Source organism: Triticum aestivum, chromosome 2A (assembly GCF_018294505.1).
Source record: "Triticum aestivum cultivar Chinese Spring chromosome 2A, IWGSC CS RefSeq v2.1, whole genome shotgun sequence".
NCBI lineage: Eukaryota > Viridiplantae > Streptophyta > Magnoliopsida > Poales > Poaceae > Triticum > Triticum aestivum.
The window spans coordinates 664,160,782-664,232,870 of record NC_057797.1 but is presented as its reverse complement, the minus strand read 5'-3'; the positions used below and the strand labels follow the sequence as shown (position 1 = coordinate 664,232,870).

Genomic DNA, 72,089 nt, shown 5'->3' with positions numbered 1-72,089 from the left:
ACACTAACAGGGATTGTTGGGTGTTCAAGCAGACAGGCAAGTTAAGGGCCGAAAACAGAGACAAGGGGCTGCACAGTGACGACGAGGAGCCCAAGCCGCCGAACAACAATGGACAGAAGGGCTTTCCCCCACAAGTACGGACGGTGAACATGGTATACGCAACCCACATTCCCAAGAGAGAGCGGAAGCGTGCGCTACGGGACGTATACGCGATGGAGCCAGTCGCCCCAAAGTTCAACCCATGGTCCTCCTGCCCGATCACTTTTGATCAAAGGGACCACCCCACTAGCATCCATCATGGCAGCTTCACCGCATTGGTTCTCGACCCAATAATAGACGGATTTCATCTCACAAGAGTCCTCATGGACGGCGGCAGTAGCCTGAACCTGCTTTATCAGGATACAGTGCGGAAAATGGGCATAGATCCCTCAAGGATTAAGCCCACAAGAACGACCTTTAAAGGCGTTATACCAAGTGTAGAAGCCAACTGTACAGGCTCAGTAACATTTGACGTGGTCTTCGGATCCCCGGACAATTTCTGAAGCGAAGAGTTAATCTTTGATATAGTCCCGTTTCGCAGTGGCTATCACGCCCTGCTCAGACGAACCGCATTCGCAAAGTTCAATGCGGTGCCGCACTACGCATATCTCAAGCTCAAGATGCCAGGCCCTCGAGGAGTAATTACGGTCAACGGAAACACCGAACGCTCCCTCCGTACGGAGGAGCATACGGCGGCTCTCGCAGCGGAGGTACAAAGTAGCCTTCTCAGGCAATCCTCCAGTCCAGCCATTAAAAAGCCAGACACTGCCAAGCGCGCCCGGAGTAACCCACAGCAGGACCGCCTGGCACACTCTGAGCAAGCGTAGCAATGCGGCCCCAACCCCAGCTCTCGCGACATAGCGAAACCAGTACCTCGCGTACATAACTACGCCCTTGAAATACCATGGGCACAGGGGAAGGGGCACAATAACGGCACGCCCAAAATACGGCTTAAAACATACTAGGGGCTGCCAGATTATTTTTTTAATTTTTTCTTACTTTCAGGACTCCATACCTCGGACGACTTGCTCGGCAATTCGACTACCGCACAAACGATGCAAGATCCAGGGAGGCAGACAAGCCATGCCGCATTATGGAACTCCCAGGTGGTCTCTGTTACGAGCGGTATACCTGTTTTAAATATAATTCCGCGGCCTGCCCCTGGTCAGGACATACTGAATAGTCCAATATCTTTTGCTTACCGCACTATTTGCATCGTTCGGCTTTGATAAATAACCTCTCCATAAACAATGCTTAGCTTCTTGTCTATTTTTTGCATTATCTTATTTTCACATTTATGTTTATCAAATGACATGATTGCACCCATACACCATGGTACGGCAAACACGCCAGGGGCTTCAGTACCCCTCATAATGGTGTGAGAAGTCCGTACACTTCAACAAGTGTGGCACCCCGAACTTATAGCACTATATGCATCGGCTCCGAATCATGATTTGGGTCAATAGTTGGGTTTGCCCGGCTCCTATGTTTTGGTGCCTTATGTTCCGCTCTATCGGCTAAGGTAGCACTAGGAGAACCACTGCGATTGTGCCCCGGTTCAGCTGGGTTAAGCACCTCAGTGGAGAAAGCTAAAACTGATTGTCATGATGAGGCGAGAGACCGGTCGTTGTTCGAGAGGTTTTTCGAGTCCCTAAAGACTTATGTCGCTTCGAGCGAGGAGCTGGCTTTATCCGGCAAAGGCGTGGATAGCGCCCCGAACTCGGTCTTCCGAACTAGGGGCTTCGCCGAAATTTAAAATTATAGAGTTCTATGGCTAAGTGAGAGTGTTCAAGCATTATAGTCCGATTGTCTGGTTCGTTGTGATGAGCGCCTCCCTCGAAGGACCCAACTATGGGAAAAAGAGCGCTCAGGTTTATCCCGAACACCCCAGCACTAGTGGCATGGGGGCAGAAGCCGACGACTGGCCATCTCTCAATTTTTTGATAAATGGCTGCACAGAAAGTAATATTTTAAATTCAATAAGCATTTCTTAGCGCATATGAACAAGTTTTCAGCGCACAGGATAAACATGAGCGAGTTCATTCAAAAATCACATCCTTGGTACATTCATCCGCCACAAGGCGGGCACCTGCAAGAACATCCTTGTAGTAGTTCTCGGGCTTGCGATGCTCCTTCCCCGGCGGCGGCCCGTCCTTCACAAGCTTCTCACCGTCCAGCTTACCCCAGTGCACCTTTGCACGGGCAAGGGCCCGACGGGCACCTTCGATGCAGACGGAGCGCTTGATGACCTCGAGCCTCGGACAGGCCTCCACCAGCTGCCGCACCAGCCCAAAATAGCTCCCACGCAAGGCCTCTCCGGGCCACAGTCGAACTATGAAGCCCTTCATGGCCTGTTCGGCCGCCTTGTGGAGCTCGACCAGCTGTTTCAGCTGGTCGCTCAAAGGCACAGGGTGTCCGGCCTTAGAATACTGAGACCAGAACACCTTCTCCGTCGAGCTGCCCTCTTCAGCTCGGTAGAATGCGGCGGCGGCGGATATGCTGCGGGGAAGATCTACGAATGCCCCTGGAGAGCTCCGGATTCGGGTAAGTAACAAGTAGTTTACTTTTATATTTCTGCTTTGCATGAAGAATGCCTTACCCGCTGCTATCTTCCTCATCTCCTCCAACTCTTGGAGGGCCTTTTGGGCTTCGGCCTTGGCAGACTTGGCAGTCTCAAGGGCCGTCGTGAGCTCGGATGCTTGCGCCTTTGACTCAAGCTCCAAACTCTCATGTTTTTTCATGAGAGCCTGAAGCTCTTGCTGCACCTCGCCGACCTGAGCCCCAAGTCTGTCTCGCTCGGTGCGCTCCGCAGCTGTTTTCTTTTCGGCCTCAGACAGCGCCTGCTTAAGGGTCGCCACCTCAGTCGTGGACCCTTCTATAAGCAGTACAATCCTGTTATTTTTTTGCAATCATGCCTTTTTATAGGCACCTTTTCTGTAAGGTATTTCTTACCTTCTCTCTCCCTGAGCCGCCGCTTGGCAAGGCCGAGCTCTCTCTCGATCCGCTCGAGGTCCTGCTTCAGGACACCCACCTCCGCAGTCAGTGCGGCAGTGGATAGCAGCGAAGCCTGCATACGCATATTGACTCTTTTTTGTTAGACTCCTGCGATATTTAATAGATCCTCTATTCGGCTTTTCTTTCCGAACGCCAAACAGAGCATCAGGGGCTACTATCTATGCGGTAATATTTTTACATATTTTTACTTACCTCGAAGCCTGTTAGAAGGCTAGCACAAGCTTCAGTCAGTCCGCTCTTGGTGGACTGAACCTTCTGGATCACCGTACTCATAATAGTACGGTGCCCCTTGTCGATGGAGGCATCGTCAAGCACCTCCAGCAGATTGTCCGGCACCTCCGGTTGGACGGAGGCCGCCGGCTCAGAAGGCTTGCTCCTCTTGGAAGGAGTTCGCCTACCGCGGTCCGGAACTATGGAAGATTCCGGTGCGGTGTCCGGCACAAAGCCGGACTGAGAGCCCTGGGGAGCCTTATCCCCTTCACCCCTGGAGTCCGGGAGGTTGCCTTGCGGCTCCTCCGGGACCACCACCTCCTGCCCCAGAGCTTGTCGTGACGCCACTTTGGCATCATCTGCAGTGCGGGGGGAGACAGCAAGCGGAACTGAGCTCACGTCTGATGAGTCCAGGGAGCCGCCCGACGATTCGTCGAATTCGGCTCGGGGCGGACTGCATAATTACATTCGACATTAGGGAAAGTTGTGCAACAAAGGAACATCATGAGTTATTCTGACATCCGAACTTACGATTTCGCCGGACGCTTGGCCCTGTTTGGCCACTCCTCTTTGCCCTCTTTGGCGTTGGGGGCGTAGTCCAGCGGAGGGGTCTTCCTTTTCCTAGATCCCTCGGCCTCCCCCGTTGGGGCGGCCTTCCTCTTCTCTCCTCCCTCCGCTAGGGGGGGAGAGTTTTCTTCTTCCTCCTCCTCGTTTTCGCGGAGGAGGGCGTCTCGGACTCGTCAGATGACGAGTCCGACACCACCACATTACGGGCACTCTTTCGAGTCCCCGTGGCCTTCTTCTTCTTGGCCTTCTTATCCAGCACCACATAAGGCGCCGGAACCAGCAGCTTCGCTAGTAGAGCTGGGGCTGGGTCTTCGGGCAGCGGAGCCGGACAGTTAATCGGTCCGGATATCGCCCGCCAAGCCTGTCAAAGGTAAGGGAGTTTAGATCCCGCATAGAGTCAAACTATGAAAAAAGCTTAACATCCTATAAAAGGTGAAGATAGCTTACCTCGCTAGCGTGACGCTGCGAGCTATATCCGCGGTCCTCGGAAGCGGATGCGGGAGCCTTGGCGCCCTTGAATAGCACCTTCCAAGCATCTTCATACGTCGTGTCAAAGAGCCTGCTAAGGGTTTGGTGCTGTGCCGGGTCGAACTCCCACAGATTAAAATCCCGTTGTTGGCACGGGAGGATCCGGCGGATGAGCATAACCTGGATTACATTAACAAGCCGGATTGGCTTGTTCACCAGGGACTGGATGCATGTTTGCAATCCGGTCACCTCTTTTTCGTCACCCCACGACAGGCCCGTCTCTTTCCAGGACATAAGCCGCGTGGGGGGTCCGGATCGGAACTCGGGGGCTGCGATCCAGTTCGGATCGCGTGGCTCGGTGATGTAAAACCACCCGGATTGCCACCACTTTAGGGTCTCCACAAAAGAGCCCTCGAACCATAGGACGTTGGTCATCTTGCTTGCCATGGCGCCTCCGCACTCCACCTGGCTGCCGCGCACCACCTTGGGCTTGACGTTGAAGGTCTTGAGCCAGAGGCCGAAATGAGGGCGGACGCAGAGGAAAGCCTCGCACACGACGATAAACGCCGAGATGTTGAGGATGAAGTTCGGGGCCAGATCGTGGAAATCCAGGCCGTAGTAGAACATGAGCCCCCGGACAAATGGGTGGAGTGGAAAACCCAGTCCGCGGAGGAAGTGGGAAAGAAATACTACCCTCTCATGGGGCCTTGGGGTGGGAAGAAGCTGCCCCTTTTCGGGAAGCCGGTGCGCGATGTCCTTAGATAGGTATCCAGCCTTCCTTAGCTTCTTGACTTGGCCCTCCGTAGCGGAGGAGACCATCCACTTGCCTCCCGCTCCGGACATTGCTGGAGAAGGTTGAGGTGGGAAGTGCGGGCTTGGGCGCTGGAGCTCGAGTGCGTAGGAGATGGATAGGCAAAGGAGGAAGAAGGCGTAGGTAAAAAGGTGGATCCTTATCCCCTTATATGGGCGGATGCGGTTGTGCGTCCCCACCTGCCTAGTAAAACTCGCTTGCCTCCCAAGCACTGTGATAAGTGGCGTGGTTGGGTTACCCACGTTCGTATTGATGAGAATCCCGTAAAAGGGGGGTACACGATCTCTGCTTTGACAAGACGTGCCAAGGAAACCGCCTCGCAAAACACGCTGAGGTGGAAAGGTGAAAATGATTCGAACAAAGGCTTGGCCGTAGTGTGATGTCACACTGCGGAATACGTCAGCAGATTTGATTTTTGTTAATGTTATTCTCTCTATGGCAATATGTGGAAGCTTATTTTGCAGAGCCGGACACTACTCTTGGTGTTTACAATCTTCTATGAAGGACTTGGAGGAGGAACCCGCCTTGCAATGCCGAAGACAATTTGCGTGCCGGACTCGTCGTCATTGAAGCCTGGTTTAGGGGCTACTGAGGGAGTCCTGGATTAGGGGGTGTTCGGGTAGCCGGACTATACCTTCAGTCGGACTCCTGGACTATGAAGATACAAGATTGAAGACTTCGTCCCGTGTCCGGATGGGACTTTCCTTGGCGTGGAAGGCAAGCTTGGCGATGCGGATATTCAAGATCTCCTACCATTGTAACCGACTCTATGTAACCCTAACCCTATCCAGTGTCTATATAAACCGGAGGGTTGTAGTCCATAGGCAATCAACTCCATATACAACAATCATACCATAGGCTAGCTTCTAGGGTTTAGCCTCCTTGATCTCGTGATAGATCTACTCTTGTACTACCCATATCATCAATATTAATCAAGCAGGACGTAGGGTTTTACCTCCATCAAGAGGGCCCGAACCTGGGTAAAACATCGTGTTCCCTGCCTCCTGTTACCATCCAGCCTAGACGCACAGTTCGGGACCCCCTACCCGAGATCCGCTGGTTTTGACACCGACACAAAGCCTTGGGAGGAGTCTTCTTGGTGAAGTTGTTCTTGTTGGGGAACGACTTGGCCTTGTCCTTTCGGATGAGCTTGCCACCATTGTCTTCCCTCTTCTCATACGGGCATTCCGCAACGAAATGACTCACGTTGCCGCAATTGTAGCAAGTCCTTACACGTTGCTTTCCCCTCGTGCCACTCGAGTTGTTTTTGCTAAAGTTTGGCCTCGAGTTTTTCTTGCTCCAAAATTGCCTTGAAGCAAGTGCCATGTGTTCATGATATGCATACTTCGTATCTTCGGGGTTGCTCTCCTCTTCTTCCTCTTCTTCTTCTTCCACGGTGAGCTTGGCCTTCAATGCAAGGTTAGGCTTCTTTGCCCATTGAGAACGGAGCACCGCATTATCGGTGGTCTTGTCCAAAATGTTCATGGCCACAAACTCATCCAACACTTCGCTTGAGGTCAAAGTGTGGAAGTCCGGTCTTTGACGAATAACGGAGGACATGGCCTTGTGATAGGGCATCATTGCCTTGAGGAATTTGTGCTTGATCCAATTGTCATCCGTGTACTTGCTCCCGTGATCTCGTAGTGAGACCACGAGTTTGGTTACTCTCCGATAAAGCTCACGAGGTTCTTCATCTTCTTTCATTGCAAACTCATCGGCCTCATCTTGTACCACTTCATAGTTGGAGCGTTGAATGCTTGCGCTTCCCCGGTAGAGAGAGACAACACAATGCCATGCATCTTTGGCCAAGGCGAAGGGACGAAGATGAGGTAGGTCTTCGGGTGGAATTGCATCTTGAATGATGAAGAGAGCATTCTCATTGAATTGATTGTCCGCGGCTTCTCGAGGAGTGAAGTTGCTTGGAGCATGTGGATACAAACCTTCTCCAATGATTCTCCAAAGGTTAGTGTTCACATGATTTAAATGACGTTTAAAGCGGTAAACCCAAGAATCAAAATCCTCATTTTTCACAATCTTAGGGGGAGGACCGGCATGATTCAAATGAGTGGAAGGAACCGGTCCACCATAAACAAGTGGTGGTTCCACATGGGCAAAGATGTCGGTGCCATTCTTACCACTAGAAGAAGGAGCCTTTTCACTACTAGCTTCCCCCTTGTCGGGGATAGCATCCGTCACTTTGTTGGCGGCGTCACCCACTTTCAACGGTGCGGTGGATAGTTTAAGCCCCTCAAGAAATTTAGTAAACATGCTTTCAACTTCGGTCGTCATGGAGGTTTTCAATGTCTCCAAGGCCACATTGAACTCCTCACGAGAGACCGAGGTTCCCCCATCGCCCGTAGATGAGATCGGATTCACACCGGAGTGTTCCTCCACACCATCTACGGTATCAACCATACTCTTTGGACGGTAAAGTCCTTAATAAAGAGACGAGGCTCTGATACCAATTGAAAGGATCGATATGGTTGACTAGAGGGGGGGTGAATAGGCAACTACCAATTTTTAGCTTTTCTTTACCAAATTAAACTTTGCATCAAAGTAGGTTGTCTAGATGTGCAACTAGGTGACCAACCTATACGATGCAATAACAACAAGCATACAAGCAAGCAAGAGAAGTAACACTACAAGGCTTGCACAAGTAAAGGTAAGAGATAACAAAGAGTGGATCCGATGAAGACGAGGATGTGTTACCGAAGTTCCTTCCTTTTGAGGGGAAGTACGTCTCCGTTAGAGCGGTGTGGAGGCACAATGCTCCCCAAGAAGCCACTAGGGCCACCGTATTCTCCTCACGCCCTCACACAATGCGAGATGTCGTGATTCCACTATTGGTGCCCTTGAAGGCAGCGACCGAACCTTTACAAACAAGGTTGGGGCAATCTCCACAACTTAATCGGAGGCTCCCAACAAAACCACGAAGCTTCACCACAATGGACTATGGCTCCGCAGTAACCTCAACCGTCTAGGGTGCTCAAACACCCAAGAGTAACAAGATCCGCTAGGGATGAGTGGGGGAATCGAAAATCCCTTGGTGGAAGTGTAGATCGGGGCCTTCTCAACCACTCCCGAGCAAATCAACAAGTTTGATTGGCTAGAGAGATAGATCGGGCGGAAATGGAGCTTGGAGCATTTAATGGAGCTTGAGCAATAAATGGAGCTTGGGGAGGAAGAGGTAGGTCAAAGAGAAGAAGGGGACTCCCTTTTATAGTGGGGGCAACAATCCAACCGTTGCCCCCCACCAACCAGCCCTGCACAGGGTGGTACTACCGCTGAGAGGGGGCAGTACTACCGCCAGGACAGCGGTACTGCCGCGCCAGCCAGCGGCACTGCCGCGTAGAGGAGACTAGTAAGAAAGGACCCAACCGCGGTACTACCGTGGTGGTAGGGACGGCACTACCGCTCCTAGAATGGTACTACCGCCTCTACAACCGCGACTAGTGCCACAAAACCCGACACAAGAAAAAGACCTCTCGAATCGAGGCGGTAGGAGCCAGACTGCCCCGCGGTACTATGGCAGTGGGGTCATGGGCAGTACTACTGTTGTGGAGCAGTACTGCCGCTTGTGACCCTTCAGCCGTACTACCACTGGCAGTGCGGTACTACCGCTGGGGCGCATAAGAGAGAGAGAGAATCTCTCAAAGATGCTGAGGATGAGGCGGAGGTGCCAGGCACCCCAGCGGTACTACTATTCTCGAGCCACGGGCGGTACTACCGCTGTGGAGCGGTACTGCCGCTTGTGGCTCCTCAGCGGTACTACCGCTGGGTGCGCGGTACTATCGCTTGGACCCAGACAGGACAAGGAAGAGAGGAGAGAACTCTACAATGGAATGGAAAAGCTCGGAGGGTGAGAAGCTGATGTGTACGTGGTGATTCCACCCATGCAATACCCCAGCGGACCCCCTCTTGATAGTACGGTGCCCTCTACGCAACTAGTCCACCGAGAAAGAAATGAAAGAGCTACACCGTCTTGAAATGCACTCCGAGGGGAAGAAAGCGTCTCGTGCCAGGGGAGAATCTGTGAATTATTCAAAGCACAAGATTAGTCCGCAAACATGTTGTCATCAATCACCAAAACTACCTTGAGAGAGATATGTCGTAACAGTAGTGTCGCGTTAGCAGCATCCTGCAGTAGTGCTATGGATTGAGTAAGATCCTTCAAGTAAGTTGTCATCGGTGCAAGCAATAAAAATTTCTCTCTAAATATGTATGATCTTTTAATGTGGAGAAAATAAGCTTATAGGAACTTGTGATATGGAAGAAATAAAAGCGATGGACTGCATAATAAAGTTCTTTATCACAAGCGGCAATATAAAGTGATGTTATTTTGCATTAAGATTTTGTGCAACCGACCATAAAAGCGCATGAAAACCTCTAATTCCCTTTGCGAAGGGCCTATCTTTTACTTTCATCTTCTACCCTTATACAACGGTCATGGTGATCTTCACCTTTCCATTTTACACTTTTTTTCTTTTTGGCAAGCACTATGTGTTGGAGGAAGATCCAGATATATATATCCAGTCGGATGTAGGTTATCATAAAGTATTATTATTAACATTACCCTTGAGGTAAAAGGTTGGGAGGCGAAACTATAAGCCCCTATCTTTCTTTGTGTCCGACTGAGGCTTTGAATTCATAAGTATCGTGTGAGTGTTAGCAATTGTGAAAGACTAAATGATAGTTGAGTATGTGGACTTGTTGAAAAGCTCTTGTATTGACTCTTTCCGATGTTATGATAAATTGCAATTGTTTCAATGACTGAGATCATAATTTGTTAGTTTTCAATGAAGTTTTTGATTCATACTTTACATTGTGAATGAATTGTCACTTTAGCATAAGAAACCATATGATAATATATTTTGCTGTCCTAAAGATGATCATGATGCCCTCATGTCCGTATTGTATTTTATTGACACCTCTATCTCTAGACATGTGTACATATTAACCGATTTCAGCTTTCGCTTGAGGACAAGCGAGGTCTAAGCTTGGAGGAGTTGATACGTCCATTTTGCATCATGCTTTTATATTGATATTTATTGCATTATGGGCTATTATTACACATTATGCCACAATACTTATGCCTTTTCTCTATTATTTACAAGATTTACACAAAGAAGGAGAATGCCAACAGCTGGAATTCTGGACCAGAAAGGAGCAAATCTGAGAGACCTATTCTGCACAACTCCAAAAGTCCTAAAAATTTATGGAGAATTATTTTGGAATATATAAAAAATACTGGGCTAAGAAAGCAGTAGAGGGGACCCACCAGGCAGCCACAAGGGTGGGGGAGCGCCCACCTGGCAGGCCCCCGGTGCCCATATTCTGCTATATGAAGGGTTTTGGCAAGAAAAAAATAAGGAGGAAGATTTCGGGACGAAGCGCCGCCGTCTCGAGGCGGAACCTGTGCAGAACTAATCTAGGGCTCCGGCAGAGCTGTTCTGCTGGGGAAACTTCCCTCCTAGAGGGGGAAATAGAAGCCATCGTCATCACCAACGATCCTCTCATCGAGAGGGGGTCAATCTCCATCAACATCTTCACCAGCACCATCTCCTCTCAAACCCTAGTTCATCTCTTGTATCCGATCTTTGTCTCAAAACCTCAGATTGGTGCATGTGGGTTGCTAGTAGTGTTGATTACTCCTTGTAGTTGATGCCAGTTGGTTTATTCGGTGGAAGATCATATGTTCAGATCCTTAATGATAATTATTACTCCTCTGATTATGAACATGAATATGCTTTGTGAGTAGTAACGCTTGTTCCTGAGGACATGGGAGAAGTCCTTTTAAGAAACTGACTTAGCAATGATCAATATGCGAAAAGCATAGCGATTGGATCAGTGATGAATATTTGTGTAGGATGACATTCATCATATAATAGTCACAACCTAGAGCGATACACAATAGCTCCAATTCATCAATGTAATGTAGGCATGTATTTCGTGTATAGTCATACGTGCTTATAATAAGAACTAGCATGACATCTTTTGCCGTACCCTCCTATGGCAGCGGGGTCCATAAGGAAACTAAGGGATATTAAGGCCTCCTTATAATATAGAACCGGAACAAAGTATTAACACACAGTGAATACATGAACTCCTCATACTACAGTCATCACCGGAAAGAATCCCAACTACTGTCAGTTTGGGGTATGCGGATCATAACACATAATAGGTGCATACAACTTTCAAGATAGGATCAAGAACGCAAATATATTCATGAAAACATAAAGAGTTCAGATTTGAAATCATGGCACTCGGGCCCTAGTGACAAGCATTAAGCATAGCAAAGTCATAGCAACATCAATTTCAGAAGATAATGGATACTAGGGATCAATCCCTAACAAATTGATTCGATTACATGACAAATCTCATCCAACTCAATCACCGTTCAGCAAGCCTACGAAGGAATTACTCACTCCCAGCAGTGAGCATCATGAAATTGGTGATCAAAAAGTGTTGATGATGACGATGGCGATGAACCCCCTCTCCGGAGCCCCGAAAGGACTCCATATCAACCCTCTCGGTGAAGAACGGGAGGTGGCAACGACTCTGTATCATAAAACATGATGAAACTTTCATTGAGAGTTCCTCTGTGTCGTCATCATTAGGCTTGATGGCTCCTTCAATCATCGATAGCGATGCAATTCAGGGTGAGACTTTTCTCCCTGGACAGATCTTTGTGTTCGGCGGCTTCGCAGTGCGGGCCAACTCGCTTGGCCATCTGGAGCAGATCGAGGGTTACGCCCCTGGCCACCAGGTCAGGTTTGGAAGCTTAAACTACACAGCGATATCCGTGGAGAACTGATCTTCGACGGATTCGAGCCCCTGCCTAGTGCGCCACATGGTCACGATGAGCATGATTTAGCTCTGCCATCGGACAGTGTTCAGGAGATCGCGCCGGCAACCGCTCCGACCCTCAATTCGGAGCCAGTTGCGCCATCCATGGACGGGTGGATAGACCCCACCACGGAGACCGCACTCTCATCGGTGATCGAGCCGAGTATCGACCTTACCCTTCACGGGAGCCCTGACGCCGAACTACCGGATTCTTCCCCGGCCAGACTCCGAACCGCCTGCGCCCGTGCCTATCAAATCCGACTGGGCGCTGATCATGGAGTTTACCTCCGCAGATATTTTTCAGCACTCGCCCTTCGGTGACATACTGAACTCATTAAGGTCTCTCTCCTTGTCAGGAGAGTCCTGGCTGAACTATGTCCGGCAGGATTGGGATGCAGATGACGAAGAAATTTGCCGCCCACCCACCACCCACTTAGTAGCCACTGTCGACGATTTGACCGACATGCTCGACTTCGACTCCGAAGACATCGACGGCATGGACGACGATGCAGGAGGCGAACAAGAACCGCTGCCCACAGGGCACTGGACAGCCACCTCGTCATATGACATATATATGGTGGACACACCCAAAGAAGGCAATGGCCACGGGACAGCGGAGGATGACCCCTCCAAGAAGCGACCCAAGCGCCAACGTCAGTGGCGCCGCTCTAAGTCTCGCCAAAGCAAAAGCGATGACACTGGCACAGGAGATAATAGCACTCCGGACAGTGCCGAAGATGACAACAATCCCCTCCAGTAGGGCTGGAATTCGAGCCGAGTCGAGCCAGCTTGGCTCGACTCGCTAAAGCTTGTTTCGTTAACGAGCTAACTTGACTCGACTCGTTACTATAACGAGCTCAAATCCAAGATTGGCTCGACTCGTATAACTCGTGAGCTGGCTTGTTTAGCTTGTTAAGCTCGTTAAGGATATGAACATAAAACCTTACGAATAAGATAAAAATGAACATTGTTTGTGAACATTGTACATGTTTACATTCACATGTAATCATTTTTTTCATATTAGTAAGGTGCCTTGGGCGTCCCGGCCTTGTGTTGTGCGCCTAGGACATAGGGTGCTTGACTGATCTCTTATACCGAGCCTAACGAGTTACACGAGTACTCGTGAGATTGGCTCATTTAACTTGGTCTATAAACGATCTTAAACTAAAGCTCAACTCAACTCGTTATTCTTTGAGTTCGAGTCGATTCGAGGCGAGTCACGAGTTACTCATTTAGCTCACGAGCTTCGAGTTTTTTTTCCAGCCCTACCCTCCAGCAAGATTTACGGCGGGAGGATGGAGAAGCCAGCCCTCCCGAGAGAGCGGCAGATGGAGAGGTGGAGGATGATAATTACATGCCTCCCTCCCAAGACGAGGCAAGCCTCGACGATGACGAATTCGGTGTGCCTGAGGATCCCATCGAACAAGAGCGCTTCAAGCGTTGGCTTATAGCCACGGCAAATAGCCTTAAGAAAAAGCAACAGCAGCTTCAAGCTGATCAAGATTTGCTAGCTGACAGATGGACTGAAGTCCTTGCGGCCAAGGAATATAAACTCGAACGCCCCTCCAAGAGTTACCCAAAGCGCAGGTTGCTACCCCAACTGGAGGAGGAAGCACCAAAACCTACATCTCCAGCGTATGACGCGGCTGATCGGCCACCTCGTGGCCGTGACAAAGAGGCATTCCAGCCAAAAGTTTAGCCCGCACCCCAACGCCACTCAAATAAAAATGTCAAGACATGGGGAAATACGCTAGACCTGCAAGATGTATTGGAGGACAAAGCAAACCACACAAGATCGATCTACGGATCGCGAGGGCACGCCACTATGCGAGATGATAACCGTCACGTCGGATATAGTAAAAGTAAGTCCGGCCGGGCCGAACACAGCGGACAAGACTCATTTGAGCTGCGTCTTGATATAGCCCAGTACAGAGGCGCCGCACACCCCCTATGCTTCACACACAAAGTAATGGATCATCAAATCCCAAAGGGTTTCAAACCCGTAAATATAGAATCATACGACGGCACAACAGAGCCTGCGGTATGGATCGAGGACTTCCTCCTGCACATCCACATGGCCCGCGGTGACGATATACACGCCATCAAATACCTCCCACTTAAACTCAAAGGACCAACTCGGCATTGGCTCAACAGCCTTCCAGAAGAATCCATTGGCTGTTAGGAAGATCTGGAAGCCGCATTCCTTGACAACTTCTAGGGCACTTATGTGCGACCACCAGATGCCAATGACTTGAGCCAAATAATTCAGCAGCCAGAGGAATCGGCCAGGAAATTCTGGACACGGTTCCTAACAAAGAAAAATCAAATCGTCGACTACCCGGATGTAGAGGCCCTGACATCTTTTAAGCACAACATCTGTGACGAGTGGCTCACCCGGCACCTTGGTCAGGAAAAGCCGAAATCTATGGCAGCCCTCGCGACACTTATGACCTGCTTTTGCGCGGGAGAAGACAGCTGGCTGGCTCGCAGCAATAACATATCAAAGAACCATGGTACTTCGGATACCAAGGATGGCAATGGCAGGTCACGTCGCAACAAACACAAGCGCCGCATTAACAGCGACAATACCGAGGATACGGCAGTCAATGCCGGATTCAAAGGCTCTAAACCCGGTCAGCGGAAAAAGCCATTCAAAAGAAGCACTCCGGGCCTGTCCAGTTTGGACCGTATACTCGACCGCTCGTGTCAAATACACGGCACCCCCGACAAGACAGCCAACCACACCAACAGGGATTGTTGGGTGTTCAAGCAGGCCGGCAAGTTAAATGCCAAAAACAAAGATAAGGGGTCACATAGCGATGACGAGGAGGAGCCCCGGCAGCCGAACACCGGAGGACAAAAGAGGTTCCCCCCACAAGTGCGGACAGTGAACGTGATATACACAACCCACATCCCCAAGAGGGAGCGGAAGCGTGCCCTAAGGGACGTATATGCGTTGGAGCCAGTCGCCCCAAAGTTCAACCCATGGTCCTCTTGTCCGATCACCTTCGATCGCAGGGACCACCCCACTAGTATCCGTCATGGCGGATTCGCCGCACTGGTCCTAGACCCAATCATTAACGGATTTCACCTCACTCGAATCCTTATGGACGGTTGCAGCAGCCTGAACCTGCTTTATCAGGACACAGTGCGCAAAATGGGTATAGACCCCTCAAGGATCAAACCCACAAAAACGACCTTCAAAGGCGCCATACCAGGTGTAGAGGCCCATTGCATAGGCTCAGTCACACTGGAAGTGGTCTTCGGATCCCTGGATAACTTCCAAAGCGAGGAGTTAATCTTCGATATAGTCCCGTTTCGCAATGGCTATCATGCACTGCTCGGGTGAACCGCATTCGCGAGATTCAACGCAGTACCGCACTACGCATATCTCAAGCTCAAGATGCCAGGACCTCGGGGGGTCATCATAGTCAATGGAAACACAGAGCGCTCTCTCCATACGGAGGAGCACACTGTGGCCCTCGCAGCAGAAGCGCAAAGCAGCCTCTTAAGGCAATCCACCAGTTCGGCGATTCAAGACCCGGACACCTTCAAGCGCGCCCGGAGTAATCGGCAACAAGACCGCCTGGCACGTTCCGAGCTTGCATAGCAATGCGGCCCCCACCCCAGTACCAGCCAAACAGCGAAATCTGTGCCACGCGTACATAATTACGCATTAAAAATACCATGGGCACAGGTGGGGAGGGGGGCACGACTACGGCACGCCCCAAGACGCGGCTCAACCGCACTAGGGGCTTCCCGCTTTGTTATTTTTCTCTCTTTCAGGACTTTAATCTCTGGAAACCCCGTCCGGCAGTACGGTTGCCGGACACACGATACAACAACCAAGGAGGCGGCAAGCTACGTCGCACCATGGAACTCCCAGGTGGTCTCTGACAACGAGTGAAATACCTACTTTAAATACCATTCCTCAGCTTGCCCTTGGAGGAGACATGTCAAATAGTCCTACTTTTTGCTTATCACACTACTTGTATCATTCTGCTTTAACGCACCTTTTTGAATAAACAATGCATAGCACTAGACTATTATCGCATTCTCTATTCTTATATATATATGTGTGTGTGTGTGTGTTCATTCATGACATCCAGCACCTGTACACTCTGGTACGGCCAATACGCTAGGGGCTTAAGCATACCCCATAATACGGCGTGAGAAGTCCGAACACTTTCGACAGTGCGGCACCCCAAACTTATAGCATTATATGCATCACCTCCGAATCATGTCTTGGGTCAATAGTTGGGTTTGCCCGGCTCCCATGTTTTGGTACCTTACGTTCCGTTATATCGGCTAAGGTAGCACTGGGAGAACTACTGTGATTGTGCCCAGGTTCAGCTGGGCTAAGCACCTCAGTAGAGAAAGCTAAAACTGACTGTCATGATAAGGCGAGAGCTGGTCGCTGTTCGAGAGGTCTCGAGTCCCTAAAGACTTATGCCGCTTAGAGCGAGGAGTTGGCTTTGTCCGGCTTAAGGCATGTATAGCGCCCCGAATTCGGCCTTCCGAATACTAGGGGCTTCACCAAAATTTAAAATTGTAGGATTCTATGGCTAAGTGAGAGTGATAAAGCATTATAGTCCGGTTGCCTTGTTCATTGTGATGAGCACCTCCCTCGAAGGACCCAACAATGGCAAAAAGAGTGCTCAGGTTTATCCCGAACACCCCAGCACTCGTGGCACGAGGGCAGAAGCCGACAGCTGGCCATCTCTTAGATTTGATAAACAGCCGCACAGAAGGTAATATTTTAAATTCAAACAAGCGTTGCATAGCGCATATGAACAAGTTTTCATAATACATGATCACACGAGCAAGTTCATTCAAAAATTACATCTTTTGCACACTCGTCCGCCACAAGACGGGCACCCTTCAGGACACCCTCATAATACATTTCGCGGTGGCGATGCTCCTTGCCCTGCGGCATCCCCTCCTTCACTAGCTTCTCAGCGTCCATCTTGGCCTAGTGCACCTTCGCATGGGCAAAGGCCCGGCGTGCACCTTCGATGCAGACAGACCGCTTGATGACTTCCAGCTGCGGGCAGGCATCCACAAGCCGCCTCACCAGGCTGAAGTAGCTGTTGGGAAGGGAGTCGTCAGGCCACATCCGGATTATAAAGCCCTTCATGGCCTGTTCGGCCGCCTTGTGCAGCTCGACCAGTTGCTTCAGCTGGTCGCTCATAGGCATCGGGTGTTCGGTCCTAGTATACTGAGACCAGAACAGCTTCTCTGTCGAGCTTCCCTCCTCGGCCTGGTAAAATTTCGCGGCATCCGACACACTGCGGGGCAAATCTGCGAATGCTCCTGGAGAGCTCCGGACTCGGGTAAGTAACAAGTAATTTACTTTCACATGCTTGCTTTGCATATTGAATGCCTTACCTGCAGCTATCTTCCTCATCACCTTGATCTCCTAGAGGGCCTTTTGGGCTTCAGCCTTGGCATTCTTTGCGCTCTCGAGGGCCACGGCAAGCTCAGACTCTTGCGTCTTCGAGTCAAGCTCCAAAGCCTCGTGCTTCGTCACAAGAGCCTGGAGCTCTTGCTGCACCTCGCCCACCCGTGCCTCTTGCCTTTCCCGCTCGGTGCGCTCCTTGGCCGCTTTGTTTTCGGCCTCGGACAGCGCTTGCTTCAGGGTCGCCACTTCGGTCGTGGCCCCTGGCACATTCACGATGATCCTGTCATTTCGCAACCACATTTTTGTTTTATATATAGACAAGGTATTACTTACCTTTGTTCTCCTCGAGCTGCCTCTTGGCAAGGCCGAGCTCTTTCTCGGACCCCTCAAGGTCCTGCTTCAGTGCGGCGACCTCCGCAGTCAGTGCGGCAGAGGTCAGCAGCGAAGCCTGCATGCACATACATACATACTTATATTAGACTCCTGCATATATTATTTGATCCTCTATTTGGCTTTTCTTTGTGAACACCAAACAGAGCATCAGGGGCTACTGTCTATGCGGTAATATTTTTCCTATATTTTAAATACTTACCTCAAAGCCTGTTAGATCACCGCACTCATAATAGTGCGGTGCTCTTCGTCAATGAAAGCGCCGCGAAGCGCTCCCAACAGGTTGTCCGGTGCCTCTGGATGGACAGAGGTCACCGGCACGGGCATCTTGCCCCTTTTGGAAGGGGGCCGCCTGCCCGAGTCCGGAACCACTGTAGGTTCCGGCGCGATGTTTGGCTGAGAGCCGAACTTGGAGCCCCCGGGAGCCTTGCTCCCTTTGCTCCTGGAGTCCGGGAGGTCGCCTTGAGGCGCCTCCGGGACTGTCTCCCCCCGGCTCGGTGCCCCCTGAGACAGTACCTCGGCATTGTCCATAGGGCAAGGAGAGGTGGCGGTTGGAAGTGTATCACTATTCATGTCCGACGAGTCCAAGGAACCGTCCGACAATGATACATCGATACGGGCTTGGGGCGGACTGCATAATCATATTCGACGTTAGGAGAAGCAGTGCGACAAAGGTATGCTATGAGTTACTCTGGTATCCGAATACTTACGACTTCGTCAGGGGCTTGGCCCTGAGCAGCCACTCGTCTTTGCCGTCGGCGGCGATGGTGGAACAGTCCGGAAGGAGAGTCCTTCCCTTCTTGGACCCTTCGGCCTCCCCGGTTGGGGCGGCCTTCCTTTTCTTGTCTCCCCCGGCTGGAGGGGGAGAGTCTCCATCTTTCCTCCTCGTTTTTGTGGGAGGAGTGCGTCTCGGAGTTATCGAACGATGAGCCCGATACCACCTGGCACCGGGAACTCTTTCGGGTTCCCTTGGCCTTCTTCTTGGTCTTATCCGGCACCTCATAAGGAGCCGGAGTCCGCATCTCCGTCAGGAGAGCGTCCGCAGGGTCTTCGGGCAGAGGGGCCGGATAGTTGATCTGCTCCGATGTCTTCACCCAGTCCTGTCAATGGCATGGGAGCTCAGACCCCGCACATGGTTAAGCTATGGGAAATAAACACCCTATCAGATGTACAGAACTTACCGGATTGCAGAACGCTTCGCGCTTAGCCCGCGGTCCTCGATAAGAGAAGGAGGGACCTCGGCTCCCTTGAACAGCACCCTCCAGACGTCTTTATGCATCGTGTTGAAGAGCTCGCTTAGAGTCTGGTGTATGGTCGGGTCGAACTCCCATAAGTTGAAATCCCGTTGTTGACACGGGAGGATCCGGTGGAAGAGCATGACCTGGACTATGTTGACAAGCTTAAGTTTCTTGCTTGTCATGTTCCGGATACACTTCTGGAGTCCGTCCAGCTCCATCGATGAACCCCAGGACAGGCCCTTCTCCTTCCAGGAAGTGAACCGCATGGGATTCCGGATCGAAACTCGGGGGCCGCCACCCAGTTGGTGTCGCGCGGCTCGGTGATGTAGAACCACCCCGATTGCCACCCCTTTACGGTCTCCATGAAGGATCCCTTGAGCCATGCAACATTGGGCATTTTGCCCACCATGGCTCCGCCGCATTTCGCTTGTTGGCCGCCTACAACCTTCGGCTTGATATTGAAGGTCTTCAGCCATAGGCCAAAGTGGGGCCGGATGCGGAGGAAAGCCTCGCACACGACGATGAACGCCGAGATGTTGAGGATGAAATTCGGGGCCAGATCATGAAAGTCCAGCCCGTAGTAGAACATGAGGCTGCGGACGAATGGATGGAGGGGAAACCCCAATCCGCGGACGAAATGGGGGAGGAAAACCACCCTTTCGTGAGGTTCCGGGGTAGGGACGATCTGCCCTGCGGCTGGCAGCCGGTGCGCGGTATCTGCGGCTAAGTACCGGCTCCACGTAGCTTTTTAATGTGCCCCTCCGTGACGGAGGAGGCCATTCACTTGCCTCCCGCTCCGGACATGTTTGGAGAGAGTTTAGGAGGAGGATGCGGACTTGGGCGCTGGAGCTCGAGTGCGCGAGAATGGATGAGCAAGGAGGAAGAAGGCGTGGGTAGAAAAAGGTGAGATCTTATCCCTTTATAAGGGCGGACTAAACTATGCGCCCCCACTATCCTGGTAAAACTCGCTTATCCCCCAAGCGCCATAATTGATGGCGCGGTTGGGTTACCCATGTTCGTATTGATGAGAATCCCATAATAAGGGGAACACGATCTCTGCTTTGACAAGACGTGTCAAGAAACCGCCCCGCGTTATGTGCGGGGGCTGGTTAAAGGAAAACGGTTCAAATAATTACCGGGCCGTGGCGTGATGTCATGTTGCCCAAACGTGTCAGCAGATTAGATTTGTGGTAATATTATTCTCTCTACGGTGGCATGTGGAACTTATTTTGCAGGGTCGGACACTATCCTTGTATTCAAATTCTTCCGTGGTGTATTCGGAGGAGGAACCCGCCTTGCAATGTCGAAGACAACACTGCGCGCCGGACTCATCGTCATTGAAGCCTGGTTCAGGGGCTACTGAGGGAGTCCTGGATTAGGGGGTCTCCGGACAGCCGGACTGTTGGACTATGAAGATACGAGATTGAAGACTTCGTCCCGTGTCCGGATGGGACTCTACTTGGCGTGGAAGGCAAGTTAGGCAATACGGATATGTATATCTCCTCCTTTGTAACCGACCTTGTGTAACCCTAGCCCCTTCCGGTGTCTATATAAACCGGAGGGTTTTAGTCCGTAGGACAACATACAATCATACCATAGGCTAGCTTCTAGGGTTTAGCCTCTCCGATCTCGTGGTAGATCAACTCTTGTAATATTCATATCATCAAGAATAAATCAAGCAGGACGTAGGGTTTTACCTCCATCAAGAGGGCCCAAACCTGGGTAAAACATCATGTCCCCTGCCTCTTGTTACCATCCGCCTTAGACGCATAGTTCGGGACCCCCTACCCGAGATCCGCCGGTTTTGACACCGACAATGGTATTTATAGACTTGAGATTAGGGTCAGCAGAGCCACGTGGGCCCCATAAGGTAACAGGGCGCGCCCAGGGGGTGGTCGCGCCCTGTTGCCTTGTGGGCAACTGGTGGCCCCCTCCGGTGGATCTTCGCTCCAGTATTTTTTATATATTCCATAAAAATCTCCAAAAAGTTTCTTCCATTTTTGAGAACTTTTATTTTTGCACAAAAAACAACACTATGGTAGTACTTCTGAAAATAGCGTCAGTCCAGGTTAGTTTCATTCATATCATGCAAATTAGAGTCCAAAATAAGAGCAAAAGTGTTTGGAAAAGTAGATACGATGAAGACGTATCAGAGCCTCATGTCCAAACATCTATAGACCGTTATCCAACTGCATCTATAGCTGATACTCCACCCAAGACCATTGGCTAGCATGCATCTTAAAGTATTAAATAAAACTGAGTATTGCATTAAGTATGATTACATGAAATAGATGATATATTGTATTTACCCCACGTTCAAAGGACAATTCCGCAATCATTGTTTTATCCCTAGTGGCAACAACACAATACAAGCCTTTTCCACTTTATGTTGTTGTGGTAGATTACTTGAAGGATTGAACCCAACTATCATACACAACTCCCTCTTGAAGATCACTAATCAAACTTGGCCAAATAAAGACAAATATATCAGAGAGCATATATGAATAAGAATTATGCAACAAAGAAACCAAATTGATCTCAAAAGAATTCATGGTTAGATCATAAAGTGGCAATTCATCACACCGCAATAACACACCAATAGATTATGTCTGATGGATCACAATCATGTAGGCAGCTAATGTTATCTTTGTATTGACAAGAAAGGGAGAGAAGACCATTTAGCTACTGCTGTGGACACATAGTCCAAAGGAAACTACTCACGGACGATCATGGTGACCTTCAAGTTGATGGAGATGGCCACCGTGATGATTTCCCCCTTCGACGGAGTAGTGGAAAAGGCCTCCGGATTGGGTCACCATGGAATAGAGAGGCGTGGTGGCAGAAAAAAATCATCTATATTTAGGGTTTTCGAAGCGGAATAAAAATATATATGCCGAGAGGTGGTGGAATGGGGGCCTGTGGTCCCCCACTTGGGTGGAGCATGCAGCCATCCGCCTGACCACATGGTGGGGCCACGTGATAGGACTAAAGTATGTAATTTTCTCTTAGTCAAGTTGCTGCTCTACCGGCTGCACCCAGCGAGTAGCAATGTCAAATTGTGTTGAGGAGATAGGCGACCAGTCCCCATGCCACGACGGCGGCTAGCAGCAACGAGCCGATGATAGCCGAGTGGCGATCCACGCAAAACGAACACTACTACATAGGCACAACCTCATAGATATTTTCTTTTTCCATAAATTCTCGTTTGTCAGTGAGCACCATTTTTATACAAGTTGTAGATTGTAGCACTATGAATAATCTTAAAATCAATCACCGGGAGTATGGTTTAGAATTCAAAACAAATTGTTCTCTCCTTTGGCTGGCACACCCAACTTTTCCTTTATAGTTCTACCACTGCTAGGCTCACTCTTATCATAGCGAACCTGACCTGAACTGTACATGGTATCAAGAAACCACTAACCAAAAGGTGGTGGCGGGAAAGATCAGAAGGTTGGATGGGGTAGCCTAACAAAAAACGCCCCGTGTCACTCCACGCGGTGACTCGGGCACAAGCCTAGCCGCCATCGTACACCACCCTGCCTCCACCCCTCCTCCCCTGCCGTCGCATGGGCTGCTGGGAATGCACTGCCTCGGCGGCTTCACCCCGATCAACGACATTTAGCTCGAGCAATGGGCTGTGGTGGGTCTTTCTGGCCAGATCTGGTTCTCTAGCTACCGGAGGCCCGGAGGAGGCTCGGTTAGCGACTGGTTTGCAGCAGTTTGCAGGGTGGCTCCCTTACGGGATGGTGGGTTGCGGTGGTGTCGGTCTGGGCAGGCCTTCAGGGTGCTGCGGGTTGTGCTCCAAAAGGATCTATGTGGTGCAACACATGGCGTCTGTTGGCTCTGATCTGGTGTGGTGTGTCCGCGACATTGCCCTTGAGATAGGTGTTCGGCTCTCCGGGCGAAAGTCTTGCTCGAGTTTGGTCGGGGATGGTGACAAAGGATACCTTCGGGTGTGGTTGTTTGGAGGCGTCAAACGAAACATCTAATTTTGCTAAGAGATAAACAAGATGAGTTATTATTGTTTAAATTCTACCCCGCCCTTCAATGTGACTGCCTGGAACATCTTGGATGTAGAGAAACGCCAAGATTTTTGACAATGTCTACCAAATGGCTTTCTATCTTTCTTTTAATAAAGTTTCAGTGCTGGGGTTTTGCCTACAGTTGTCAATTCTAAGAGAAAAATATTAGAAAAATGTTACCTTTCAACCAGCGGATCGTGCTCTCGCATCTGCCGTGTGCGGAGCCGTTGGATTACTTTTGATCAAACAGTCCACGTGTATGTATAGATTCTACGCCTCGCATCCGCCGTCCTCGGAAGCCAACGCACCCACTGTATGTATTAGGATTTTGCAACATTCTTCATGTTTCTGAAACATAGGGAATGTTGCAGTGGCACCACGACGGTGCGACGATGCAGACTAAAATTTCTGTAACATAATATCTGTTGCAAAAATAATTCTGTAACATAATATCTGTTGTAAAAAAATGTCTGCAACATTATCTTTGTTGCAAAAAATAAAATCTACAACACAACCTTTGCCACAAATGTTTTCTGTAACAAGACCTCTGTTGCAAAAGTAATATAAAAACTTCGCAACAAGATCTTTGTTGCAAAAAAAATATGCAACACAACTTATGTTACAACATCCATTTTTTGTGACAAAATGTTTCCGCAACAAGGTCTCTGTTGCAAAGTAGAGTAAAATATTCAATCTAGATTGTGCCGAATCAGACGGCTCGCGCAGCGGCGAATCTTTTAAAAAGATCCGCCAGCCGACGCATAGCAGTCCCCAAAATATTAGGATACTTTGGCAGTATATTTTAATATATCCTACTAATGAGCGTTCAGGAGACTGGAATATAACAATTAAAAAATAAGAGCTGAACGCGATAAAAATATTGATTTCCCGAAAAGGAGCGGCTCCGAACTATCCAACGATGCTGACACGTACAGGTGTGCTGGATAAAATTTTCATTCTTTCTTTCTCCTCTTCATGTTCTAAGTTATGTACAGATTTCACGGCAGACCAAAATTTTGAACTCACTGTAACATTACATCAAACTATAAAGAAAAGGGAAAAGGGGCTAGCGCCTATTTACTGTTCAATCTAAAATATATTAATGCAAAACCAAGCAAAAAAGTTCTTCTAATTTGCCAATCAGCATTCGATGCAGACCAGTCAAATGCTGTACATTTGTCTTGCTCATACTGATTGCCTGCTTCTGCATTGACAGAACATGTGGAGTATCAGATTGCTGAAGTCAAGTTAGAAATACACAAACAGAAGTCATGTTTCCGGTTAGGTTCGACATGTATTTTTAACAAAATTTAACCGCATATCAAATGCATATTTCATGTCAAATATTGCTGAGACTACTATTAAAATATAATTTGTATTGCCAGAATCAAACGTGAAGATCATGCAGGTGCATAAGTTTCATCTTTGAGGTATTCAGTGTATAAAGGCAATGTACTCCCTCCGTCAAGTATTTTGTATCATTTACGCAAGTCAAGTATTTTGTATTTACCTGTCTTCTTCTGTAAGAAGCTCTTCCTGATTTCTCCATGCAAAAAACACAGGAGAAGATAAATTCTGCAGTAGCTTCTGTACACAAAAAACTTCACCACCTTTCCCTTCTAAGTGACTAAACCTATTATAATAGCTATCAATTTTAGTCTGAGAGTATGTCCTCCAATTCAGGAATGTCTGGTCCAGCAATACGGCCGTAGTCTGGATCAGTCTCATTTGATGAATCCCCTCCCAAGGGTGTATTCTCTCCATAGTCCAAATCGCTCCAGTCAAACTCCGCATCACTGGTATGATTCCCGGGAGCTTCACCAGCACGATTGCTTAGGTTCGGCTTACTATGCCCAGTTCTTCTCTTTGTCCTTGCACAAATGCAGTCCATAGGGTGCTCGTGAAATTCACCTTTTCCTGGTTTAATCTCATTTGGCTCACCCATAAACCCCTTTTGGTACATCTGAACTTTGGATGCAAATGTATCCCAGCTCATGCTGGTTCGATTAAGGAAGAGTGAAGAGAGCTTCTTAGAATTGGGTCGTATGGTCCTCTTGTGCCCAAAGTATCTCCTGAAATCAGCATTTATTTCAATCAATCTACTTACATTTACAGGGTATTTGAATATGCAGGCAACAATTCATATTGTAAAAAATCTACTGCTATTCAAATTATTGTAGAACTGCACAAAAGAGATTACCTTCGACCAGCCAACATTCTTGCCATGTTGCCATTGTTATTTGTCACGAAAACATCGCTGCCATCACACACTACATAATCAAGGGCGGCCATGCGAGACGAGAATGGCAAGAAAGGTGCCAGCTCCTCCTTGCTTGATAGAGTCTCCTTCGAGTGGAAGTTTGGGAAGAGCGCTTTCAGAGGTGCTAATGTCTCCTCTCCTCCATATACATCCCCCGACGCAACATATAGGTGGACATCCTTCCCAAAACCCAATGCCCTGAGCATGAAGCCAACTTCTTCAGGTGTTAGAGGACATTTGCCATGCCGGCGCTCTCTGTCAGGGTTGCTTTCCTGCACATAAGTTTGAGTGTAACTGTAAAAAACTGAAAGGGCCATACATTAATAACCATGAATGAAGAATGGTCTCTTACATGCAGTGTATTCCACCTCTTACGTATTGCACCTAGTTCCCTTCTCTCAATTTCGCCACCCCCAAAGTAGCATCCCGAGAAGGCCAGCATGTCAGGCTCAAATCTGTCATAGGTTAAGTGGGTGAAGAAAATTCGCTTGTACTGCATAGCCAACACAAAATTTATTTGAAAGAAGTATTACCTTAGGTGAAGAGCAATGAAGCGTCCACTTTTGGCTCTCATTCTTTGGACAAGCAATCGGCCCATTTCGAGAATTGGATCTGTGAACTTTAGTGCATGATAATTGACTCTACACCTCAGCTTTTGAAGATCAGTCTCCAACCTGTTGGAAACCCGGTAGTCAAATTTTGTTAGTTGAACAACCTGCATGAGCAGAAATGCAAGAAACATGTCAGAATTGAGCATTTTCAGCCTGAAGTTCTGAACATAAGAAATGTGTCATGTTGACAATCCGTAATGCTTACATGTTTCTTTAAAAGGGCAGGTAGTACTCGGTTCTCATAGCATTTTGGAGTACACTTCCTAGGTACACGCATCTTATATGGAAATGGTGTTTTCCCATTTATATCAGGTACTTGTCGTATGATCTTTACATCATTTGCGAGCGAGGATATGAATGAGTCAGCATCAAATATCTCCCCAAAATCACTGTGATACAGAACACCGAATTAGCACATGGTGCTTTGCCAGAACAACCAAAAGAGGGTAAAGATTGTTACCTTGCGTCATTCCAGAAAGATGCCTGATCAAGCTTTGGAATGACAAGTGTTGCATTCAGAATGCGCGCTGCAACAACAGCATCTATGATCTGGAAACAGATAAGCAGAAGCGTTTTCGTGTCATTTATTGAATTTCATCACTTATCTAAAAATGGGGAATATTATCATGACAAACTTCTGATGTTGGAACATTAGAGTTTCATCACTCTGTATAGCAAGAAGACACGAGTCTGAGCACAAACAAAGAATTGATTATCTGGATACCCGCTCACAGTGATAACTCATACTGATTGGTCAAGAAACACACGCTATGACCTCGAACCGAAAGTTGTTCAGATTGATAACTCATACTCATAGGTCAAGAAACACACGCTATGATCTCGAACTGGAAGTTGTCCAGATTGATGACTCATAGGTCAAAGAAACACACACTATGATATCAAACTGGAAGTTGTTCAGATTACTCAAGATCAGAATTTTTTTTTTATTAAAGCTCAAGATCAGAATTGGCAAGTAAGTATTCAGGTACACGTTTCCTACGGTATAGGGTAGTTGTATATGACAGCTAATACTAACAAGAAAGGAATAAATACAGTGGTGCAGTCATGCAGCGCTTCCAAAAGTAGTTGGAGCATACCAAGAAAAGACGGAAATGCAGGGATGCAGCCAAAGGCGTCAACAAGTTGTTGGAGTAAATTGAATTGACCAGGGCTATATCATAGATGCTTACAACTGAAGAAAACTGACATTATTGTACTATTAGCACATGGCCAAGCCCAAGAGTCTCATCATTGCGAAACCTAGACTGACATTAGACCACTAACACAGTAATTCAGGTAGGCTATGTATACATGGAAATTACGATGTAATTCAACTGCAATATATTCACACTGTTGGACCAAGCAAAAAGACAATAATTCGATGGGACAAGCCAGCAACTAGCATGGCAGCACGTTCGTTCGTACTCACCCCTGTTCGCTGCTGGTTCAGGCCCCCGCTGGTGGCGATCATCAGATAGCGATTCGACTCGGTGACAGCCTTGGCATCTGCTGAAGGGGAAACTTTACTGTTAGCGAGCAGTGAGACACGAACACGAGCAATGGCAATGCTAATCTTGTGAAGCAAAACAATCCGTATACGGAAGGGAACGAAATTGCTGCAAGCAACAGGCGTGCGCACCGGCGAACTCCTTGGTGGCGTCGCTGCAGCCAACGAAGTGGTGCGCCGTCTTCGACGTCCAGAGCTCCTCCCCCAGCCTGCTCCCGCCACTCTGAAGAACAAATTAATCAGGCGAATTGGCCGCTCGATTTCACCGGGTTTAAGCGCAAGAAACGGTGAGGCAGAGCGCGGGGTTATCCACTCACCGGAACGGTGAAATCGACGGTGCCGACGAGATTCCTGCGCAACTCGGCCGGTTTGTTCAACTGCTCCGCGAAACAAAAGGGGGGGAGAGGAAAAACAGCAAACAGAATCGGCATTAAGGCAGGAAGCGAGCGAAAATCGGAGAGCATTGCATGGGCCGACGGCGACCCCCGTCGCCGCAAAGTCGCGCCTTTTGTTAGGAGGGGAAAGCGTACCAGGAACGGCGGGTTGGGGCGCCGGACGCCGCCGCCGCCGCCGCCACCCCCGAGCGGCGGCGAGAGGAAGCAGTGGAACGCGACGACGACGAGCAGCAGGCCGGCCGCCGTGAACGCCGCCGCGGCCGGCGCCACCGAGGGCACCACCCAGCGGCCGTGGTGCTGCCCGCGCCGCCGCCTCGACCCCATGCGGCGCCCCTCCTCCTCCACTCACGCGCGCGCGCACGTACGACGCGCGCACGCCTTGTTCCCTTCCCGCTCCGGTCCTGCTGGGCCTCGTGATCGAGCGTGCGGGTTTTGGTGGTGGCGGCAGAGATGGGAAGCGGCCGGGGCCGGAGGCGGACGGAGGTCCAGGCTTTTGTTTCGTTAGTTGGGTGGCAACATTTGGCGAGAGAGCAGGCAGTAGAAAACGATGAGACGGCAGGAGAAGCGACTGCCTCCTCCTCCTAGACTACTAGCGGGGCGGCTACAGGGAGATCAATCATATATATCGCCAAAGAGAGGGGGCTACAAGCAAATAAATAAACAACACCAGTGGGTCAGTAAAAAAATGGAGGATCAGAGCGAATCCACGCACACTAACCGCTTTTAATTCCGTTCGGCCGTTCCGATTATATAGTACACACTAATCTAATCCAATGCAAAGCATTACCCTCAAAAGCATTCCTTATTTGGATTCTATCTTAAAATCTGTTTCCTTATTTGACACTGAAAAAAAAATTCTTCTCTATTTGACACAAGTTCTAAATTTTATTCCCTATATGACATTTTCGTTCATTTTGAGCCTAAATAACACATGAAAAGACTCTTTTACCCCTCATGTGGTATGTGTGTGAGGGGCAATAAGGCACGCACGCAACATCAGTGTGAGGGCAAGAGAACATACGCAGCAACACATACACATGTACCAACACACACGCACGCGCACACACACGCAACAACACGCACGCGCACGTGCACACACACGCAACAACATGCACGCGCACGTGCACACACACACGCACACACACGCAGCAACACACATGCACGTGCACACACACGCAGCAACACACACGCACGCAGCACACACACATACACACACACGCAGCAGCACACACAAGCAGCACATAGGCACGCAACAGCACACACACGCGCGCGCACGTACACACGCAGTAGCAAACACACACTGCAGCACACATGCACACACACATGCAGCTGCAGCACACATGTGCACGTGCACCCACACACGCAACAGCACACGCGCGCGCACACATACAGCATGAGGGGCAAAATCGTCTTTAAAGATGTCATTTAGGGTTAAAATGGACAGAAGTGTCGTATAGGAAATAAAATTTAGGACTAGTGTCAAATAGGAAGAATAACTTTTCCAGTGTCAAATAAAGAACCAGATTTTAAGACAGTGTCAAATAAAGAATTTTCTCTTGTATATACGGGGACGGGGTGGTACAGTACCCTCCAGCGAGGACGGCGCCCCCGCGAACGAATCCCAAATAATTACAGGCCTCATTGAATGCGCAGTCCACCCGTCTGGTGCTAATTCATTGCAATTTGCTGCTAGGTATTCATGCTAGTAATAAGGTGCTTCATTTACGATCCGATTCAAACGAGAGATCACACGTGCCGTTGCCCTGATTTTTTTTTTGTTTCTTTCCTCTTTTTTTTTTCCAAGAGCAGCAGACCGCCCGCCCAATGGGAGCGTTAACCATGGTGCGCCGCACGACGTGATGAAGCGTGCACGTAGCCAGCTTTCTTTTTGTTAGTTAATTGATTAATATAATTAATTAATTAATTCGTGTCGCGTCAAAAAAAAGGATGGATGGAGAGGGAGAGGGGCGACGTCGCACATGCAGGAGCAGTCCACGTGATGGTTGCCTTGGCTGTACCGCTTTCGACGATCCTAGCGGCCAACAAGCGACCGGCCACGACTGATCCCGTCCCAGCGGGCCCGCCTTTCCGGCCGTATGCCGAGCCGGACTCTTTGTTCATCTGGCATGCAGACGGCGTTGTTGAGTAATGTGATTGTATTAGGAAACATAGGTTAGACTAGGAAATATTTTGGCTTGCCTTGTATTCCAAGTAGATCATGTACTCCTATATATATGCTCATGAGGCTCAAGCAATACAACGAACTATTCCACCAATCCTTCTCACTCCCCTTCTAACATGGTATCTATCGCTAGTCGATCCTAAACCTAGCCGCCGCCGCTTCCGCACCTGCGCCCCGCCCCCGGGGCGGTCGGCCTCCATGACCGCCGCCGGGGGCCGCGCCGCCCGTACCTAGGGTTCGTCCGCCGGCCGTGTTGGTCGGCTGCCCTAGAGAGTTTTTTTCCCGATCCTTTGATCCGGGTTTTCTCTCTCGCCGGTCGTTTTGATCGGCGTCTACTTTTTGGTTTTCCGATTTTTTCTTGATCGGTTTGCGTCGCCCACCGCCGCCGTCGACACCTCGCGCCTCTACTCCGACATCGGCGCACCCGGCCGGCTACTTCACCGACCCGGCGGCCTCGTGTGACAGGCCGCCCTCAAGGCCGTCGTCCGCGCGCCGGCCCGCCCGTCGATCTACGCCGGCCGTCACCGCCCTGCTCCGACCGGGACTTCTGCATCACCCCGACTCGGCGGCCTCGCGCCATGCGGCGGCCAATCATAGCCGCCCTGCCGCCCGACGCCGCCGGCTTCATCTCGGACTCCGACGCCACCACGCCTCCACCGAGCGGCGTCCCCGACCTCGCGCGCGATCGGCTTGATCACCCGCTCGCCGCCGCGATCCGCCTCATCTACGCCGCGCGACCGACCTGGCCCGTCCGTTACGCGCGCCTTCGCAGGTCCCGTGAAGATCGTCTCCGAGTTCAGCGCGCCCCTCCGTCGATCGAGCAACGGGCTGCCGCTGCGTCGCCCCGTCGGGCCGCAGCGCCGCCGCCCCGTGGTTCTTCTCCCGGCTGCACCGACCCGCGTCACCGCTGCATCGCCCCTTCGGGCCGTAGTGCCGCGGCCCGCGGTCTACCGCCGCCCCGAGGCCGTCCACTCCAGGCCGTCCCCGTGGCTGCACCGACCCTCGCGCCGCCGCTGCGTCGCCCCGTCGGGCCGTAGCGAGCGTGGCACGCGGTCCACGCCGCCGTCTCGAGGCCGTCCACGCGGTTGCACCACCCCGCGCTCCGCCGCTGTGCCGCCCCTTCGGGCTGTACTACCGCGGCCCGCGGTCCCTGCGACCGTCCCGAGGTCTTCCGTCGTCACCCCGACCTGCCCGCCGCCGCCGCGTCGCCCCTTCGGGCCGTAGCGCCGCGGCCCGCGGTCCACTGCCGTCCCCGCGCGTCGACTTCCTGTGGCATGCACCGCAGCACCTCCTTTGGCGTGGGAACGCCACCGTCCGCGCCGATCTTCGTCACGCTGTCAGGGTTCTTCGCCTACTTCGAGCATCGCCGCCGCACTCATAACCAGGCCGCCGCCGCCGCTCTTCTTCGGCCGCCGCCGCTGCTACCACCGTAGCCGCCGCCGCCACCCGTCCACCCCGTTCGTCTTCATCCAGCACCAGCCCGTCGCCAGCATCGCCGTCCTCTACCCCGACCGCTTCATCTACTCCGACAACCGCGTGCGACATTGGCCCCGCGCCGATTGGCGCCGCAACCGTCGTCGAGTCCTTCTCTGCTGGCCTCTCCGACTTCTTCGACATGGCGTACAGTTTGTGCAGGTCCCAGTCTACGCATGCCCGGTGCTGGCAACACCGCCGCGTGCCTTCGTCCACGACGTGTCCGCGGGCCTGGCAAGCCTGGCGCGGCGCTTCGTCAACTTCGTCTTCGTCCGTCTACGCATGCCCGGTGCTGGCAACACCGGTGCGTGCCTTCGTCCACGATGTGTCCCCGGGCTTGGCAAACCCGCCGCGACGCGTCGTCAACATCATCTACTTCCTGGCGCACCACTACTTCGACACCACTGCGCCCATGCTAACTCGGCACCCCCTTGCGCCCGCGGCTCCACGGCGACTTCCTCGACACCGGCTACCCCGACTCGACATCGACCACCGCATTCTTCGCACGGCTACCTCGACCACGGCTCCACCACCCACGCTCTCGGCTACATCGACAAACGGCACAAAGGGCTACCGCCTGCTTGAGCAACCTCGTTGGTTTCCACTCCAGCCACGACTCCGCGATGCATCGACCGTTACGACTGTGGGGGGTGTCCGTCGGCTTGCCTTCGGATTCTTCTCTAGTCTCACCGTTTGCATCGCTACCGTTGTGACTGCGGGGGGATGTTGAGTAACGTGATTGTATTAGGAAACATAGGTTAGACTAGGAAATATTCTGGCTTGCCTTGTACTCCAAGTAGATCATGTACTCCTATATATATGCCCATGAGGCTCAAGCAATACAACGAACTATTCCACCAATCCTTCTCACTCCCCTTCTAACAGGCGTGCTGCGCTCGGGGAAAAAGACTGCGGTCAAGTTCGACATGCACGGACCATGACCGATGACCGCCCTTCCATGCACTATATAACCAAAACAGGATGAAAATGGAACTTCGAAATAGAGAAATTGTTTCCGAATGTTTTACCCTCTTTTTTTGCACTTTGGCTCTGTACTGGATTACTATAAAAAAGTATTAGTACTACTAGTAAGTAGGGGTAATTTTCTTGGTACAAATTAAAGAACAAAAAAAAGGAAAAGACGGCGAGTTGTTTGGGTTTTTTTTTTTTTGAGTAAGGCAAGTTGTTGGGATTCGCTGCAGGTTTTCAGTGCTGCAAAACAGCCTGCTCTAGAAGAATACACCTCTACCGGGTCTACGTACCGAATGCAAGGTGAAAGGCCTACTGAACTCCGGTGATTGCTGCATTGAAACGCATTCTGTTAGTAACAAATTTAATCGAAAGATATTCCAGCTGTCTTGCATCAACTACTCCCTCTCTTTTGGGCCTTATTTTAACTCCGGGCGAGAATAAACCCCGGATGGGTAAAAGTCGGTTTAGACGGCCTGCATGTGATTTGGACAGAAGAAAATGTTTGTTGCACCCAAGTGGGGCGGGGGTGGCGCATACGGTGGGGCCACGTACCCCTAATAACAAACTGGACGCAGCAACAAAATCATGCGTCGATGGGTGGATTAGAAGAAAAGTCCCCATCACCCACCACCGGTCCCAGCCCATCAGCTCATGAGGTTTTGCTTTGTGTTTCCCCTTGAGTACACTATACAGACCAATAATTGGCTTGGACAAAGTCTCTGTAGCTTTTGCTAATATAGCAATGGCATTTGTCTGTTCCCTTAAAAATATAATTTATTTAGACATTTCATATGGACTACACCTACGGATATATGTGGACATATTTTAGAGTGCAGATTCACTCGCTTTGCTCCGTGTGTAGTCAGTTGTTGGAATCTCTAAAAAAGAATTATATTTAGAAACGGAGGAAATAGATGGTGGTATTTGTTTGTTTAGTTATGTGTCGTGTAAATGCATCCGTTGCTAAAACTGTACTGGATTAGAACCGCGGCTGCTCATGGACTGTTTCAGTTAGAGTTGCGCGTGACATCCCGCTTGTCATGTCACTAACTCGCTGTTTTCTTCTTCTTCTGGATGAAGCAACCAAGAAATCTAGGAGCAGCATACAACTTTGGGAGCAGAACGGTACCAGAAAAGCAGTTGATTATTCGTTTCAGTAGAATATATGCTCCGAGTCTAAGCTATCCCCATGATTTTATCTTTTATAGGTGTCTACGGCTAAACAAGCCAGGGCATCACCTAAAGAGGGGCTAATGGCTTTCTAAAAACACTTCTTCTTCGGTATAACCCCTAAACACAACAACGGCTGAGATCGCACCGTACCCCTTCATTAAAAAGGGTAGGATCGTCCCAGCACATAAAAAGCCGCCGCCTGCGCGACGGGGCTGTACCCGCGCGACGGGGCTCTACGCCGACTACCCGTACACGCGTCCGTCCGCGTACGTACGAGGACGACCAAAGAAAAAAAACGACGCGACCTGTCGAGCGACGTACTCGTGGCGACGTGGAAAAAAACGGCGTGACCTGTCGAGCGACGTACTCGTGGCGACGTGGCGTCGGCTGGACGAAAAAAAACAAAAATAACACGACGCGACGTGTGTGGACGGGCGGTTGCGTGCCTTCTAAGCGACAGTCAAGGGCGGTTCCCGACGTGGCCGCCGGCCCGATGCGCCATTAATGCCGGCGTTAAGCCGGGCGTCGGTCACCTATCGGACGCCCTCCCCCACCCACCGACGCCTGCCTTTAACGCCGCTCGTCGCCTCGTCTGCCTCCCCCACTCCACTCGGCGTGCCTCGACCCGCTCACCCCACCCACCGTTTCGCTCCACCACCGACGAGCTCCCTTTCCCGGCGGCCTCCATGGCGTCCGATAGCGGCGGTAGCTCGTGGCCGACGAGCCTGGGCACGCCGGAGACAGACGAGCTCATCCGTCTCGGGATGATGGTGTCGTCGGGCTGCCGTCTGCCTCGCGCGTTCCACGTCACCGCCGACGGGTACCCGACGAGGGGGCCCGGCGCGACGCCGGACGAGCTCCGCCAACACGAGGGCGGCCGGTGGAACATCGTCGGCCGCGCGAGATTCTGGAAGGGCAAGAACTTCTGGGCCGTCGTCGCGCAGGCTCGTCGGGAGTTGCGGACGGGCAGCTCGTCGTCGGGCCCGGGCGGTTCGGCGTCTGCCGCGCGCGGCTCGTCTTCCGCCCCGCGCCGGCGGCCGCACCGTCTCCGAGCTCGTCCCGTCGTCCGGTTCCCGCCATCGCCCGGCCCACCTCCCCTCCCGTCGTCGACATCCCGCCGGAGCAGTTGGCACTGCACGAGGACGGCGACCCCGACGACTGCCCCGGCTATCTCATCGCACTGCGGGCGTCGCAGGCAGAAGCGGCGGCTGCGACGGCGGCCGCAGAGGCGAGAGAGGCCGCCGAGCTGCAGGCCGCACTCGACGCGGCGACGGCAGCAGAGGCCGCCGAGATGCAGGCCGCACTGGATGCGGCGGCGGCCATTGAAGCGGTGGAGCCGTAGGTGGCTCCGGAGGAGGGCGACGGTGGCTACTGGAACGACAGCGGCAAGAGCAGCGACGACGGCGACGGCGACGACGACGGGGGGAGATCGTGGACCTCGGCAACTCCGACGACGACGAGTAGATTAGGATTTAGTCGTTATGTTTAATTAAGTTTACTTAAGTTCTGTTTAATTAAGTTTTTTATGTTTTAATGTAAAATGAAACGTCGTTATGTTGAACGAACTATCATTTATTGTTATGTTGGAATGAAAATTAGTATGAAATATTATGGACAAAAAGTGAATCATTTTATAAAATAAAAGTGACCCGAAAAAAATTAAAATTAAATAGTTTACCAGTATAATTGAAAGAATAGTAAAAATTATATAAAAAAAGATGAAGAGAGGAAGAAAGGAAAAAGTAAAAAACGAAATTAGAAGAAGGAATTTGTAATTTTTTTTAAAAAAATTAGTATGAAATAATTTTGAATTAAAAACAGTGTTTTAGGACTATTGAAGCCAAAAACCGTAGAAAATGCAAACAGACCCAAAATGCACATAAAATTGGCATGCATGATTCTCAAGTAGATAGAATGCGATAAAAAAATTTGGGCATGTTTGTAAGTTACGGAAAGAAAGGTGTTCGGTACACACATTTTCGCACCGAAACCACTGGGTTGCACAGCAAGTGCCAGTGCGGTTTGCCGAAATGCACCCAACTTTTGGCAGCATGTGTCGGGACCCGCCCAGGGACCGCACGCCAGAGATGAACGAAATCGGACTACGAACACACGTTGCGTCACGTCCGGGCAGTGTTTTTGGAGTTTTCGGCGGGGAAAATTATAGAAAATCCGTACAGCGTCGGAACGCGACAAATTTTGGCGTGCGTGCCCTCAATGGTCACTGTGGCCCGTGGAAAAAAAACTGAGCGACTTTGGGGGATGCGACGGAGAGACGTACGACCGAGGGTCCCCTCCACCCATACCGAAACCACCGGGTTGCACAGCAAGTGCCAGTGCGGTTTGCCGGAATGCACCCAACTTTTGGCAGCGTGTGCGGGGACCCGCTCGGGGACCGCACGCCAGAGATGAACGAATTCGGACTACGAACGCACGTTGCGTCACGTCCGGGCAGTGTTTTGGGGGTTTTCGGCGGGGAAAATCATAGAAAATCCATACAGCGTCGGAACGCGACAAATTTTGGCGTGCGTGCCCTCAATGGTCACTGTGGCACGTGGAAAAAAATGAGCGACTTTGGCGGATGCGACGGAGAGACGTACGACCGAGGGTCCCCTCCACCCATACCGAAACCACCGGGTTGCACAGCAAGTGCCAGTTTGGTTTGCCGGAATGCACCCAACTTTTGGCAGCGTGTGTGGGGACCCGCCCGGGGACCGCCCGCCAGAGATGAACAAAATCGGACTACGAACGCACGTTGCGTCACGTCCGGGCAGTGTTTTGGGGGGTTTCGGCGAGGAAAATCATAGAAAATCCGTACAGCGTCGGAACGCGACAAATTTTGGCGTGCGTGCCCTCAATGGTCACTGTGGCCCGTGGAAAAAAATGAGCGACTTTGGCGGATGCGATGGAGAGACGTACGACCGAGGGTCCCCTCCACCCATACTGAAACCACCGGGTTGCACAGCAAGTGCCAGTGCGGTTTGCCTGAATGCACCCAACTTTTGGCAGCGTGTGTGGGGACCCGCCCGGGAACCGCACGCCAGAGATGAACGAAATCGGACTACGAACGCACGTTGCGTCACGTCCGGGCAGTGTTTTGGGGGTTTTCGGCGCGGAAAATCATAGAAAATCCGTACAGCGTCGGAACGCGACAAATTTTGGCGTGCGTGCCCTCAATAGTCACTATGGCCCGTAGAAAAAAATGAGCGACTTTGGCGGATGCGATGGAGAGACGTACGACCGAGGGTCCCCTCCACCCATACCGAAACCATCGGGTTGCACAGCAAGTGCCAGTTTGGTTTGCCGGAATGCACCCAACTTTTGGCAGCGTGTGTGGGGACCCGCCCGGGGACCGCCCGCCAGAGATGAACAAAATCGGACTACGAACGCACGTTGCGTCACGTCCGGGCAGTGTTTTGGGGGGTTTCGGTGAGGAAAATCATAGAAAATCCGTACAGCGTCGGAACGCGACAAATTTTGGCGTGCGTGCCCTCAATGGTCACTGTGGCCCGTGGAAAAAAATGAGCGACTTTGGCGGATGCGATGGAGAGACGTACGACCGAGGGTCCCCTCCACCCATACTGAAACCACCGGGTTGCACAGCAAGTGCCAGTGCGGTTTGCCTGAATGCACCCAACTTTTGGCAGCGTGTGTGGGGACCCGCCCGGGAACCGCACGCCAGAGATGAACGAAATCGGACTACGAACGCACGTTGCGTCACGTCCGGGCAGTGTTTTGGGGGTTTTCGGCGGGGAAAATCATAGAAAATCCGTACAGCGTCGGAACGCGACAAATTTTTGCGTGTGTGCCCTCAATGGTCCGTGTGGCCCGTGAAAAAAATGAGCGACTTTGGTGGATGCGACGGAGAGACGTACGACCGAGGGTCCCCTCCACCCATACCGGAACCACCGGGTTGCACAGCAAGTGCCAGTGCGGTTTGCCGGAATGCACCCAACTTTTGGCAGCGTGTGTGGGGACCCGCTCGGGGACCGCACGCCAGAGATGAACGAATTCGGACTACGAACGCACGTTGCGTCACGTCCGGGCAGTGTTTTGGGGGTTTTCGGCGGGGAAAATCATAGAAAATCCGTACAGCGTCGGAACGCGACAAATTTTGGCGTGCGTGCCCTCAATGGTCACTGTGGCACGTGGAAAAAAATGAGCGACTTTGGCGGATGCGACGGAGAGACGTACGACCGAGGGTCCCCTCCACCCATACCGAAACCACCGGGTTGCACAGCAAGTGCCAGTTTGGTTTGCCGGAATGCACCCAACTTCTGGCAGTGTGTGTGGGGACCCGCCCGGGGACCGCGCGCCAGAGATGAACGAAATCGGACAACGAACGCACGTTGCATCACGTCCGGGTAGTGTTTTTGGGGTTTTCAGCGGGGAAACTCATAGAAATCCGTACAGCGTCGGAACGCGACAAATTTTGGCGTGCGTGCCCTCAATGGTCACTGTGGCCCGTGGAAAAAAATGAGCGACTTTGGCGGATGCGACGGAGAGACGTACAACCGAGGGTCCCCTCCACCCATACCGAAACCACCGGGTTGCACAGCAAGTGCTAGTGCGGTTTGTCGGAATGCACCCAACTTTTGGCAGCGTGTGTGGGGACCCGCCCGGGGACCGCACGCCAGAGATGAACAAAATCGGACTACGAACGCACGTTGTGTCACGTCCGGGCAGTGTTTTTGGGGTTTTCGACGGGGAAAATCATAGAAAATCCGTACAGCGTCGGAACGCGACAAATTTTGGTGTGCGTGCCCTCAATAGTCACTATGGCCCGTAGAAAAAAATGAGCGACTTTGGCGGATGCGATGGAGAGACGTACGACCGAGGGTCCCCTCCACCCATACCGAAACCATCGGGTTGCACAGCAAGTGCCAGTTTGGTTTGCCGGAATGCACCCAACTTTTGGCAGCGTGTGTGGGGACCCGCCCGGGGACCGCCCGCCAGAGATGAACAAAATCGGACTACGAACGCACGTTGCGTCACGTTCGGGCAGTGTTTTGGGGGGTTTCGACGAGGAAAATCATAGAAAATCCGTACATCGTCGGAACGCGACAAATTTTGGCGTGCGTGCCCTCAATGGTCACTGTGGCCCGTGGAAAAAAATGAGCGACTTTGGCGGATGCGATGGAGAGACGTACGACCGAGGGTCCCCTCCACCCATACTGAAACCACCGGGTTGCACAGCAAGTGCCAGTGCGGTTTGCCTGAATGCACCCAACTTTTGGCAGCGTGTGTGGGGACCCGCCCGGGAACCGCACGCCAGAGATGAACGAAATCGGACTACGAACGCACGTTGCGTCACGTCCGGACAGTGTTTTGGGGGTTTTCGGCGGGGAAAATCATAGAAAATCCGTACAGCGTCGGAACACGACAAATTTTTGCGTGTGTGCCCTCAATGGTCCGTGTGGCCCGTGGAAAAAAATGAGCGACTTTGGCGGATGCGACGGAGAGACGTACGACCGAGGGTCCCCTCCACCCATACCGAAACCACCGGGTTTCACAGCAAGTGCCAGTGTGGGTTTGCCGGAATGCACCCAACTTTTGGCAGCGTGTGTAGGGACCCGCCCGGGGACCACACGCTAGAGATGAACGAAATCGGACTACGAACGCACATTGCATCACGTCCGGGCAGTGTTTTTGGGGTTTTCGATGCGGAAAATCATAAAAAAATCCGTACAGCGTCGGAACGCGACAAAATATCTGCATGAGCCATCGCTATCTGAGGGAATATCCCCGACAAACGCGCACGTCGCCCAATCACGTCGCGCACGTCGCCCGATCTGATCCCCGTCGCCCGCCGCTGCCTACACTGTCGTTCCCCGCCTGACAGCGTCGCGCCGTCGTCAACGCCCGTCGTCACCCCGCACTAGCCGACGTCACCACCCGCCGTCAGCGTCGGTCATCAACACCCGTCGTCACCCCGCACTAGTTGACGTCACCAGCCGCCGTCAGCGCCGGTCGTCAACGCCCGACGTCACCACCCGCCGTCAGCGCCGGTTGTGAACGCCCGCCGTCAGACGCCGCTGTCAGCCACTGTGATCGCCGTCGCCCGCTGTAGTCGCCGTCGGGCAGGCATTTCTTTTAATATTTTCAACATTATATAACACATTAGATGCATGCAACGTCACATAGATATTATTATATGCAGTATGGACATCGATGTTGTGATTGCATGTTCCGTAGAAAAATGGGTTAGTCTTGTTAATAAGTTAACATCAAGTCAGCGATTTACGTTTTACGAAATGGAGATGGAGGGCATGTTACGAATACCTTCGGTCAAGATGCGTGATAATTTACTTGCGCTTATGATTCAAGGTTACAATCCTAGTAGTAAAAAATTCATGGTGCAAGAGGCAGCCGGAAAAAAGGGTTGATTTTACTGAGGCCTGATGATGTGTTCACTATATTTGGTTTCAAGAATGAAGGAGTTGATGTTTCTAGTTTTTTGAGTATGGACCAAGGCAAAGCAATAAAAAAATTCCAACTAGTTTTGTTAACAAGAAGAATGATAAAATATTGATTGATGATCTTATTAACAAGATTGTGAGAAATAAAAACACGGACAATGAATTTGTTCGGATGGCGTTTCTCATCCTATTAGGGACTATAATTGCACCAGTGTCTGTTGAGTACATTCCGAAGAATTATTATGCACTAGTGCAAGATGTCAGGCAGATAAAAAAGTTCAACTGGAATGCATTCACTTTGCGGTTTTCTTTGTCGGAGATTGGTATGGTCTTGCAGCCCGGTCGTGTTAGGGAATGGCCACGTGGGAACCTAGCACTTCTCTAGGTATGATTTATTTTTTAAATTGAATAGTTGTATTATGTAATAATAGTGTAACACATGCTAAATGGTTGTTTGTTTGTTTTGCAGTATCTATATTGGGAGAAGGTGTAGCCAAGCACCGGTCCACAATACGATCCTTTAGCGTTGTTGAGCCCGTTGATGAGGAATTGGAAAGAAGCGGCAGCGGAGAAAAGAGACATGTGCGACTTTGAATATGGTCGTGGTGTTGGAATGGTAATACGTTAAATATATATTTTTCCATTTAAAGTCTGCAGTTAATTATTAATTAAATATGATTCTATGATTCTTTATGTTGTAGATCGATGACACCATTACTGAAGAGTACCGCTTAAACAAAATTAAAATGGAACAGGATGAAAAGAACAAGAAATCCAGTACGAGAAAGTCTAACATTACTGGAAGGAGAACAGGCGTGAGTACATCTGAGGCTTCAGCTACCCAGAGCCCTATTATGGATCGGATTTTGACTGAGCTGAAGCACATTCGTAAGGATATGCTTCATATGCCGGAGCTATGCACACAGGTACAAGTTTTCTGATTTTGCCATTCACTATGTTTTTTGATGTGTCACATAACTAATTACAACTAATTTTTAATCACAGAGGGTCATAGAGAAATTGAACAAAAGCATTGTATTCTACAAAGCCAGTGATATTAAAAAAGAAGAAGAGAATGAGTATGGTGAAAATAGTGAAAGTAGAAACTATGGTGGGAAACCTCGTAAAGAATTTGTATATAATCCTGACATGGACAATTTCACCACACCGGGAAAAAAGAATGTGCAAGAGGATGATGAAGATGATATTAATGATTCTGAAGAGAAGACACCTTATTACTGCACACCTGAATATTGGGATAGTTTCAAGGGTGATAAAGAAGATCCTATCGAAGTTCCTGAGGTATCTGATGAGAAATCTGTTACATCTTTAGGAACGGATGGAATCACATCACGTGGATCCATAGATTGTATTGGAGAAGATGAGGTACAGGAGGAGGGTGTAGGGAGACGGAAGCGGAAGGTGTCAAACCTTATAAAGTCTCCTTATGTTCGAGTTATACCTACAAAGCGTGCAAAACGTTCAGCAAAAGCAAGTGAGTTTAATCATATTGTTTTCGAGCTGAACTTACTACTTCTCATTGACTTATTAACATATTACCGTCATGTATTGCAGAACTATTCGAGAAAGAAGTCTTTCAAGATGAATACGATGTGATTAAAGCTAGTGTTAAGTTTGTTTGTGCTTATGAGCGGTCAGCAAAACATAGAAAGAAGGAAATATTCAATGATGGCATGCGCGAAGGTCTCAGTGCAGAGAGGGCTTGTAAGATTCTTGACCGTGAATGGATAACCGGTGATGTAAGTTATTGTTGTGTTTTCTATTAGCATTCAATGCAAATTGGAATTGTTATACATCACTTAAATTATTTTCAGGTTATCAATGCTTATTCGTCGTATCTATTGGGAGTTGTTGGTGACGATTGTCATATAATGCCGACCTGGCTGGTCAATTGGTTACTTGAATTTAGACCGGACACCGAGCCAGGAAAAAATGACAACGAAGTTGTGGCGAAGAAGAATGGACCCGTATAGATGCACCGATGAGTATTTTAAAAAAGATAAGGTAAGTTCAACTGCCTTAATGTATGCATATATGGGATATAAATAATAAGCGCGTATGTGTTGATTGCATCATATTTTCGTTGTGATGCAGATTTATATTCCTCTTAATAAGGGAAATACCCATTGGGTTTCGGTTGTCATGCATCGCCCGAAGGAAGAGTTCCATGTTCTTGATTCTTTGATGGGACCCGAACTTGACAGTGAAATTACATAAAAAGTTGAGGAGCTGGTACGGCATAAATTTACATGAGCATATTGAAACTATCATTTAGTAACTGAACTATGTTTAATTCTTTTCGTGCTATCATGTATATGAACAGAGAAAACAACTTGGATATGACATACGTGATGTGAATGCGAGCGGTGCTGTGAATTATCCGGATGTGTCTACCTGGCCTATCAAAACGTATAATATGCCACAACAAGAAGACAGGTGAGTAAATACTTTCATATTGTTTTAATATCTATCCTCAAATGCGAACTTATGAACCGTTCTTTGTACGGACCAGCAATTCATGTGGAATATTTGTTCTTCGATGCTTTCAATATTGGAACGGTGAAAAATGGACAAGCCATTTTTCTCAGGTCTGGTTTTATTTCAAATGCTTATATTTAATTAAATTCATTATGTAATACTATTTGAATTTTACTAATATGAAGTTCTAACAGGGTGTTACGGCATATCTCTATCAAGGTAGTTTTGGTGATTGATGACAACATGTTTGCGGACTAATCCTGTGCTTTGAATTATTCACAGATTCTCCCCTGGCACGAGACACTTTCTTCCCCTCGGAGTGTATTTCAAGACGATGTAGCTCTTTCGTTTCTTTCTCGGTGGACTAGTTGCGTAGAGGGCACCGTACTATCAAGAGGGGGTCCGCTGGGGTTTTGCATGGGTGGAATCATCACGTACACATCAGCTTCTCACCCTCCGAGCTTTTCCTGTCCATTGAAGAGATCTCTCCTCTCTTCCTTGTTCTGTCTGGGTCTAAGCGGCAGTACCACGCACCCAGCAGTAGTACCGCTGAGAAGCCACAAGCGGCAGTACCGCTTCGCAGCGGTAGTACCGCCGTGGCTCCACACCAGTAGTACCGCTGGGGGCCTGGCACCTCCGCCTGGTCCTCAGCTTCTTTGAGAGATCCCTTCTCCCTCTCTCTCTCACTCCAGCGGTAGTACCACACTGCCTGCGGTACTACGGCCGAAGGGTCACAAGCGGCAGTACCACTCCACAGCGGTACTACCGCCCTTGACCCCACTGTCGTAGTACCGTTGGACAGTCTGGCTCCTACCGCCCCGATTCGAGAGGTCTTTTTCTCGTGTCGGGTTTTGCGGCACTAGTCACGGTTGTAGTGGCGGTAGTACCGTTCCTGGAGCGGTAGTACCGCCCTACCACCGCGGTAGTACCGCAGTTGGATCTATTCCCTACTAGTCTCCTCAGCGCGGTAGTACCGCTGGCTGGGGCGGCAGTACCGTTGTCCTGGCGGTAGTACCGCGCCCTCTCAGCGGTAGTACCGCCCTGTGCGGAGCTGGTTGGTGGGGGGCAACGGGATTGTTGCCCCCACTATAAAAGGGAGTCCCCTTATTCCTTCTCACCCACCTCTTCCTCCCCCAAACTCCATTTATTGCTCAAGCTCCATTAAATACTCCAAGCTTCATTTCCGCCCAATCTGTCTCTCTAGCCAATCAAATTTGTTGATTTGCTCGGGAGTGGTTGAGAAGGCTCTGATCTACACTTCCACCAAGGGATTTTCGATTCCCCCACTCATCCCTAGCGGATCTTGTTACTCTTGGGTGTTTGAGCACCCTAGACGGTTGAGGTCACCTCGGAGCCATATTTCATTGTGGTGAAGCTTCATGGTCTTGTTGGGAGCCTCCGCTTAAGTTGTGGAGATTGCCCCAACCTTGTTTGTAAAGGTTCGGTCGCCGCCTTCAAGGGCACCAATAGTGGAATCACGGCATCTCGCATTGTGTGAGGGCATGAGGAGAATACGGTGGCCCTAGTGGCTTCTTGGGGAGCATTGTGCCTCCACACTGCTCCAACGGAGACGTACTTCCCCTCAAAAGGAAGGAACTTCGGTAACACATCCTCGTCTTCACTGGATCCACTCTTGGTTATCTCTTACCTTTACTTGTGCAAGCTCTTTAGTGTTTCTACCCTTGCTTGCTTGTATGCTTGTTGTTATTGCATCATATAGGTTGCTCACCTAGTTGCACATCTAGACAACCTACTTTGATGCAAAGTTTAATTTGGTAAAGAAAAGCTAAAAATTGGTAGTTGCCTATTCACCCCCCCTCTAGTCAACCATATCGATCCTTTCAATTGGTACCAGAGCCTCGTCTCTTTATTAAGGACTTTACCATCCAAAGAGTATGGTTGATACCATAGACGGTGTGGAGGAACACTCCGGTGTGAATCCGATCTCATCTACGGGAGATGGGGGAACTTCGGTCTCTCGTGAGGAGTTCAATGTGGCCTTGGAGACATTGAAAACCTCCATGACGACCGAAGTTGAAAGCATGTTTACTAAATTTCTTGAGGGGCTTAAACTTTCCACCGCACCGTTGAAAGTGGGTGATCCCGCCAACAAGGTGTCGGATGCTATCCCCGACAAGGGGGAAGCTAGTAGTGAAAAGGCTCCTTCTTCTAGTGGCAAGAATGGCACCGGCATCTTTGTCCACGTGGAACCACCACTTGTTTATGGTGGACCGGTTCCTACCACTCATTTGAATCATGCCGGTCCTCACCCTAAGATTGTGAAAAATGAGGATTTTGATTCTTGGGTTTACCGCTTTAAACGTCATTTAAATCATGTGAACACTAACCTTTGGAGAATCATTGAAGAAGCTTTCTATCCACATGATCCAAGCAACTTCACTCCTCGAGAAGCCACGGACAATCAATTCAATGAGAATGCTCTCTTCATCATTCAAGATGCAATTCCACCCGAAGACCTACCTCATCTTCGTCCCTTCACCTTGGCCAAAGATGCATGGCATTGTGTCGTGTCTCTCTACCGGGGAAGCGCAAGCATTCAACGCTCCAACTATGAAGTGGTACAAGATGAGGCCGATGAGTTTGCAATGAAGGAAGATGAAGAACCTCGTGAGCTTTATCGGAGAGTAACCAAACTCGCGGTCTCACTACGAGATCACGGGAGCAAGGACATGGATGACAATTGGATCAAGCGCAAATTCCTCAAGGCAATGATGCCCTACCACAAGGCCATGTCCTCCATCATTCGTCAAAGACCGGACTTCCACACTTTGACCTCAAGTGAAGTGTTGGATGAGTTTGTGGCCATGAACATTTCGGACAAGACCGCCGACAATGCGGTGCTCCGTTCTCAATGGGCAAAGAAGCCTAACCTTGCATTGAAGGCCAAGCTCACCGTGGAAGAAGAAGAAGAGGAAGAAGAGGAGAGCAACCCCGAAGATACGAAGTATGCATATCATGAACACATGGCACTTGCTTCAAGGCAATTTTGGAGCAAGAAAAACTCGAGGCCCAATTTTAGCAAAAACAACTCGAGTGGCACAAGGGGCAAGCAACATGTAAGGACTTGCTACAATTGCGGCAACGTGACTCATTTCGTTGCGGAATGCCCGTATGAGAAGAGGGAAGATAATGGTGGCAAACTCATCCAAAAGGACAAGGCCAAGTCGTTCCTCAACAAGAACAACTTCACCAAGAAGACTCCTCCCAAGGCTTTGGTTGTGCAAGAAGAGTACAATGAGGATGATGACGATGATGAAGATGATGAGTCGGTTGCCATGGCCTCCGTTGCCATTGCAACAACGTCACGGGTGTCTCTCTTCGACTCACCCAACGAGAGCATCACCGCCAAGTGCCTCATGGCTAAAGCCACCAACAAGGTAACCTCCAATATCAAAACTACCATCATTAATCATCCTTCCCAAACGGATAGCATTAATGAACTTGAGGGAGCTAATGTGGAGGCTAATGAGTTTGAGGCCTTTATGGGCAAACTCAAGGGAAAATCCAAGAAGCACTTTGTTGCTCTCTTGGAACAACTTGGTTAGGCCAATGACATGATCGAGGCTCATGAAGACACCATCTCTAAGATGGAAGGGCATAGTCGTGACTATGCCGATGAGATTTCGGATCTTTCCAATGCTCTTGAGGAAGAGCGTGGTCTTCGTTTGGCTCTTGAGGAGTCACGCAATGTTGATCATGAAGGAAATATGCCCTAGAGGCAATAATAAAGTTATTATTTATTTCCTTATATCATGATAAATGTTTATTATTCATGCTAGAATTGTATTAACCGGAAACATAATACTTGTGTGAATACATAGACAAACAAAGTGTCACTAGTATGCCTCTACTTGACTAGCTCGTTAATCAAAGATGGTTATGTTTCCTAACCATAGACATGAGTTGTCATTTGATTAACGAGATCACATCATTAGGATAATGATGTGATTGACTTGACCCATTCCGTTAGCTTAGCACCCGATCGTTTAGTATGTTGCTATTGCTTTCTTCATGACTTATACATGTTCCTATGACTATGAGATTATGCAACTCCCATTTACCGGAGGAACACTTTGTGTGCTACCAAACGTCACAACGTAACTGGGTGATTATAAAGGAGCACTACAGGTGTCTCCAAAGGTAAATGTTGGGTTGGCGTATTTCGAGATTAGGATTTGTCACTCCGATTGTCGGAGAGGTATCTCTGGGCCCTCTCGGTAATGCACATCACATAAGCCTTGCAAGCATTGCAACTAATGAGTTAATTGTGAGATGATGTATTACGAAACGAGTAAAGAGACTTGCCGGTAACGAGATTGAACTAGGTATTAAGATACCGACGATCGAATCTCGGGCAAGTAACATACCGATGACAAAGGGAACACCATATGTTGTTATGCGGTCTGACCGATAAAGATCTTCGTAGAATATGCGGGAGCCAATATGACCATCCAGGTTCCGCTATTGGTTATTGACCGGAGACGTGTCTCGGTCATGTCTACATTGTTCTCGAACCCGTAGGGTCCGCACGCTTAAGGTTTTGATGACAGTTATATTATGAGTTTATGAGTTTTGATATACCGATGGAGTTCGGAGTCCCGGATGAGGTCAGAGACATGACGAGGAGTCTCGAAATGGTCGAGACGTAAAGATCGATATATTGGACGACTATATTCGGACATCGGAAAGGTTCCGAGTGATTCGGATATTTTCGGAGGTACCGGGGAGTTATGGGAATACGAGGAAGAAGCAATGGGCCTTAATGGGCCTTAGTGGGAAGGACCAGGAGGTGGCGCGCGCCCCTCCCAAGCCCAGTCCGAATTGGACAAGGGGTTTGGGGCGCGGCCCCTCTCTCCCTTCCTTCCCCTCTTCCCCCATTTCCCCCCTTCTCCTAGTTGGACTAGGAAAGGAGGAAACCTACTCCAACTAGGAGTAGGAATCCTACTCCCTGGCGCGCCCCTCCTAGGGACGACCTCCTCTTCTCCACTCCTTTATATACGGGGGCAGGGGGCACCCCATAGACACACAAGTTGATCCATGTGATTGTTTTCTTAGCCGTGTGCGGTGCCCCCTTCCACCATAATCCTCGATAATATTGTAGCGGTGCTTAGGCGAAGCCCTGCGACGGTAGAACATCAAGATCGTCACCACGCCATCGTGCTGACGGAACTCTCCCCCGACGCTTTGCTGGATCGGAGTCCGGGGGTCGTCATCGAGCTGAACGTGTGCTAAAACTCGGAGGTGCCGTAGTTTCGGTGCTTGATCGGTCGGGTCGTGAAGACGTACGACTACATCAACCGCGTTATGCTAACACTTCCGCTGTCGGTCTACAAGGGTACGTAGATCACACTCTCCCCTCTCATTGCTATGCATCACCATGATCTTGCGTGTGCGCAGGAAGTTTTTGAAATTACTACGTTACCCAACAGTGGCATCCGAGCCTAGGTTTTATGTGTTGATGTTATATGCACGAGTAGAACATAAGTGAGTTGTGGGCGATATAAGTCATACTGCTTACCAGCATGTCATACTTTGGTTCGGCAGTATTGTTGGATTAAGCGGCCCGGACCGACATTACGCGTACGCTTATGCGAGACTGGTTCTACCGACGTGCTTTGCACACAGGTGGCTAGCGGGTGTCAGTTTCTCCAACTTTAGTTGAACCGAGTATGGCTACGCCTGGTCCTTGCGAAGGTTAAAACAACACCAACTTGACAAACTATCGTTGTGGTTTTGATGCGTAGATAAGATTGGTTCTTGTTTAAGCCCATAGCAGCCACGTAAAACTTGCAACAACAAAGTAGAGGACGTCTAACTTGTTTTTGCAGGGCATTTTGTGATGTGATATGGTCAAGATGTGATGAGATATAAGTTTTTGTATGAGATGATCATGTTTTGTTGAAGTTATCGGCAACTGGCAAAATCCTTATGGTTATCTCTCTATTGCATAAGATGCAAGCGCCAAATAATTACTTTACTTTATTGCTATGCGATAGCAATAGTTGCAGGAGCAATTGTTGGTGAGACAACCATGTGACGACACATTGATATAGATCAAGATGATGGAGATCATGGTGTCATGCCGGTGACGATAGAGATCATGACAGTACTTTGGAGATAGAGATCAAAGGCACAAGATGATGATCGCTATATCATGTCACATATTTTGATTGCATGTGATGTTTATCTTTTATGCATCTTATCTTGCTTTGATTGACGGTAGCATTTTAAGATGATCTCTCACTAATTATCAAGAAGTGTTCTCCCTGAGTAAGCACCATTGCGAAAGTTCTTCGTGCTGAGACACCACGTGATGATCGGGTGTGATAGGCTCTACGTTCAAATACAACGAGTGCAAAACAGTTGCACACGCGGAATACTCAGGTTATACTTGACGAGCCAAGCATATACAGATATGGCCTCGGAACACGGAGACCGAAAGGTCGAGCGTGAATCATATAGTAGATATGATCAACATAGTGATGTTCACCAATGAAACTACTCCATCTCACGTGATGATCGGACATGGTTTAGTTGATTTGGATCACGTGATCACTTAGAGGATTAGAGGGATGTCTATCTAAGTGGAAGTTCTTAAGTAATATGATTAATTGAACTTAAATTTATCATGAACTTAGTCCTGGTAGTATTTTGCAAATCATGTTGTAGATCAATAGCTCGCGTTGTTGCTTCCTGTGTTTATTTTGATATGTTCCTAGAGAAAATTGTGTTGAAAGATGTTAGTAGCAATGATGCGGATTGGATCCGTGATCTGAGGTTTATCCTCATTGCTGCACAGAAGAATTATGTCCTTGATGCACCGCTAGGTGACAGACCTATTGCAGGAGCAGATGCAGACGTTATGAACGTTTGGCTAGCTAAATATGATGACTACTTGATAGTTTAGTGCACCATGCTTAACGGCTTAGAATCGGGACTTCAAAGACGTTTTGAACGTCATGGACCATATGAGATGTTCCAGGAGTTGAAGTTAATATTTCAAGCAAATACCCGAGTTGAGAGATATGAAGTCTCCAACAAGTTCTATAGCTAAAAGATGGAGGAGAATCGCTCAACTAGTGAGCATGTGCTCAGATTGTCTGGGTACTACAATCGCTTGAATCAAGTGGGAGTTAATCTTCCAGATAAGATAGTGATTGACAGAATTCTCTAGTCACCATCACCAAGTTAGTAGAACTTCGTGTTGAACTATAGTATGCAAGGGATGACGAAAACGAATCCCGAGCTTTTCATGATGATGAAATCGATGAAGGTAGAAATCAAGAAATAGCATCAAGTGTTGATGGTTGACAAGATCACTAGTTTCAAGAAAAGGGCAAAGGGAAAAAGGGGAACTTCAAGAAAAACAGCAAGCAAGTTGCTGCTCAAGTGAAGAAGCCCAAGTCTGGTCCTAAGCCTGAGACTAAGTGCTTCTACTGCAAAGGGACTGATCACTGAAAGTGGAACTGCCCCAAGTATTTGGCGAATAAGAAGGATGGCAAAGTGAACATAAGTATATTTGATATACATGTTATTGATGTGTACTTTACTAGTGTTTATAGCAACCCCTCAGTATTTGATACTAGTTTAGTTACTATGATTAGTAACTTGAATCGGGAGTTGCAGAATGAACAAAGACTAGTTAAGGGTGAGGTGACGATGTGTGTTGGAAGTAGTTCCAAGATTGATATGATCATCATCGCACACTCCCTATACTTTTGGGATTAGTGTTGAACCTGAATAAGTGTTATTTGGTGTTTGCGTTGAGCATGAATATGATTTGATCATGTTTATTGTAATACGGTTATTCATTTAAGTAAGAGAATAAATTGTTGTTCTGTTTACATGAATAAAACCTTATATGGTTACACACCCAATGAAAATAGTTCGTTGGATCTCGATCATGGTGATACACATAATCATAATATTGAAACCAAAAGATGCAAAGTTAATAATGATAGTGCAACTTATTTGTGGCACTGACGTTTAGGTCATATTGGTGTAAAGCGCATGAAGAAACTCCAAGCTGATGGGTTTTTGGAATCACTTGATTATGAATCAGTTGATGCTTGTGAACCATGCCTCATGGGCAAGATGACTAAAAGGCCGTTCTCCGGAACTATGGAGCGAGCAACTGACTTATTGGAAATAATACATACTGATGTATGAGATCCGATGAGTGTTAAAGCTCGCGGCGGGTATCATTATTTTCTGACCTTCACAGATGATTTGAGCAGATATGGGTATATCTACTTAATGAAACACAAGTCTGAAATATTTGAAAAGTTCAAAGAATTTCAGAGTGAAGTGGAGAATCATCGTAACAAGAAAATAAAAGTTTCTATGATATGATCACAGAGGTAAAATATTTGAGTTACGAGTTTGGCCTTCAGTTAAAACAATGTGAAATAGTTTCACTACTCACGCCACTTGGAACACCATAGCATAATGGTGTGTCCGGACATCATAACCGTACTTTATTAGATATGGTGCGATCTATCATGTCTCTTCTCGATCTACCACTATCGTTTTGGGGTTATGCATTAAAGACAGCTGCATTCACGTTTAAAAGGGCACCATCTAAGTCCGTTGAGACAACACAATCTGAACTGTGGTTTGGCAAGAAACCAAAGTTGTCGTTTCTTAAAGTTTGGGATTGTGATGCTTATATGAAAAAGTTTCATCCTGATAAGCTCAAACCCAAATCGGAGAAATTTGTCTTCATAGGATACCCAAAGGAGACTGTTGGGTACACCTTCTATCACAAATCCGAAGGCAAGACTTTTGTTGCTAAATTCAGAGTTTTTCTAGAGAAGGAGTTTCTCTCGAAAGAAGTGAGTGGGAGGAAAGTAGAACTTGATGAGGTAACTGTACCTGCTCCCTTATTGGAAAGTAGTTCATCACAGAAATCTGTTCCTATGACTACTACACCAATTAGTGAGGAAGCTAATGATGATGATCATGTAACTTCAGATCAAGTTACTACCGGATCTCGTAGGTAAACCAGAGTGAGATCCGCACCAGAGTGGTACGGTAATCCTGTTCTGGAAGTCATGTTACTAGACCATGACGAACTTGCGAACTATGAGGAAGCCATGATGAGCCCAGATTCCGCGAAATGGTTTGAGGCCATAAAATCTGAGATATGATCCATGTATGAGAACAAAGTATGGACTTTGATGGATTTGCCCGATGATCGGCAAGCCATAGAAAATAAATGGATCTTCAAGAGGAAGACGGACGCTGATAGTAGTGTTACTATCTACAAAGCTAGAATTGTCGCAAAAGGTTTTCGACAAGTTCAAGGTGTTGACTACGATGAGATTTTCTCACTCGTATATATGCTTAAGTCTGTCCGAATCATGTTAGCAATTGCCGCATTTTATGAAATCTGGCAAATGGATAAACAAAACTGCATTCCTTAATGGATTTCTTAAAGAAGAGTTGTATATGATGCAACCAGAAGGTTTTGTCAATCCTAAAGGTGTTAACAAAATATGCAAGCTCCAACGATCCATCTATGGACTGGTGCAAGCATCTCAGAGTTGGAATATACGCTTTGATAAGTTGATCAAAGCATATAGTTTTATACAGACTTACGGTGAAGCCTGTATTTACTAGAAAGTGAGTGGGAGCACTACAACATTTCTGATAAGTATATGTGAACAACATATTGTTGATCGGAAATAATGTATAATTTTCTGGAAAGCATAAAGGAATATTTGAAAGGAGTTTTTCAAAGAAAGACCTCGGTAAAGCTGTTTACATATTGAGCATCAAGATCTATATAGATAGATCAAGACGCTTGATAAGTTTTTTCAATGAGTACATACCTTGACAAGATTTTGAAGTAGCTCAAAATGGAACAGTCAAATAAAGAGTTCTTGCCTGTGTTGCAAGGTGTGAAATTGAGTAAGACTCAAAGCCCGACCACGGCAGAAGATAGAAATAGAATGAAAGTCATTCCCTATGCCTCAGCCATAGGTTCTATAAAGTATGCCATGTTGTGTACCAGATCTATTGTATACCCTACACTGTGTTAAGCAAGGGAGTACAATAGTGATCTAAGAGTAGATCACTGGACATCGGTCAAAATTATCCTTAGTGGAATAAGGAAATATTTCTCAATTATGGAGGTGACAAAAAGGTTTGTCGTAAAAAGTTACGTCGATGCAAGTTTTGACACAGATCTGGATGACTCTAAGTCTCGATCTAGATACATATTGAAAGTGGGAGCAATAAGCTAGAGTAGCTCCGTGCAGAGCATTGTTGACATAGAAATTCGCAAAATACTTATGGATCTGAATGTGACAGACCCGTTGACTAAAATTATCTCACAAGCAAAACATGGTCACACCTTAGTACTCTTTGGGTGTTAATCACATAGTAATGTGAACTAGATTACTGACTCTAGTAAACCCTTTGGGTGTTGATCACATATCGATGTGAACTATGGGTGTTAATCACATGGTGATGTGAACTATTGCTGTTAAATCACATGGCGATGTGAACTAGATTATTGACTCTAGTGCAAGTGGGAGACTGAAGGAAATATGCCCTAGAGGCAATAATAAAGTTATTATTTATTTCCTTATATCATGATAAATGTTTATTATTCATGCTAGAATTGTATTAACCGGAAACATAATACTTGTGTGAATACATAGACAAACAAAGTGTCACTAGTATGCCTCTACTTGACTAGCTCGTTAATCAAAGATGGTTATGTTTCCTAACCATAGACATGAGTTGTCATTTGATTAACGGGATCACATCATTAGGAGAATGATGTGATTGACTTGACCCATTCGTTAGCTTAGCACCCGATCGTTTAGTATGTTGCTATTGCTTTCTTCATGACTTATACATGTTCCTATGACTATGAGATTATGCAACTCCCGTTTACCGGAGGAACACTTTGTGTGCTACCAAACGTCACAACGTAACTGGGTGATTATAAAGGAGCTCTACAGGTGTCTCCAAAGGTAAATGTTGGGTTGGCGTATTTCGAGATTAGGATTTGTCACTCCGATTGTCAGAGAGGTATCTCTGGGCCCTCTCGGTAATGCACATCACATAAGCCTTGCAAGCATTGCAACTGATGAGTTAGTTGTGAGATGATGTATTACGGAACGAGTAAAGAGACTTGCCGGTAACGAGATTGAACTAGGTATTAAGATACCGACGATCGAATCTTGGGCAAGTAACATACCGATGACAAAGGGAACACCGTATGTTGTTATGCGGTCTGACCGATAAAGATCTTTGTAGAATATGTGGGAGCCAATATGAGCATCCAGGTTCCGCTATTGGTTATTGACCGGAGACGTGTCTCGGTCATGTCTACATTGTTCTCGAACCCGTAGGGTCCGCACGCTTAAGGTTTCGATGACAGTTATATTATGAGTTTATGAGTTTTGATGTACCGAAGGAGTTAGGAGTCCTGGATGAGATCAGGTATATGACGAGGAGTCTCGAAATGGTCGAGACGTAAAGATCGATATATTGGACGACTATATTCGGACATCGGAAAGGTTCCGAGTGATTCGGGTATTTTCGGAGGTACCGTGGAGTTACGGGAATACGAGGAAGAAGCAATGGGCCTTAATGGGCCTTAGTGGGAAGGACCAGGAGGTGGCGCGCGCCCCTCCAAGCCCAGTCCGAATTAGACAAGGGGTTTGGGGCGCGGCCCCTCTCTCCCTTCCTTCCCCTCTTCCCCCCTTTCCTCCCTTCTCCTAGTTGGACTAGGAAAGGAGGAAACCTACTCCAACTAGGAGTAGGAATCCTACTCCCTGGCGCGCCCCTCCTAGGGCCGGCCTCCTCTCCTCCACTCCTTTATATACGGGGGCAGGGGGCACCCCATAGACACACAAGTTGATCCATGTGATCATTTTCTTAGCCGTGTGCGGTGCCCCCTTCCACCATAATCATCGATAATATTGTAGCGGTGCTTAGGCGAAGCCCTGCGACGGTAGAACATAAAGAACGTCACCACGCTGTCGTGCTGACGGAACTCTTCCCCGACGCTCTGCTGTCGTCATCTAGCTGAACGTGTGCTAAAACTTGGAGGTGCCGTAGTTTTGGTGCTTGATCGGTCGGGCCGTGAAGACGTACGACTACATCAACCGCGTTGTGCTAACGCTTCCGCTGTCGGTCTACAAGGGTACGTAGATCACACTCTCCCCTCTCGTTGCTATGCATCACCATGATCTTGCGTGTGCATAGGAAAATTTTGAAATTAGTATGTTACCCAACAGATCATGCTAAGTTAAAGAAAGATTATGATCATGCCCTCATTGTTTCTCGTGTGCTAAATTCCGAGAAGGCCAAACTCGAGGTTGATCTTGCTAGACTCAAAGAGGAGTTTGACATACTTGACAAGGCCCACAAGGCCTTGAAGGGTATTCACGCTAGTCTCATGGAGTCTCATGATCAACTCCAAGTGAAGCTAACTAAGGAGAAAGCAACTTTTCCTCATATGGTTTTAATTGATAATGCAAATGCTACTAACCCGTGTTGTGAGCATATACATCTTGTTGAGGAAAATACTAAGTTGAAGGAGCAACTTGAGAGAGGTCTTGCGACTTGCATACAAGGCAAGAAGAACCTCAACGATCTCTTGATCAACCAAAAGGGAGGTGTGGCCAAGGAAGGGGTTGGGTACGTGCCCGACTCCAAGAACAAGAAGAAGAATGACAAGACCAAACGACCTCCTCCCCTCATGCAAACCTTTGTGAGGGAGGGAGAGAGTGCCCCGAGGAGAAGAAGAAGAACAATGTCAAGAAGGGCAATGCCACCCCTCCCAACAAAGCCGGCGATTTTAATCCTTCTTATGTGTTATGCCGTGCTAGTGATGGGCATGTTTATGCCAAATTTGTTGGTTCTCTTCATGAGTACATTGAATGGTCTATTTGGGTTCCTAAGACCCTTGTTACTAACATCAAAGGACCCATTACAAAATGGGTACCTAAAACCAAGCATTGATCTCTTGTAGGTGTTTGCTTCCGGTGGTGGATCATGGTTGCTCGATAGCGGAGCTACAAATCATATGACCGGAAGCAAGGACTTGGTCGTGGACGTGCACAAAGTCCCATCTATGCCCACCAATGTCGAGTGGGGTGACGCCTCATCCTCTATGGGATTGGGACTTGGCAAGGTGGTCATCTCTCATGATCTCACGATCGAGAAGGTCATGCTTGTTGAGTCCCTTGCATACAATTTACTTTCCGTTCGTCAACTTGCAATCATGGGCTTTGCCACTTTCTTTGATATCGATACCATGGCCCTCTTGTGGAGCAAGACTCTTAAAGTAGCTTTTGTTGGGCATGTCGAGAATGGTCTATATGTGATTAACTTTTCGGAGCGACCCACTAAGACCGCGACATGCCTAATGGCTAAAGTTGATGTGGGATGGCTTTGGCATCGCCGTTTAGCCCATGTCAATATGAGATCTTTGCAAAGTCTCCTCAAGGGGGACCATGTCCGTGAACTAACGAATGTTAGTTTTGTTAAAGATCATGCTTGCAGTGCCTGTATAGAAGGATAGCTACATGAGAAGGCTCACCCTCCCACGACTATCATTTATTCAAAGAGGCCCTTGGAGCTCCTTCACATGGATCTTTTTGGGCCCCCATCCTTCGATAGTCTTGGAGGTAGGAAGTATTGCTTGGTGATTGTAGATGACTACACAAGGTACACGTGGGTGTATTTCTTCAAGAGGAAGAGCGAGACCCAACAAACCGTCATCGACTTTGCAAATGAAGCACAACGTCAACACAATGCAAAGATCTTGACAATAAGAAGTGACAACGGTACCGAGTTCAAGAACTACACCTTGGATGAATTTCTTAGTGATGAGGGAATCAAGCATCAATATTCCGCACCATACACTCAACAAAACGGTGTTGGGGAGAGGAAGAACCGGACGTTGATGGATGCGGCAAGGACCATGATGGCGGAGTTCAAGTCTCCGTACAACTTTTGGGCCGAAGCCATCAACACCGCGTGTCATGCATCCAATCAGCTCTACCTCCGCAAGGGCTTGAACAAGACTCCATATGAGATACTCACCAGTAACAAGCCCAACCTCAAGTACTTCCGGGTATTCGGGTGTAAGTGTTTCATTCTCAAGAAAGGTGTTCGGTTGTCTAAATTTGAGGCTAGAGCTTATGAGGGCATATTTGTTGGTTATGCTACAAACTCTCATGCTTACCGTGTCCTCAATAAATCCACGGGACTTATTGAGGAGACATGTAACATGGAGTTTGATGAGAATAACGGCTCCCATGTGGAGCAAAGTGGCACTTTTGATGTAGGTGATGAAATTCCTCCTCAAGCCATAAGAAGAATGGGTGTTGGTTTCATCCTACCCATTGAGGAACCCCTTATGGCTGAAGGAGAAGGACAATGCTCCACTCTAGTGGAGCCATCACTAACCCAAGGCCCACATGCTTCCGAAGAACAAAGTGAAGGCCCTCAACCTCATGAACAAGACCAAGGGCAAGATCATACTCAAGACGGTGTTGACACACCAAGTGATGCCCAAGGTCAAGTTCTCTCCCCCGAGCAAGTTCAAGATCAAGAACAAGCTCATCACGGCGCTCAAGATGATCAAGTAACCGCTCCTCAACTCACCACCGAGGAGGAATTAGAACGTCGTGCCGCCAAGGTTGCTTCCAAGCTCTCCACCAAGGATCATTTCATGACGAATGTGCTTGGAAGCTTAAGAAAGGGGGTAAGCACTTGTAGACAATTAGCAAATTATTGTGAGCATCACGCGTTTGTCTCTTGTGTGGAACCCCACAAGGTCTATGAGGCGCTAGAAGATCCGGATTGGCTCAATGCCATGCACGAAGAACTCAACAACTTCGAGCGCAACAAAGTGTGGAGATTGGTGCCAAGGCCAACGGGGAACCACAATGTCATTGGAACCAAGTGGATATTCAAGAACAAGCAAGATGCCCATGGGATTATCATTCGCAACAAGGCTCGTTTGGTAGCACAAGGCTACTCCCAAGTCGAGGGTATCGACTACGGTGAAACCTTTGCTCCCGTTGCTCGTCTTGAATCCATTCGCATGTTGATTGCATATGCTTCTCATCATAACTTTAAGTTACAACAAATGGATGTGAAGAGTGCTTTTCTTAATGGTCCCATTAATGAATTGGTTTACGTCAAGCAACCCCCGGGTTCGAGGATCCCTACTTTCCCGATCATGTGTATCAACTCGATAAGGCACTCTATGGCCTTAAACAAGCCCCACGTGCGTGGTATGACCACCTTACCGAGTTGTTACAAGACCGTGGTTTTGAAGTTGGGCTAATCGACCCCACTCTTTTTACTAAGAAGGTCAAAGGGGAGTTGTTTGTGTGCCAATTATATGTTGATGATATTATCTTTGGTTCTCCTAACAAAGCTTTCAATGAGGAATTTGCCGCTCTCATGACCTCAAAGTTCGAGATGTCCTCCATGGGAGAGTTGAAGTTCTTTCTAGGGTTCGAAGTGAAGCAAAGAAGAGAAGGAACCTTCATCAATCAATCCAAATACACCCAAGACATGCTCAAGAGATTCAAGCTAAGTGACGTCAAGCCGGCCTCCACTCCAATGCCCACCAAGTGCCAACTTGACTTAGATCCCAATGGTAAAGTGGTGGATCAAAAGGTATATCGTTCCATGATTGGTTCCTTGCTTTACCTTTGTGCATCTAGACCGGACATCATGTTGAGTGTGGGAATTTGTGCACGGTTTCAAGCCGCACCTAAGGAAAGTCACTTTGTGGCGGTCAAACGAATCTTTCGATATTTGGCTCATACCCCAAACTTTGGCTTATGGTACCCAAGAGGATCAAACTTCAAGCTTGTAGGGTACTCGGATTCCGATTGGGCGGGAGACAAAGTGGATAGGAAGTCCACTTCCGGAGGGTGCCAATTCCTTGGTTGCTCTTTGGTAAGTTGGTCTTCCAAAAAGCAAAGTTGTGTGTCTCTCTCGTCCACTGAGGCGGAGTATGTTGCCGCCGGTAGTTGTTGTGCACAACTTCTATGGATGAGGCAAACTTTAAAGGATTATGGTGTCACTTGTGACAAAGTGCCTCTTTGGTGTGACAATGAAAGTGCCATCAAGATTTCTCTCAACCCAGTGCAACACTTCAAGAGGAAGCATATTGAGATTCGGTATCACTTCATCCGGGATCACATTAGGTGAGGAGAGATCGAGCTCAACTATGTCAACACTCATGACAACCTTGCAGATATTTTCACGAAGCCCTTGGATGAAGCAAGATTTCGCGAGTTAAGGCATGAGCTAAATATCATTGATTCGAGCAATGTGGCTTGAACCCGTGCACACCCTATCACGCTCAACTTGTTGTCTAGTTTAGGTGTAGGCATGGACATAGGGGGAGTGTTGTTCTCTCAATGAACTCTCCCTCCCCCATTATGCATAAATTGATCAAGTCTTTCACTTTAGCCATTGTTGATGGCACTTGTGCTTAAAAGACGAGTTTTGGTCATGGGCCCAAGGTTAAAATCTTCGCGGTGCCATACCTTTTGACTCAAACATAGGTGGCCTCGGCCACCGCCCTCTTTTGAAGAGGTGTGTCTTGGTCTCTCGCTGGTGTGTTTCTTCTTCTCTTGCCGTTCTTGTCGTTTCGTCGAGCTAAAGCCGTGTCTGTTTAGTTGCCATGGCGTGCTGGGCAGTACTACCGCTGGTGGTGTGCGGTACTACCGCTTATAAGCGGTACTACCGCCCCCCAGCGCGGTACTACCTCTGAGGGACGGGACCAGGGGTTAAGTCGGGGCAGGGGGAGGTTTCTTCTCCCCCATACCCATTCACTTCGCCCCTCTTGTCTCTTCCTCTCTCTAGCCTCCTCTCGCCGCGGGAGGGCTCCGGCGGATCTCCGTCTCCGGGGCGTCCCTCTCCATTTCTTTTGGTGGAGTCGATCCCCACCTTGTCCTCTTGCCATGGATGCCGGTATTGCCCCCGTTCTTTTTTTCGTTTTGTCTCCTTTTAGTTCTTGTTTCTTAGGGGCAATGGTGGTTGCATCTCTAGATTTTTGGCGAAATCTAGGCTTGAGTTGGTTGGAGAAGGCAACTAGACTATCTAGATTAGAGTTTGGTAGAATTATTTTTGAATTTGGTAGGCCGGTAGTGCCGGATCTGACTATGGTAGTAAGAACCCGCTGTTTCACCGCCTCGTGCTATATGAAACTGCTATTTCTCCGCCTCAAGCAGTACTACCGCTCCTCTTGGAGTGGTACTACCGCTTGACCTAGAGCGGTACTACCGCTCCCTTCGGGGTGGTACTACCGCTCGGGGCGGTACTACCGCGGGCAGGTCACGGTACTACCGCTGAATGCCAATGTCCATCATTTTCCTGCCTTACCTTGATCCTTTTGTTGAGTTTGTTGGCTTATGCTCGTTCTTTCTGGTTGTTTCGCATTGTTCTTGTGTTTGGCTCCATGTGATAACCGTTCCGAGCAGCAAGGTCGCCGTATCAACCCCGGGCGTGCCACATCAAAATGCTACCGCACCTCAGAGCCTGCCGGTGGTTCCTCGAGCACCCAACCGCCTCCAACAAGTGCTTCTGTAAGTGTTCCTCCACCTCCTCAGCAATCGAAGCGAGCCGCCAACAAGCCAAAAGGAAAGACTATGATTGAGATGACCAACATGGAGTTTTGGGAGAAGCATCGTCGCAACCCCTATGCGGTGGACCAAGAACCCACTTTGGTCAACCGCCCATTCTGGAACTGTTTTCAGTTTGCCATCTACTTTGATGTGATCAAGGCCAAGAAGAATCTTTTTGTTGATGTTCGCTCCATTGACACTGATGCTATGGAGAAGGATCCGGAGTACTTTGGCGAAGCTCTTCAGATGTGCACTCAGCTAAACATTCTCAGGATCATGCAATTCAACAAGGATTTCGATGCGGATTTGGTGGCTCAATTCTATGCCACCGTCCATCTTGGGACGGATGTCGACAGGACTCTGACATGGATGACCAATGGCAAGCTGCTTTCTGTCAAGTGGAAGGCTTTCATGGAGTTACTTGATGTGGTGGATACCGGGCTTGAGACTCCTGTCGGTTTCCCTCCTCACCGCAATGCTACATCCACCCACAAGCAAGCCCTTTGGCCCTACTGCACTGTGAAGGTTCACCCAGTAACTGAGAAGAAGACCTATGAGCTGTCTCCGTATCTGGACATTCTTCATCGCATATTCCGTGAGACTCTCTTCCCTCGGATCGGGAATCTGGATATGGTCCACTCTTACCTCGTGGACATGCTCCTTTTCTGTCAGCATGAGAAGGAAGCAAGCACTGGAGAGAGCCTAGATATCTCTCATGTCATGTGGTCTGAACTTCTATCTGCCGTGTCTGAGCGCAAGTGTCCTATCTATGGTCCCTTCATCATGAGGCTCATTGAGAGGGCCTGGGCACAAACTTATCCCAGAGTGCTGCTAGAGACTGGAGACTTGGTTTCTCATGAGATCAAGCATTTGAGGAAGAAGGACAACTAGACAGCGCCTCACACAGGGGGTCCATCTGCTACTGCTGCCACAGGGGGCCCGTCTACTGCTGCTGCTGCCATGGGGACCGAGGGTGAGGCTGCTACTGATGCTCATGAGGAGGAATTTGGCCACTCTAGTGCAGAACCATCATGGGCACAAAAGCTCAAGCGCAAGATGAAGAAGCTTTTCTGCATGGAGTCCCATGGTCAGTACATGACTCATGTGGCGGAGAAGCATGCCAGGACGCGCCACAAGGAGATCATGCGTCAGTTGGGAGCACCAGTTGCCAGTGGGTATGAGGGTCAGATCACTGAAGAGGAGGACTGGGTTCATCAGAATTGCCACTGGACCGACTCCGATGTCGAGCAGTTTTCGACCCACGACGAAGATGCAGAGATGTGATGTTCGAGATCTTCCTCCTCCCATCACCTGGAGTCGTAGTGTCACTCTATGCCCTTTTTGGTGTCTCGCTGCCAAAGGGGGAGAGAGTGTAGGGATTTGCTTCTTGTGTCGTGCTTTGAGTCGTCTTGTGTTTTCTTGTGTGTTCCTTCTTTGGTTTGGTTTGGTGTGAGACCTAAGTCCTAGTCATATGGTGTAAGACATATGCTCCCTATCGCTACCTTATTACTTATGTCATTTCAGAGTACTGTAGTTTATTGTGAGATGCATGCTTGTCATGTTTACTCACTTCTCTCATATATATTGTGCTTAGTATTGTTGGACTATAAAATATAGGGGGAGTGTTGATCCGAATGTGTGTGTCGTGCCATCTCTAGGTGCACACATTCTGGGGGAGCCCGTTTATATTTTGTAGTTCTTAGTTTTCTTCGTTTCATTTCTTTTCCTTGCGCAAATCCCTAGTTGTCATCAATCCACCAAAAAGGGGGAGATTTTTACGGCATATCTCTCTCAAGGTAGTTTTGGTGATTGATGACAACATGTTTGCGGACTAATCTTGTGCTTTGAATTATTCACAGATTCTCCCCTGGCACGAGACGCTTTCTTTCCCTCGGAGTGTATTTCAAGACGGTGTAGCTCTTTCGTTTCTTTCTCGGTGGACTAGTTGCGTAGAGGGCACCATACTATCAAGAGGGGGTCCGCTGGGGTTTTGCATGGGTGGAATCATCACGTACACATCAGCTTCTCACCCTCCGAGCTTTTCCTGTCCATTGAAGAGATCTCTCCTCTCTTCCTTGTTCTGTCTGGGTCTAACCGCCAGTACCGCGCACCCAGCGGTAGTACCACTGAGAAGCCACAAGCGGCAGTACCGCTTCGCAGCGGTAGTACCACCGTGGCTCCACAGCAGTAGTACCGCTGGGGGCCTGGCACCTCCGCCTGGTCCTCAGCTTCTTTGAGAGATCCCTTCTCCCTCTCTCTCTCTCTCACTCCAGCGGTAGTACCGCACTGCCTGCGGTACTACGGCCGAAGGGTCACAAGCGGCAGTACCGCTCCACAGCGGTACTACCGCCCTTGACCCCACTGCCGTAGTACCGTTGGGCAATCTGGCTCCTACTGCCTCGATTCGAGAGGTCTTTTTCTCGTGTCGGGTTTTGCGGCACTAGTCACAGTTGTAGTGGCGGTAGTACCGTTCCTGGAGCGGTAGTATCGCCCTACCACCGCGGTAGTACCACAGTTGGATCTGTTCCCTACTAGTCTCCTCAGCGCGGCAATACCGCTGGCTGGGGCGGCAGTACCACTGTCCTAGCGGTAGTACCGCCCCCTCTCAGCGGTAGTACCGCCCTATGCGGGGCTGGTTGGTGGGGGGCAACGGGATTGTTGCCCCCACTATAAAAGGGAGTCCCCTTCTTCCTTCTCACCCACCTCTTCCTCCCCCAAGCTCCATTTATTGCTCAAGCTCCATTAAATACTCTAAGCTTCATTTCCGCCCGATCTATCTCTCTAGCCAATCAAATTTGTTGATTTGCTCGGGAGTGGTTAAGAAGGCTCCGATCTACACTTCCATCAAGGGATTTTCGATTCCCCCACTCATCCCTAGCGGATCTTGTTACTCTTGGGTGTTTGAGCACCCTAGACGGTTGAGGTCACCTCGGAGCCATATTCCATTGTGGTGAAGCTTCGTGGTCTTGTTGGGAGCCTCCGATTAAGTTGTGGAGATTGCCCCAACCTTGTTTGTAAAGGTTCGGTCACCGCCTTCAAGGGCACCAATAGTGGAATCACGGCATCTCGCATTGTGTGAGGGCGTGAGGAGAATACGGTGGCCCTAGTGGCTTCTTGGGGAGCATTGTGCCTCCACACCGCTCCAACGGAGACGTACTTCCCCTCAAAAGGAAGGAACTTTGGTAACACATCCTCATCTTCACCGGATCCACTCTTGGTTATCTCTTACCTTTACTTGTGCAAACTCTTTAGTGTTTCTACCCTTGCTTTCTTGTATGCTTGTTGTTATTGCATCATATAGGTTGCTCACCTAGTTGCACATCTAGACAACCTACTTTGATGCAAAGTTTAATTTGGTAAAGAAAAGCTAAAAATTGGTAGTTGCCTATTCACCCCCCCCCCCTCTAGTCAACCATATCGATCCTTTCAAGGGGTCAATTGATAAATCGAGGAACTTAATGATTGCGCAGCTTATTTTTCGGAGAGAAATACGCTCAACGATGTGAAGGACAAAGTTACCCGGCTTGGAAAGAAGAAATAAATGTGGCAAAATTTTTGTACTAGAAAATTTTGTAGGCTCAAATAATGTTTACTTTTATTTTGACTTTGATATCTTGTGACGAAGAAGACACTACTATTTTTAATATTTAAGTCGAGAATGACATTTGGATTATTATGTTGTCTTCATGTCGTTGTCTTTAAATTTGAAATCTTCATATTCATAGTTCTGCCATCGTCAAATTGTTTGGATAATCAGAGGAGTCGCTTAGAACCCCGTCGTTTTTATTATTATTTAATTATTTTTTAAAAAAAACCCGACAAGTGCGCCAGCGGCACTGTCCCACAGGGCAGCGTCGGCCGGCGGCACTGTCCCACAGGGGAGCGTCGGCCGGCGGTAGCAGTACGAGGTAATCAGAGGAGTTCGACAGCCTACGTGCCGCCGGGTATATAAGCCGGTTGTCGCGCGCTCCATCGGGCGAGGTGGGACTAAAACTTTGCTATCGCAGCCGCCGTGCCTGCAGCGATGCGCATGACCGCGTGGGCCGACCCAATAACACTATTTCACCCGCGGCGCGAAGACGGCCCAAGTAGCACGTGGCGCGACAACGGTCCAAGTTCCACGCGGGGCGACGAGAAATGTTTAGTCCCACCTTGCCCGACGGAGCGCGCGACGACCGGCTTATATACCCGGCGGCACATAGGCTGTCGAACTCCTCTGATTACCTCGTACTGCTGCCGCCGGCCGACGCTGCCCTGTGGGAAAGTGCCGCCGGCCGACGCTGCCCTGTGGGACAGTGCCGCCGGCGCACTTGTCGGGTTTTAAAAAAAAAATAAAAACGACGGGGTTCTAAGAGACGGCGACCGTACTATGCAGTTAAAATTAACAGTAAACAGCGACGGCACAGAAAATTAACAGTAAACAGCGACGGCACTACTGTGCAAAATGAGCACATCAAAATAAACAAAGTAAAACTCCTTCTTGCATTACATAGTCTGTCATCAAAACAAATACTTATGTCGGTATCGTAGCAAATAGTCTGACATCAACAAAGTAAAATAAGTTCATATAACATACTTTAACAATTATTAAAGATCACGTATATAGAACATTAAAAAACTGTCTCCAATGAAAGGGTGGAGCAATCTTCCATAGCAATCCATAATAAAACTGTCTTCAATCAAAGGGTGAACCAATCTTCCATACTCCACAATTCAAGCAAAATTCCTACATAACAGTAAGATATGTGTTAATTCACAATAAACAAATAAATTTGGTTTGAACAATAAGATTTATAATAACACAAGAAAATCATACTTAGGATTTTGAGGGCACGTGGACTTATAATGACCCGGAAGACCGCACTGTCCACATTGACATTTGCATTTCTCATCAAAAGCTTTAGGTCGCCCATTTTTAGTGACATCAGGGCCATCCTTACCGCGGCCTTTAACATTCTGTTTTGGTGCGCCTTTGGTGTTAACTTTTGCGGGATCACGAACAAGACCATGATCTTGATTAGGCTCAAATGCATCGTTGTTCACAAACGGTACCTCCGCACCAGGCTCATCCTCCTCAGTGTAATCATTATCTATTATGTCCCTCAGAGCCGCCTTCATCTTGTTGAATAAAAATGGTTTACTGCATGCTTTATGAGTTGCTTCAGCAGATAAGGTAGTCAACTCGCTGTACCTAGCTCTGTCCCCTGCACCTGCCCATCCCCACGCAAACAGGTTGCTAGTGCGCTTCACGGGAAGTCCACCCCTTGCAATTTTGCTCAACCTTCGCAGTACTAAACACTTAGGTATCTCACGTAAGCGTAGCTGAATCGGAACGTGAAGAATATGTTTGCAAGGAAGTCCTTTACGATACATGCTTCTGCAACTGCACTTCACAGTTTCTTCGGAGTTACCTGGGGTGTACTCCACAGTGAATCTGATATCCCTATTTTCCTTCCATGTCAGTATGAATCTGTGAGTGTCTGCTCCTCTCAGTCTCTCAAGGACCTCAAGCTCCCGTGCCTTCTTCATACCTTCCTGCAAGATATAAAAGTTTGCCGCAGCGAACTCACGGGCAGCTGATTTCTCAATATCTTTACACTTGTCCAATAGTGGTACTAGAACTGTCTGTGAGTTTGTGTAATCGTCATGCGCCTCGTTCTCACGGAGAAGAACTATGCAGTTCTCATAGTGCACAATCATATCAACAATAGTCATACCGGAGTCTAGATGCAAGTGAAGGCATGAATTCAGACTCTCACTTCGCTGGTTACTTCGCATACCTAAGAAAAACCCACCTGACGGATATGATGCAGCCCAAAGCCTTTTCTTCTTGTACATCCTACGTAACCATGTCTTTGTTTTCTTCGATTGCCATTTGGCGGTAAACGCTGCCCATCTCTCCTCAAATACCTTTTTTGAAGTGGCATAATAAAGTAGAGACCTGAACTCCTTTAGAGACTTATGATGAAGGTGTTTCTGCATGTTCTTCTCAATATGCCATGAGCAAAGACGATGCCAAACCTCCGAAAGTACCTTTCTTATGGCCTTAATCATAGCTGCATCTCCATCAGTAATTACTAACCTGGGCCTCTTCTGACAGTGAGCCCTCAAAAACGTCTGAAGTAGCCAGACATAAGTATCTTCCGTCTCGTCAGACACAAGAGCACAACCGAATACCGTGGTGCAACGGTGGTTGTTCAGACCGACAAAAGGTATAAATGGCATGCCATACCTATTCATCATGTATGTGCTGTCGAAGACTGTCACATCACCGTAGTCAACATAGTCTCGACATGATTGAGAATCACACCGGAACATGTTTTTCAGCCTTCCTTCATCATCGACGGTGTGCTCAAAGAAGAAATCTGGATCTCTCTCTTTTCTGGTCATCATGATCCCAATGGCAGTGTCTGCATCACCTTGTGCAAGCAACTTCATTTTTTCTCTATAACACATGTTATAAAGCTTCCTCCCAAAACCAGCCTTTGCATATAACCCATACCTACTGGCGAGTTTATCATAAATCATATGTTTCCTGATTCCAGCACCTACCATGGTTAAGATCTCAGCTTTTTGATATTCTTTTATCTGATTATGAGACCAAAGAAACATGACTTCATCCGGTCTAGCTAGAATGTGACTGTGATCATCATTAAAACTGCTGACATACCAAACGTCACGCTCTTTATCAAGTTTCAAAGTTATATGCGCATCGCAGAAGCAACGAGTCTCCCCTCTCAGCCTGCGGGTCCTGCCTTCCATTGTACAAAGTTTTGCCTGTTGTTTCCCAGCTCTCGCACACAGATACTTCCTCAAGCGCTTAGTTCCCTCAGGACCTTTCGAATATTTCAGTGAGTCCTTTCTTACGCTGATACCATGCTCGTAAGCATACTGGTTATAGAAAATGTAAGCCTCTCCTAGTGACTTGAACGTCTTCCTCATGACCTTCCAATGCATGTCCAATGATTCTTGTTGATATTCATCAAATCCGATGTCAAAATTAAACAGATCATCACCAACATGCTCATCATTCCCGCTTGTACCATCTACATCTCCTTGTAAATTAATGCATTAAACCATTTATGTCAGTCAGTTATTATTTTAATATGTAATGTAGTCATGTAAGTTCCAAAACTTACTTTGCTGGAACTGTCATCATGAGATGCATCAACGTTCGATTTGTCACTTTCATCGTCCACAATATTCCTCACAAAGTCCCTGTCCTCGTTCATCTGCGCGCATTGCAAAAAAAACATGTAAGCGCTCATATGGTTATTATGTCATTTCTTTTCTGATTTTATTAATAACATACCCGGAGTGCACTTTCAGCAAATGAATCATCTATATCCATATCATCATCATCGCATGTCGCTGCATGATGCAAAAAATATATGAAATTGTCCGTGCGGTCTATCATATTTATTGTTTTTATCAACATTGATCACACTTACATTGCCACTATAAGATTCATCCAAACTCATGTAGTTCTCCTCACCAGGTTCATCCATATTCAGTGACGAGGTTTCGTTGTCCTCGCCGTAATCATCGCCAACATAATCGCCCTCCTCCTTTAACTATAGATAGTTAAAAAAATTGTACGATCAATCAAACGTTGTGTAACATCATCCCTAAACAATTATCTCATCAAGCACAACGATGTCTCAAACCAACCTCTTGCACGGCGGCGAGGATTTCAGCCGGATCCATTTCCTCCAATGACGAACGTGATGACAGCGTGACGTTGCTGGCCGGCGGAGGCGGGTGTCGACGGTGTGAGGACGATGGCTAGTCGTAGCAGGCATAGTGCGCGGAGGGAGGCGGCGACGTAGATCGCGGGTGGGCGGCCATCTGGGACGCGGCAGCAGCGCCAGCGGCGCCGGGGCACGCGCGGCGACAGCGGTAACGGCGCCGGGGCACGCGCGGCGGCCTGTTTGGGCGGCGACCCGGGCGACGGCGACTTCGTGCAGACGGGGGCCGACATGGAGACGGCGTGAATGCGTTAGGGTTCAGGGTTTCGACAGCGGGCGTCGGCGGCTACCGTGTCTTTTTTTTCCTCCAACAACTGTCGACACCAACGTGGAGACGTGCGGGCATACGACGGCGACGTACGGCGACGGGTGCGAGTACGCGGGCGGGCATATGACGTCGCGCGCGGACGTACGGCGTCGGGTGGGTATTCCTATACCTAAGAAATTTCCTATACTATCCACTATACGTTTTAGGGGGGTGGGTTGGACCGAAGCACTCCCCTTCAAAAGAGCGGGGGCTTGTTAATTCTACACCGTTCAAATCTACAGATTACTCCGAAACAAGCACACGGATTGTAGTGGCAAGGCCAAAAGTTTGCGGTAACTTCTTTGGAGGTCCTCACGCAAAAATGCGATGATGTAAAGGAGGGGTAGCTAAAACATCATGCACGCGGAGGGAGGCGACCAGAGCAAAATCAACCCAGTGATGTGAGGCGAAAGTGAAATGCCAACTACTTGGATCGCTCATGAGAACGTGGCTGTGCCCCATTTGTACTTAATTAACCACCACCACCACCGGGGAGCTCGCGGAATAATCCTGCCTCGCTTGACAGCGCAGCGTCACGTGCAGCCTGGAGAGCCTCTGGTTCAGACGAGTCACCGGTGGGCGTGTTCTTCATCTGTGTCTTGTGAATCAAGAACTCAGTGGGCGTGATTCTCAATCAAAAACTTCAGAAGGAAGGTGGCGAAGGATCGATGGCCAGCACTTCTAGGCGCCTTGGTTGAATTTTTTTGATTGCGTTGACACCGGAAGCATGGAAGCATCTATCCGCCCGGCGATCGAGCAGCGTGCGGACGGGGTGAGGCCGAGGCAGCATACGTGCGTACCTGCTGCACCGACACGTCCACCCGCGCCCAAACTCCGAGGATGGTCACTTTTGGAGGGCCGAAAAAGAGTCTGGCAGCTTCGTCCCCCATGGGCCAAGGATGGATCTGCGACGCGCCAGCGCACGCGTACCGCTGCGCAGCAGGTAAGCTGTAGCGCTCTCCCCGTCTCCGGCCATGTTTTCTTCAGAGATATCGTTCCGTCCGTTTCGGAAGGAAAAAAGATATCATTCCGCAGAAAGAAATGAAGGTTTTTAGATATAGCAGCACCGTACGGAAGCTAGCACGCAGGAAGGACCTCGGAGTCACAGAATGGCCTACGTTAGAGCAAGCAAAAAAGAAAAAGAAAAAAAATAAGGAACTTCATCCTAGACTGAATTACTCTGAACGGGCTAAAACGCCGGTATCACGTGCGGCGGTCGACCCTGAACGAGCTTGAACGCCAAGGAGAGTACACTTATTGAAATCAAAGACAGAAAGGAGTATGGATATGTTCAACTAAACATAGAAAGCCTGGATTGGGTGCTAGCTTTAAGGCAGGACCCTTCTTTTACCCTCTTCTCATTCTTAGAGAATGCTTGGATCCAAGAAACTATTTTTAGTCTGACTAAAAATAGTTTTTTTTAGAGGCTAAAGTTCCAAGCACCCCTGACTAAAGAGAGGCTAGGACTAGTCTTGAGGCTAAAAAATTTTAGTCATAGAAAACCTACGAAAATATGTATTAGCCCTCTCTCTCATCATTTAATGCCTCTCCTTTAACACATGCGAGTTCTGGATTAAAGGGTTTGGAGGATAATAAATGCTCAATAACTTGATTTTAGTCTTTTTAGTATTTGGATTCAAACATGGGTGAGGCTAACAAATTTTAGTCCCACTACTTTTAGTCATAGGAGTAAAACGTATCCAAGCACCCTCTTATACTACTTCTCTCTTCTCTGCTAGCTAGCTGTAGCATGGCGGGCCTGATTTATACTGATAAACTAATCAGTTCGAACGGAAAATGATTCATCCCCGTTCGGAGAAACAATAATTTTTTATCTTCCCCGGTGGGCGCCACGGCGGCCCAAAGCTGCGTCCCAACCCCATTACCAACATGATTATCTGTGTTTCTTTTGGGCCGCGCCGAAAGCGAGTCACCAACTACTCCAAAAAAGAAGGATCGATCGATCGATCTGCCGAGCGGCTATCCAGCCCTGTCGCTCCATTTTAGCGGCACGTATTAATAAGTTGCTGTAGTTCTGCACTTTTAATTACGCCACGCATCACTGAACAACGGACGTACGAGCAGCTTCTGCATGCGCTTGACTCGCCGATGGAGCGGCCGGCGCAGGTGTCCCCCAAGCCCCAGCTCATCGCCGTGCTGCGTGCGTAACTGGCGTAGTGGTTGTAGTACCTTTTCGTCCCACTGACCGCCGCGACCAGAGGGAGGGAAGGAGGGAGGGGAAATCGGAGGAGCAAAAGGCGGCGAGTGATCCAACAGAATGATTCGCCGGGCGGCGCTGTAAAAGAGGTGGCGCGGATCGGGAAGAGAGCGACGGGGGAGGAGCCCGGTGAGTCGAGTTTCAGTTTCAGGATGGGAGGAGGAGCACATGCGTGGGCTGGGAGCGTGCGCCCACTTGGGCTGGAACTCCACACGGCGAGTAAATTGCATAGAAGTATCACAATTGAGGCATTGGAAGCAGATTGGTACCAAGTTTGGTAATTTTTACATGTCAGTACTAAGTCTGAGGCTATACGTTACAAAAAGGTCTAAATCGCGTATAAACGCGTATTGACAGTGTATCTGACCGGCGGGGCCCGCCTGTCAGCTGCCGACGTGGCATTTTTTTTGCAGAAAACCCCCCGCACCTCCTTCGTCCTCACACGCGGCGGCGCTCGATCTGGATCGAGGGGAGGAGAGCACGGCGGAGACCCCAGCGCTGGCCGACCGGCCGCATCACCGACGGCGAGAAGAGATCCCGCCGCGCTCGTCCTCGAATGAGTCACCAGGGAGGACTCGCGAGCCCGAGCGCCTCGGCACGGCCGGAGCGGCTGCTCGACGGTGGGCTCACCAGCGGGACGCCGAGTGGCAAGGGAGCCGCGTCCCGTGGAGGACGGCATGCACGGGTATCCCGGCAGCAAGAAGGCGAGCGCGTGGCTGGCGGCGAGGATCTCCTCCTCGTCGGCCTCATCCCAGGGGGCGGACTCGAGGTAGTCGGCGCAGGCGGCGGCGGTGCGGGCGCAGCCAAGGTGCGCGGCGGCCTCGAGCAGGGCGAGCGCGCCGCTGAATCCGAAGCAGGAGACGGGGTCGGCGGCCTCAAGCAGGATCTGGCACGTCGGCCAGGCGTCGGAGAGGCGGTCGGCGAAGTAGCCGCTCCCGGCGGCGAGCACGCCGGAGTGGCAGTAGAGCCATTCGTCGCGGCCCGAGTCCGGCATCCGCAGTCGCACCACCACGTCGCTCGTCGCCCTGTCGCCGATCTTGGGCCGCGAGCAGAGGCCGCGGCGGCGCGACCAGAGGCCGCGGCGGCGCGAGCAGGGGCAGCTCCGGCGCGAGCGGGGGCGGCGGTGATGCGAGAGGAGCTCGGGCTCGAGGGGATCCTCCCCTCGATCCAGACCGGGCGCCGCCGTGCGGGGGTTTTCTGCAAAAAAAATGCCACGTCGGCAGCTGACAGGCGGGCCCCGCCGGTCAGATACACTGTCAATACGCGTTTATACGCGATTTAGACCTTTTTATAACGTATAGCCCCAGACTTGGTACTGACATGTAAAAATTACCAAACTTGGTACCAATCTACTTCCAATGCCCCAATTGTGGTACTTCTGTGCAATTTACTCCCACACGGCAGGCATAGGGATCGACGTGCGCACGCCCGGAGAGTGCGCAAGTTGGTGACGGCCTCGCAGGTATGTACTCCACGTTTTACCCCTTCGGGCGCTTTGCTTGGAACGGCACCAACAGCCGTCCGGGCGGTATGATTGTGCTCGGCGGAGGAGATCACGGTATGCCTGAAATGAGATGGGAAGTGGGGGCGAGATCTACCACTACTAGTACAGTACTGTCTTGATGGATGGTTGACGTCGATTTTGAAGCTACCAGCGTTTGGAGACCATCGAGTTC

The 72,089-nt window shown here is 49.0% G+C and overlaps 1 protein-coding gene across 2 annotated transcripts; it reads right to left on the bottom strand.

Annotated features, from left to right (window-relative positions):
* Positions 1-23,948: 23,948 nt before the first annotated feature.
* LOC123190062 (O-fucosyltransferase 6) lies at positions 23,949-28,366 on the bottom strand. 2 transcript variants are annotated; one of them, XM_044602627.1, is made up of 11 exons: positions 27,916-28,366; positions 27,703-27,762; positions 27,518-27,608; positions 27,308-27,384; positions 26,339-26,427; positions 26,084-26,267; positions 25,801-25,982; positions 25,620-25,722; positions 25,208-25,539; positions 24,518-25,079; positions 23,949-24,211 (listed from the first exon to the last, which is right to left on the bottom strand). In XM_044602627.1, the coding sequence occupies exons 1-10, from the start codon at positions 28,102-28,104 to the stop codon at positions 24,662-24,664; spliced, it is 1,725 nt and encodes a 574-aa protein (XP_044458562.1). In that variant the 5' UTR covers positions 28,105-28,366; the 3' UTR covers positions 23,949-24,211; positions 24,518-24,661. The 2 variants fall into 2 exon arrangements, with proteins under 2 accessions (XP_044458562.1, XP_044458561.1); XM_044602626.1 differs by having other exon boundaries at positions 27,308-27,387; positions 27,916-28,355.
* Between the last annotated feature and the right edge of the window lie 43,723 nt (positions 28,367-72,089).

What these genes read in the sequence shown, in the direction of transcription:
- LOC123190062 (XM_044602626.1), bottom strand. Translation starts at nt 28,104, where the DNA reads ATGGGGTCGAGGCGGCGGCGCGGGCAGCACCACGGCCGCTGGGTGGTG. An exon ending in CGCCACCAAGGAGTTCGCCG is followed by an intron (nt 27,388 to 27,517) that starts GTGCGCACGCCT and finishes TTTCCCCTTCAG; the next exon opens with CAGATGCCAAGGCTGTCACC. An exon ending in AGAATGTTGGCTGGTCGAAG is followed by an intron (nt 25,080 to 25,207) that starts GTAATCTCTTTT and finishes TGCTGATTTCAG; the next exon opens with GAGATACTTTGGGCACAAGA.